This window comes from Arvicola amphibius, chromosome 1 (genome assembly GCF_903992535.2).
Source record: "Arvicola amphibius chromosome 1, mArvAmp1.2, whole genome shotgun sequence".
NCBI lineage: Eukaryota > Metazoa > Chordata > Mammalia > Rodentia > Cricetidae > Arvicola > Arvicola amphibius.
Window position 1 is genome coordinate 30048013 of NC_052047.1, and position 71872 is coordinate 30119884.

General features: G+C 43.0%; 3 protein-coding genes and 1 pseudogene across 3 annotated transcripts; 1 reads left to right on the forward strand and 3 right to left on the reverse strand.

Moving 5' to 3' along the window:
* Positions 1 to 7033: 7033 nt before the first annotated feature.
* Ociad2 (OCIA domain containing 2) lies at positions 7034 to 25021 on the forward strand. The gene is made up of 7 exons (XM_038348438.1): positions 7034 to 7149; positions 9942 to 10064; positions 13829 to 13925; positions 16409 to 16462; positions 19593 to 19640; positions 21099 to 21216; positions 23764 to 25021. Exons 2-7 carry the CDS (start codon positions 9999 to 10001, stop codon positions 23843 to 23845), a joined length of 465 nt encoding a protein of 154 aa, XP_038204366.1. The 5' UTR covers positions 7034 to 7149; positions 9942 to 9998; the 3' UTR covers positions 23846 to 25021.
* A 1018-nt stretch (positions 25022 to 26039) lies between these two features.
* Positions 26040 to 26543, reverse strand: LOC119803008 (centrin-3-like). Its single transcript, XM_038314203.1, is given in 1 exon segment — positions 26040 to 26543. A coding segment is annotated over 1 exon segment (504 nt).
* A 9602-nt stretch (positions 26544 to 36145) lies between these two features.
* On the reverse strand, positions 36146 to 59986 carry Ociad1 (OCIA domain containing 1). Its single transcript, XM_038329226.1, has 8 exons — positions 59853 to 59986; positions 59369 to 59449; positions 50727 to 50780; positions 45845 to 45892; positions 44448 to 44583; positions 42379 to 42554; positions 38613 to 38765; positions 36146 to 36298 (listed from the first exon to the last, which is right to left on the reverse strand). The coding sequence occupies exons 1-8, from the start codon at positions 59878 to 59880 to the stop codon at positions 36261 to 36263; spliced, it is 714 nt and encodes a 237-aa protein (XP_038185154.1). The 5' UTR covers positions 59881 to 59986; the 3' UTR covers positions 36146 to 36260.
* Positions 59987 to 66977: 6991 nt separating this feature from the next.
* Positions 66978 to 68324, reverse strand: LOC119807686 (annotated as a pseudogene).
* Between the last annotated feature and the right edge of the window lie 3548 nt (positions 68325 to 71872).

The window sequence follows — 71872 nt, forward strand, 5'->3', positions numbered from 1 at the left end:
TTGAAGCAAGTAACTCTTCTGGATATCCTTTATATAATGTTAAAGCAGTCTTTCGCCTTCTTCCTCCCTGTTGTACTGGGGTATTAAAATCATGTGGAAAATTAAACACAGGCAGACTCAGAACTCAGAACCAAGAACTAAGTATGCGCAGAAGGCACTGAGCTGCCCTCCTGGTCCTATTCTATATCTCTTTGATTATTTCATATCTCTATTCCTCCTACCTAACTTTTCTAATCCTCACACCCCTATCCTGGAATGTACAGACCCTCTGTGGCTAGGATCATGGTAGAAGTCACCCCAAAACTGTGGCTCCCAACATATGGCAGCCCAACAGCGCAGCTTACGAGATGTGGCAGCCCAATGTGGCATTGCCCACAACACACTCTTAAGAAACAGGCAAATCTCTGAGTTTGAGGTCAGCCTGGTCTACAATGTGAGTTCCAGGACAGTCAAGTCTACACTAAGAACCCTGTCTCTGGGTGGGGGGAGGGGACAACAACAACAACAACAACAACAAAAAAAAGTGGAGGTAACAGGGAGGTATGACAGACACTTTCATAATGCCCAAAGAGAAGGGATCAGGATGGGGATCACAGAGGATTGGATAGGGTGACAAAAGAATCTAGAAAATTCCTTCTAAAAGTAAATCTTATGACCAGGTAGATGACTCAGCAGACAAAAGCCCTTGCCAGTAAGCCTCATGACCTGAGTTCAATCCCCAGAATCCACGTATCACGGCCAGATGTGGCAATTGGTTTCCTATCCCAGCACTCCTACAGGGATGTGGGAGGTCAGTGTATCAGAAGATTGAGGGCCAACCAGCTTGGAAATGAGAGAGACTCTGCCTCAAAAATAATATGGAAGGAGAAAACCAGCTCCTCAAAGTTGTCCTCTGACCTATACACACATACCATAGCACACATATGCATGTGCACGCATGTGCATACACATACTAATAATAATAAAAAATTTGTTTTTAATTTTTAAATGTAAGAGCAGGTTTCCCAACAACAACCTTGGGTCAATGAGGTTATTAAAACTGTTTTTTTTTTAAACATGGACTTATGCCCTGGGAATATTTCAGTCCATGACTCACCTTTACACTCTGCCATAAGGAATCGTCACCAGGAAATCAAATTCTTTCTTTCTATTCGAACCCAAACCAGGTGGGAAGGCAGCTTTAGAATGAGCCTGGGGCAGACAGCAGGATTTAAAGATGACAGTGTGCAGGCAGGAGGTAGAAACCTGCCAGGCGGTGTCGCTGCCTCTGCTGGACCAGGTACACTATCTGCCATCCCAGGAGCGCTTTGGGGCGCTTTGACTTTTGCGTCCCACAGACCAAGGAAAGCAGCATCGGAATATTAAAGCCATTAAAGCCGTTCGCTCTTAGAAGTCTGCTTTAGCTTTTGGAAGTGGGGGTGAAGAAAACGACGACAGCACGCGAGTAAATCGACACACTCGTCTTCGTAGTGCAGACACGCCCCATTTGGGCCAAAGTTATGTTCTTTGGGAGGCTGCTTTGTCTCTTGCTGGAAATCAGCACATCAAATCCAGATGCTGCTCACACAGCCAGAGCCCCCAGCGGAGGGCTCCAAAGTCGGGCTTGGTGCTGGCAGTCAGACCAGGCAGCTGGGGAGAACAGACCTCAAGTCCAGCTCCATGGGACACTTCACAGGAACAGGCTGCTCCACATGCGAGGAGCTTGGCATTATTTATCCCTCATGAGACCCTGTGATTCACAGAACTTCTTGCGGAGCTGGAAAGATGATAAATGAAGATCCCGGACTCGGAAAACCATGGCAGGATGAAGACTGCCTCTACTACTTCATGGGTGCCCATGAAGCCTTGCACACATACCCCAAAACTACCTGACAGGAACCAGCCAGAGCCCCCTTCACAAAGAGCAAAGAGGTGACTCAGAGAGTTCCTGCCCTGCATATTCTCACCTGGATTTTTAAACTTTTATTTTTTCCTAAGTCTCCAAGGTTCCTTTTATCTGAATTCATAGTGCTTATGATATTTAACAATACTTTTTATTTTTTATTTTTATTGAGCTCTACATTTTTCTCTGCTCCCCTCCCTGTCTCTCCCCCTCCCCTTCAACCCTCTCCCAAGGTCCCCATGCTCCCAATTTACTCAGGAGATCTTGACTTTTTCTACTTCCCATGTAGATTAGATCTATGTATGTCTCTCTTAGGGTCCTCATTGTTGTCTAGGTTCTCTGGGATTGTGATTTGTGAGTTGTTTTCTTTGCTTTATGTTTAAAAACCACCTATAAGTGAGTACATGTGATAATTGTCTTTCTGGGTCCGGGTTACCTCACTCAAAATGATGTTTTCTAGCTCCATTTATTTGCCTGCAAAATTCAAGATGTCGTTATTTTTTTTTCTGCTGTGTAGTACTCCATTGAGTAAATAAATATACCACGTTTTCCTTATCCATTCTTTGGCCGAAAGGCATTTAGGTTATTTCCAGTTTCTGGCTATGACAAACAATGCTGCTATGAACATAGTTGAGCACATGTCTTTGTGGCATGATTGAGCATCCTTTGGATATATACCCAAAAGTGGTATTTCTGGGTCGTGAGGAAGGTTGTTTCCTAATTTTCTGAGAAATCGCCACACTGACATCCAAAGGGGTAAACTTTTTTTAAACATTTATTTATTGAGGGAGGGGCTTGCATGCCACGAGGGCACACAGAGCATGGGGACAACTTCCAGGTGCCAGTTTCTTCTTCCACTGTGTGGGTTCCAGGGATCCAACTCCGGTAGTTAGGCCTAGGGCAAGCACTTTCAGCCATCTCCCGGTCCCCATGGGCATTTTGTCGTAACCCATTTGCACAGTAGGGCCTACTATGCAGCAAACTGCAGGGTTTAGCCCTGCGGGGTTCCCTTCCACCCTTTGCCGCTGAGCTCTCTGTACACACCTTTCATCATGTGCCCGCCTGTCTCAGTCTCACGAGGTTGCTTTGTGGGCACACAAAGCACACAGTACAGATTAAGAGCCAAACCACTACGGTCCAAATCTTGTTGCCACCCCTCCTGGGGTATGACCCTGCTCATAATGCTTGTCTGTTATGTGCCCCATTTACTTAATCATGAAGTTAGGGTACCGGTGCATATGTCCACATGTGTGTTCTTTTACGGTTATGCAACTATACTGTTGAGAAAGGAAGAGGAGAGGCTGGGGAGGTGGCTCAGTTGGTAGAGCACTTGCCTAGCATGTACAAAACTCTGGGTTCAAGCTCCGTAAAGTAGTTATGGTAATCTGTGCCTCTAACCTCAGCAGCTGGGAGAGCAGAGGCAGGAGAATCAGGAGTTCAAAGTCATCTTTGGCTACACAGTGAGTTTGACACCATCTTTGGGTTACATGAAGTCCTGCCTCAAAAAATAAAAGTAGATGCAGGATAGTAGTGGTGGTGCATGCCTATAGTCCGAGCACTGGGGAGGCAGAGGCAGGCAGATCTCTGTGAGTTTGAGGCCAGCCTGATCTACCAGAGCTAGTTCCAGGGCAGCTAGGGTTGTTATACAGAGAAACCCTGTCTCACAAAAACAGAAGAAGAGGAAGAGGAGGAAGAGGAGGAAGAGGAAGAGAGGGGAGGAAGGACAAAGCAAGGGAGAAAGAAATAAAAGGAAGAAAAATAATTTTTATTAATAAGAGTACATTATCTGTCTCTGTGTACCTCATTAAGTTCAATATCATCTGTGTCATTCATGAGTTCATTTGTCACTTGCTGGCCAGAGCAGATCCCAAGGAGCTCACATCAAGAGGGAGCAGGTGACATTGCTGGTTCTGCCCTTGGGGACAATAGAGGGAAAATATGTGGTGGTGTTCAGAAAGAAGGGACTCTGGGCTTGTTCTGCCGCTTCCTGGCTGTGTACCTTGGTTACTGTCCACTCTCACAGGACTGCAGTGGGATTCAGCTAAAAGATAACAAGGGACCCGTAGATACCGCCGTGGCTTGGATGTGACTTTATGGAAATCCCCAGCCCACCCTCAGGGTTTATGAGTGGCAGGCTGGGAGGTAGGTCCACACCTGGACATCATTAAGGCAGTTTTCATAGTTCCTAGGAGTGAGTTGTTATACAATACCAAGTCTAGCCCCCAGCTCATCTCTGGCTTTGTGACCCACCCCCTCCCCCCACCAAAGCCTTATAGGCAGTGGAGCTGCCCTGGCTTGCGCTCTCTCTCTCTCTCTCTCTCTCTCTCTCTCCCTCTCTCCCCCACTCTCTGAGACAGGATCTCCCCATTATACAGCTCTGGCTATCCTGGAGTTGGCTCTGTAGACCAGGCTAGCCTCACAGAGATCCACCCACCACTGCCTTCTGAGTGCTGGGATTACAGATGCATTACCACACCTGGCCCTTTTCTTTACAGCAACACAAAAGAGGAGAATCCAAGCACCTCTGACACCTGGTGTCTGAAAGGTGATGAGCGCCACATTTACTAGAAATGGCATGCAAGGTGCATGCGGGAAGGAGGGGCTGGCAGGTATTTGCTGCAGAGTGCTTAGGTTGGGGAGGAGGGCTTAGAAGGGAAGGGTTGATGCCTGAGGAACTCTAGGCACCACTGAGGTAGTCTGGAACAGGAAAAGCTAGTGGTTAGGAATGTCGGTCATGACATCACTGTGTATCTTAAACTTGACGTCGGTAGGTTTTCCCAAAAGTGACCTCAGGGTTGAGTCTTATGTGAAAGGAGAGCAGAGAAGAAGGTCAAGGTTGGTCCAGGCTGAGCAAAGAGGAGAAAGGAGGGGGATACCAACCATGCAGCCACGCTCTCCAAGGGCCTGAGGGCTGAATCATAGCAGCCCAGCTACTGAATCTGGATGTTGCCTGGGAACCACACAGGGCTACAGAAACGGTTCACCCTGGAGCCTGCCATGAATAGCCTGGCACCTTCTCCACTGACCACTGAGAATCAGCTTTGTAGCCATGATCCTCGGGCCTTGCACAACGGATGCTAAAGCCAAGTCTAACAGACTCCATTCCTTGTGTCAGGCTTGTAGAACCAAGTCTGTGTTGTTTTTTTCTAGTTCTCCATTAAAGGTGACCCCTTTGTGAAACTGGCCTGTGTCTCGTAACTTGGAACATGCTTGCACACGGATGTACCAGAGTAGTCAACCAAGTATTATGTAAGGAACTCATGCCACAAACACCATAGGGTGATGTCTAGCTATTTAAATCATATAAGGAACTCATGCCACATGTATGGCATAGGGCAATATCTTAGCTATTTAAAGCAATTTACTGGAACGTTCTGATGGGAAGTGGAGATGTAAACGAGGCACACACGCTCCAACACTCACCACCGCACCGAGATGGTGGAGGGTAAATGCCAGTTAGGCCTCCTGTGAGGTGTAAGAGCGGCCGTTCATCTGCATCACCAGAGCAATTAGAAAGCTCAGCCCAGAAGACCACAGAACCACAGCGGCTTATTTCTGACTTCTGGTAACAGAATATAAAATTAGCAGGCCTATATCCCCTTTAATCTGAGAGTAAAACTGGGTCAAAGGAAAACAAAACCCTGTAGGGAGAGAGAAGCCACTGTGCTGCAAGGGGCGAGGTGCAGTCTACTGCAGGAGAGTCACCTAAGACAACAGTATCTTTAAAAAATTTTTTTAGTTTAGTTATGCGTATGCATGTGTGAGTGCTCACATCTGCCCACAGAGAGCAGAGAGACGAGTCATATCCCTTGAAGTGGAGCTGTAGGCTGTTTCGAACCTAACCCTAGACCCCTGGAAGAGCAGTGCTCTTAACCACTGAGCCATCTCCAGTCCCGGAGAGTGGAGGAGGGGAGGTGGAGGTGTAATCAATCTTATAATGCCAATTTCAGAGCAACAATCCCGAAACGATTACCACGTCTGCAAGTAGAGTTGGGCAGACATCCACTCTGAAGACCAAGGTACACGTTTGCTCCCTCTCAAAATGATTTGTAAAAGTTAACTGAAGTAGGTGGAGAAGATGCTCTCGCCCTTGCGTGTGGCTCTCTTCAGGAGGTTGCAGCTGTAGCAAGAGCTGTGAGGAAACGGCTTTGTTCGACAGAGGAGTGTCTGCTTTAGTCAGGCCGGAATCAGGAAATGTGGGCAGGAAATGCCAGAAGGAGGGCGGGAGACAGAGACGGCTCAGAGGTTAAGAGCACTGGCTGTTCTTTCAGAGAACCTGGGTTAGGTTTCCAGCACCCATACGGCAACTCCCAAGCCTCTCTAACTCCAGCCCCAGAGGATCTGATGCCAGCTTGGACTCTGTGGGCAGCAGGCACACACGTGGTCTTAGTCGCAGGCTGTTAGTTTTGACAGAGAGGTGGGTAAGGAATGTAGTCCTGGTGGCCAAAGCTGAATAAGGTCTAATTAGAGTCTAATTAGTCTCTGGCCCTGGACCATTCCAATCTCTCCACAGTACAGCAATTCCATCAATCTATCAGCCCCTGCAGACGCAGCTTCTCTCTTAGAATCCTTATTCTCAGTACTCACACCCTTGTGCATGCATGCCCACACACACTCACACATGTGTACACACATTCACACACCACCACACACATACATACACACACTCTCGTATACCGTCCCATGTACTAACACACTCACATAAACACTTAACACAGTCACATACAGACACATACATACTCATACATGCTCAGATAGACACTTAGCACACACTCACATATAAGCAGACGTTTATAGCCACACATACGAGTACACACGCACCACACACTATCACCACCACCACCTGACCCTCACAGGCCAGCAGTCAGGAGGGAGAAAGCTTGGCGAGGGAAAGCTAAGGAACCAAAGTGGGCTGCAATGGACGCCCTCCGGATGGGGATCCTACCCGGTTGTCAATAGCATTGCTGAGAGATGGAGCCTTAATCCCGCCCACAGAGGGGGTTCAGGGAACGACAGTCACATGTTTTTGGTGTTTTTGTCTGGACGACCGAGTCACGTGAAAGACATCCAGGTAGACCTATCAGGTGTCACGAAGAGACACAGTGGATGGCTTCTAGAAAGTGCTGGATTCTCCCTTCCGTGTCACCAACGGAGAGACTGCAAGTGGGGGCGGGCTGCTCTTGAGCTAGTGGCACGCACAAGTGCGGGGCGGAGCGAGAGCAGGAAGAAGGAGAAAGGAGGGAAGAAAAGGAAGATCGCGAAGAAAGGTGAGGGGAAGAGGAGAGGGGACCGAGGGCTCGGGTTGGGGCGGTGGGCGTGGGCAGCGGGGCGTGGGAAGACTGCAGCCGCGGCGGGGGTGAGGGCGGCTCCGCCTTGCAAGCACTCACCCGCACAGGTGAGCCCACAGAGGTGGGGTGACGGTGGGAGAGGTGGCCTGGGGGCAGTGTCTTTTCTGCTGGCTCTCCTTCCCTGGTTCTGGCGACGTGGGCAGATGTTGGGCAGACCCTTCACAGGCTCCGCCGCAGCACGGTGTCAGATCTTTAATCCTTTCCGGCTGTGCTTCTCTCCAAGCGCCTCCGACCCCTGCTACCCCGGGCTAGGGTGCTGGCTTGGAGTTTTGCAGGCCTAGCCTTGGAACCCAGCTGGATTCTGGGTCAGCCTCCCCTCCTCCAACACAGGCTGGGTCAGGCTGCCATTGCACCCCTAGTCCAGACCTCTGTGTGTGTGTGTGTGTGTGTGTGTGTGTGTGTGTGTGTGTGTGTGTGTGTGTGTGTGTGTCTAGCTTCACCCAGAAGGCTTGCTCAGATGCCTGAAGAAGACAGCTGGGTTCAAGAGGGCCCAGCTCACGAACGCTAAGGTGTGTGCTTGCTTCCTTTCAGGTTCTTGGGATGGCCCTGGGTCTGACTGTGCAAAAAATAGTCTCATTTGACCATAGGTGGCAAAGATTTCCTAGGATTTTATTTCCTAGAAAATCGGATTCCGAGGGCCACTCTACTGCTCATACACTCACCACTGTGCCCTGATCCTGTGTCCTCATCCCTTATCCCCATCCTTGCCACAGCTGTGCCCGACTAACAGGTGACAAAGCCGAGACTCAGACACTTTATATTCCTATGCCCAATACCAGCAAAGAAAGTCAGAATAAAAACTGGCGTCTTGCAGGGCATTGTTCCAGACACCGTTAACACAGCACTCAGGTGGCAGAATTCTGAGTTTAAGGCCAGTCCAGTCTGCGTTAGGACACCTAGGGTGACATAGTGAGACTCTGTCTGAAGGGGAAGGGTGCACAGTCAGGTTATTATAATCATCTTCAGTATCTAACACGACAGGGCATCGTGTTCCTCTCTGACACTGGGCACCCAAGATGAAATGTACAGAGGGGCCCTGGGCTCATATTTCTTGCCACTGAGTCACTAATGTAGGAAACACAATTCTATATGAGCTGTCCATTTTTGTGGGAAAGCCAGTGGGGCCCGGGGGGAAGAGGAGGAGGCTCATGGTCCACCTGGAGCATGTCCATCCTTGCCAGCCCCAGGCTGTGTGGTCACTGTGGATGGCTCCTTCGGTGATTCCCTGGTGGCTGCATTGCCCTTTCTCCCACAGCCATTTCCTTGACCTGTGGTCTGTTTCTTAGCTCACCATTATTCCTTTGGGTTCAATGTTCACGTTCTCCCGTACTCTTTGTAGATGAAAGTGTCCAGGTCCCTCGCTTTAAGATTCATCTCTGCGATGGCAGTTTTCAAATTCATCTCTCCAACCCTCCCCTAATCTGAAATCCCAGACCCAAACAGATCCTAAAATATTTCGGTCTTTAATGGCTAATTCCAGGGTTTGCACACACACACACACACACACACACACACACCAGCACCCAAGTGCAATATTTCCAAACCCAAATTTTTCATCTTTACCTCTCCCAATAAGGTCTCAGTTCAGGTCTTCAGTTTCATATCTAGACAGTTTAATCACTGTCTAAACTCTCCGTCCTGCTCCTGGACACCCCCCTACACACACACACACACACACACACATACCGCATCCTCTTGAAAGCGCAGGTTTGTAGTGTCCTTGGGGGTCTGCACACCTGACCGAAGGGGCAGATCCTTATTCCTCTCCTTCCTTAGCCCTCTGTCCTTGCTTCTTGGACTTTCTCCTAGTGAATAATTCTTGCCTTACCAGACGTCCCCTTTACCTGTGCTCTTCATACAGTTGAGCTTATCTTGGCCTGCGTAGCCTCATACTTGGCTTGTCATAGACGCTCAGCAAACATTTGAGTAGTTACTTACTTTCAGTGATGCTTTGATATGTTTTAAAGGCATACTTTACAGGGAGTAAAGCATGTGCACGGTACGACGCTTCATTCCACTCTTAAATCAGACCTGTGGCTCTGTGTGAGTATATGTGCATGTGTTTATGGACATGTGTGTAGGCATGTATTGGGGAGCCATTCACAACGAGATAGCAAGCAAAAGCACATACTGCTCTTAGAGAGGATCTAAGTCCACTTCCCAGTGCCTACCTTAGGTGGCTTGTATGTAACTCCAGCTCCAGGGGGATTTGACTCCTCTGGCCTCCATTAATACTGATACTCCCTCACATAATTAAAAATTAGATGTCTTGTTTTTTTTTTTTTTTTTTTTTTTTTTTTTAAGGAAATTGAGATTTCAGGGCTTGTAAGATGGCTCAGTGGGTAAAGACACTTGCCACCAAGCCAGACAACGTAAGTTTGCTTCCTGGGACCCACATGGCAGGAGAGAACAGACTCCTGCACATTGTCCCCTGACCTCCGTGTGGTGTGGGAAGGCAGGAAACAAACAAGCAGCTTCCTCACAACATCCATGTGTACATGACACAATACACTCCATTGCACCCCCAAAGTAAACAATTGTAAAAAAAAAAAAAAAAAAAAAGCTTGCGTTTATAGATGGCTGCAGGTTAAAACCTAACAAAATGAAAATAATAAGTTTTCTAACTTAGAATCGCTGATATGAGAGGTCGTTTGAAACCTGGTATATAAATATTCAGACCTGGTACAGTGAGTCTCTTCTGCTTTCCTTAGTCATCAGGCCAAGGAGTCTTCAGAGCATTTGACTGGCATTGAAGAAAGGACATCATCATGGCCTCGGTGTCCACTCATGGAAGCCAAGAGAAGAGTCCCCACTTGCCACCGTTTAGCAAGCAGGTATGTGTTAGCCTGAGATTCTGGGGAAAGCTATCACACAAGACTGCCACTAGATCCTGTCCTTGATCAATCACCAGACTCTGTGTGTGTGTGTGTGTGTGTGTGTGTGTGTGTGTGTGAGTGTGTGTGTGAGTGTGTGTGAGTGAGTGTTCTTGTACCTGGAGACCAGGGAACAATGTTCAGCATCTTCCTTAGTCACTCTACATCATTTTTTATTTTTTTTTATATTTACTTACGATGTATTGTGTGTGCCGCACCCACACACATGCCATGGCAAGTGTTGAAGATCAAAGGACAGCCTGCAGGAGTCATGAGTCACTTCTCTCCTTTTCCTGTGTGGGTCCAGGGGATTGAACTCAGGTCATCAAGCTTGGTAGCCAGCGCCTTTACCTTCTGAGCCATCTCACTAGTGCTAACTTCCTTTTCTGAGACAGGGTCTCTCAGTGAACCTGGAGCTCACTGATCCCGCCAGACTAGCTAGCCAGGAAGTTACAGGTACACCCCTGTCTCCGTTTCTTTGATACTGAAGTTACAGATACGTGCCAGCACATTTAGCTTTTCAAGTGGCTTTGGGGATCCAAACTCTGTCCCCTATGCTTGTGTGGCAGGTACCTTAGCAACTAAGACAGTTCCTGAGCTACGAACACTCCCAGCCCGGTCCTTTGTCAGACAGAAGCAGGGAAGATGGAGTAAGGAGGAAAACGTAACCAGGTTCTCTTGAAAAACCTGTTAAGATTTTGTTTGCAGATCGCTTTCTTTACTCCTTCCTGTTCAGAATCCATCTTTGCTCTCTCGCCACAGCCAGTGACTGGGCAGGTGTGCCACCACGGCAGAGCAAGCTATGGTTTGTCCCTAGCAGAATGACACAGCACCTTAGCTTCTCGTTTGTGTTGCGCCGGGTGATTATTCTGAGCATATGCTGCTGCCTGCTGCTTTCAGCATAGCAGCGTCCGTAATTGCTAATCAGCCATCAGGTTGAGAGCCCACATGCTACCTTGGGAAGAATGGGGACTGTGGTTCAGAAGCATTTGGATGAAAGGGAGAGCAAGTATTCAATGGGTTACTGGGGTCCATGTTCTCTGGAGTCAACTTTTCACACTAGACGAGGTTTCTAGGAGCGGAGAACATTTAAGCGGCAAAGTACAGGACAAACAAAGAGACAAATGACAGCAGGTCACAGGAGAGGCATTTGGACACCTTAGCTGCCCCGGTGAAATAGAGAACTGTAAAACATTCATAGCACCATTGAAAAAGCTCTCCCAAGTCCCACTTTCTGATCTCGAGTGCTGGACTCGCAGAAGTTGGTGGTGGTCAGATCTGAATGAATGTGTGGATTACCCTGTACATGTTGGGGGAGTTTCTTCATTTCTACCCTGGCTTCAGAGAGGACATGTAACATGACGTGTAACATGAACGGGGCCTGCTTGTTGGGGTTTCTGTACCACCAGGTCTCTACCCCACAGCCGGCAAGCCCCAAAGAAAATCACACAGAGATCTCTATAAGTTATAAAGCTGATTGGCCCATTAGGTCAGGCTACTTATTAGCTCTTGTAGCTTATATTAATCCACTATTCTGATCTATGTTAGCCATGTGGCTCAGTACCTTTTTCAGTGGGGCAGATCACATCCTGCTGCTTCGGTGGTCTGGGCAGGAGTGGGAGGAATCAACTTCCTCCTTCCCAGCATTCTCCTGTTCTCATTGAATCATTTCTACTTCCTGTCTGGTTTTCCCGCCTATACTTCCTGCCTGGCCAATCAGCGTTTATTTAAAACATGATTGACAGAATACAGACAATTCTCCCGCACCAGGACAAGAAACAAATACAGATATGACTTGATTTACAATGGGATGTTGTCTCAATAAACCCACTGTAGGTTGAAACTGCTATTGGTTTACACAGCTACTGGGAATCCTAGCACTGTGGTCCTCTGCAGGGTGTTGCAGATGTGATTTTGTGATGGATGTGATCTTGTGATGGATGTGATCTTGTGATCTCACTGCTAACTTGAAGCTGTGTCTTCATGCAAATGTCCACCATCATGAGAAAATACCATACTGTGTACCCTTAGCCTAGGACAAGTTTAAACTTCAAAATGTAGTTCCCACTGACTGTAGGCCACTTTCAGAACGTGTGACTTAGTCGGGGTTTCTGACCAATAGCAAGTCAGGGAGGAAAGAGTTTATTCAGTGTACACTTCCAAATCACAGTTCAGCATCAAGGGAAGTCAGGACAGGAACTCAAACAGGACAGGAACCTGGACACAGGACCTAATGAAGAGGCCATGGAGGGGTACTGATTACTGGCTTGCTCAACATGGCTCGTTCAGCCTGTTTTCTTAAAGAATCCCAGACCACCAGCCCAGGGGTGGCCTCACCCATAACGGGTGGGACCCTCCCACATTAATCAGTTCAGAGCTTATGGAGGCATTTTCTTAACTGAGGTTCCCTTCTCTCTGATGACATCAGCTTGTATCAAGTTGGCATAAAAACTATCAAGCACAGTAAACTAAATTAAAGTAACAATCTGAACCACTGGATTGGGGAGGTGACAAAATCCTCAGGAAGTTGGTAAAATGCCTGAAGCACCAGCATGAGGACCCGAGTTCAGATCCCCAACACATACATAAAAATCCAGGGGCAGCACACCTGTAATCCCAGTGCTAGGGAGACTGAGTTAGGATCCCTGAGGCTTGCTCACCAATCAGAATAACTGAATCAGTCAGCCCCGGGTTCAATGAGAGATGCTGTCTTTAAAAACAGAACAAAACAAAACAACACACACACGCAAAACAAAACAAAAAAAACACATGGAAAGAGACACTCCTTGTCAACCTCTAGTCCCCACACATCTGCATGTAAGCTTGCATACGCCACACACACACACACACACACACACACACACCCACAAATATGGACCACGAAGTTGGGGACCATCGGTATTTACCCTGGAAGTGGGGATGAGTAGCTTGCTCTGAGGATCCAAAGGGCAGTCGGTACCAACGCTGCCTGTCCCTCTGGTGTGCATTGCCATAGCTGCTGATCTCCGGGAGTCACACTGACCTCTGCATCCCTCCACTGTGTCGGAAGGAGGAGCAGAGAAATGAAAGGGAGGGGTTGCCAGCTTGCACAATTACAGACAGAAGCATAGGCACCACAGGGTCCTTCCACCCTGTCAGTGTGTCACTGTGTGTATTTGCCAGCTATGAAAATGATGCCGGACCATGAGAACGACTCAAGGAATAGTGGCCAGCATCCACATTGATCGTCACAAGCAAAATGTCTTTCTTTAAAAAAAAAGTGTCAAAATCAACAAATCTGTTCCTACCACAGATGCAACACCGAGCTGAAACTTAATTAGGTAAAGGATCAAGCCAGCATTGCAATTACAGAGAGCCCTGGACAGCGTAGAGCAGAGTGAGGACCTGGTTGCTTGCAGCACTCAGCCTGGGAGAGCTGTTGGCACACCCTGGTCACTGAACCACCCTGTCTCTCAAGCAGAAAGTCCACCTTGTCCAAGTCTATGTGGCAGGGCCAGCTGGAAAGCGGTGGCTAGTGGCCACCAGTCTGTGGGGACAACTAGCCAGGAGCAGGACACATCCCATGCCCCTCCAGAGGAAACACGGTGGAGGCTTTTGTGAGCTCAGTTTTTCATTGCCTAGCTTTTGTCTATTGGTTTTCCCTTGAGATGGGATCTTACCGTTTAGCCCAGGCTGGCCTTGTACTCAGGGTCCTCCGAGTTAACCCTCAGTGTCTTTCCCTACAGAGCCTGTTGTTTTGCCCAAAGTCAAAACTGCACATCCACAGAGGAGAGATTGCCAAGATTATCCGAGAGTGCCAAGAAGAAAGTTTCTGGAAGAGAGGTACTCACACCCTCTGGGTCTTAATAAATAGTTTAATAATCAACCATTTAACCATAAGTTCAATTTAATAAATTTACTAAATAAAATAAGTTAACAATTGATTTAATAATTAATGTTGCAACAATAGAATACTTCCATGTCCTATTAGAATAGAATCACGACGCCCGATTAATTCTGAACAGGAATTTTGCATAAGTCCCTAAAGAACTTTGATAGTTTGGGAGGTTTAAAGTTTGAATCCATGTTATCCTCTTCAGGCAGAGATAATAAGCAATTATCAAGCCCTTTACCTCACTCAGTAAAAACATAGGTGTCTCTTCCTTTCCTGAAAGCAAGAACACAGGCCCAAAGTTTTATATAACATGCCCTACTTCCACAAAGCAGATCTTGGTAAACTGCACCAGCGTCTCAGCTCAGTGGTGGTATCAGGTTCACCTGGACTTCAGTCCACAGCCTCACCCACAGGCTCTACCTGGAAGTGTTTGTTGACTGGGCTGGAGCTCACAGCATCCACCGATATGTCTCTCTACAATATTGTTTTCTGCTGAGTTGCTTCTTTGTCCCAGGATTGCCTTATATAAGGCAAGGCAGTGAATTCATTCTGTATTAAAAATCCCTTTTGGTTTAATAAATTCATAATTTGACAGTTGAGAGTGGCACAATGGAACCTATCATCCAGCACGGTACTGTGTACATTACCGACAGAGGCATAATCAAGACTACAGTATGCTTCATCTCATAAACCATTCATAGTCTGTATTGGCCAATTATAATTTGATATTCATCACACATCACTGTGATTATTGATTGCTTTTCTAGAATCTCATGCCTTTTCTGAGAACCTCTGAGCCGGTACTTTAACTGGCCTGGTTTATTCACAGGTCAGTGTGGCCCATTAGACGTGATGGGAAAACGATTGCTATCCGGTTTGCCTCGGTTGCTAGGAAGGCTCTTTGCTTTTGGAAGAGGCCATCTGACACATCGTGGGAGAGCTAGGAACCCTTTAAACCAGACTCAGTGAACTCCACTAAAAAACCTTAACTACACATTGCGTGTGCTTAGCAGGAATGGAGCCTGTTTCTAACCTTCAGTGTGCCTCTTCAGGCAGACAGTCAACAGTGGAGCAAAAGGTTAAGGAAGACAAACATCAAAACAGAAACAACAGGAAACTGCCCTAGATCGAAACAGATTGGGCATTCAATGCAAAGCATAATCCTTGATTTTCCACACTGGAAAAAAACCTGCAGCTATGAGGGACACTCTTGGACGAGTCGGAGAGATTAGAATATAGATTGTGTATTAGTTAGGATCATTCCTCTTGAGTCTGAGTATTCAAACAGATTTTTCTTGACTATGCTAGTGGTGTGGTGGTTGTACAGGAGACGTTAACTTGATTTTAGAAGTTACCTGATAAATTATCCAGTTATAAAGAGTGATGGTGTTTGCAAATCCCAGATAGCTCAGAAAAAATACGTAATGGCAGATACAAAGCAAAATATAGGGATGCATCCAGAGATAAATCTGTAATTAATGTGTCTAGAAGAAGGCTCTATGGAAGTTCATGCTATTGATTTTCAAACTTTATGTAGGATTGAAAATAGCAAAATATAGCTATGTAGTGGTAGTGCATGCCTTTTATACCAGCACTCTGGAGGTGGAGGCAGGTAGATCTTAGAGTCTGAGGCCAGCCTGGGCTACAAAAATGATTTCTAGAACATCCAGGGCTACACCGAGAAACCCTGTCTTGAAAAACAAAAAAAGAAACCAGAATTGCAGCAAAGTGAACACACACTATATCCATGTCGGATATAGCCATTGGAGTCATATGCATATTGAGTGTTCAGTAAACATGGATATCAGAGCTGGAGTTGAGTGTGGGGTATCAGTTTAGATGATTGCTGTGTATCAGGCTGAGCTATTGGGATAAATCCTGAGAAACTTCCCCATGTAGTTTTAAAGAAGTATTTGTTGACTAGTAACATGCAAAGTGAATAAAGCTGAGTGTGGGGGTGCATGCCTTTAGTCCCAGTACGTGGGAGGCAGAGGCAGGAGGATCTCTGTGAGTTCAAGCCAACTTGGCATACAGAGTGAGATCCAGGACAACCAGGGCTACATGGTTATCTTGGGGGAGAGGGGGTGGGTAGTGAATAAAACTCACTACCAATTCAGGTAAGAAAAAAAATCTTAGAATTAGTTTTCCCCGATTTCCATCTAGGCAAGGGGCCTGAGTTGTTAGTCTTGGTAAATTGTATGTGGTGAAGATGTACATGCATGTGCATGTACATGTGCTTTACGTGTGGAGTCAGAGGACAGCTTCCAGGAGTTGACTCACACACACCCTTCCCACCATGTGGGTCTGGGGATCACGTTCAGGTCGCCATGCTTAGGAGATGTGTTTGTACCTACTGAGCAGTCTCGCCTGCCCCAAGGGACCGTGTGTTAAGATACTAATATTGAGGGGTGTTTGTTTGTTTGTTTTACAGCTCTGCCTTTTTCTCTTATAAGCATGCTTGTCACCCAGGGACTTGTCCACCAAGGTAAGCGTCAGTATTTACTAATGCTTTAACTTCAGAGAGCCCCGGTTTTGGTGGCCTTCCCTGCAACCCTTGGACATTTATCTTATTGGTTGAAGATTGTTGCTTCATACATGCTTTTGCTTGTTTTTAGCTAATGTAGTGAATCTTTTTCTGTCTCACCAGCCAGCTCCTAAATAACAACATGGAGACTTATTAATTATGGGAGCTCGGCCTATAGCTTAGGCTCTTCCCACTATTACTATAACTTAAATCAAACTATTTATATTAATCTAGATTTTACCACATGGGTTTTACCTCTGTCCCATTAAGTGTGTCTGACTCGTTCTGCATCTACCTGGCTTCTCTGCCTCTCTTCTTCCCAGAGTCTTCTCTGTGCCGGGAAGTCCCACCTATACCTCTTGCCTAGCTATTGGTCATTTAGCTCTTTAGTAAACCAATCAGAAGGCACCTTGGCAAAGACATATCTTCACAGGGCACAAAAAGATTATTCTACAACAAGCTAAAGCTTCTATCTCTACAAAAGACTGAATGTATTTGATTACTTGATAATGGAAAAATTTGAATTCCAGGTGCCATTAAGGTTGTTAGCCCACTTTGAAACAGATTATCATTGACTTGTTTTTCATCTAAAGAGGAACCATAAATGGAGAAGGGAACTGGAAGGCATAGCTAGAGAGAAAGCAGGTTTGGACTCAGCACGACTGGCTTTGAAGACCCTGGAAAGGGCCATGAATGTAGTGGCTGCTGTTCCTGTTTCCATGAAGACAAAAGCAGCTTAAGGAAGGAGGGGCTTATTTTGACTCATTATTTCAGGAAGGATGTAGTCTACCATGGTGGGGAAAGAATGATGGCAGAGACTGTGACGCGCCTGGTCACATCGTGACTGTAATCAGGAAGCAGGAAGTGGGAAGTCTGCTCAGGCTCTGAAACCTCAACACCCAGCTCCGGAGACCATCTCCTTCAATGGAGCTCCACTTCTAGTGTTTCTATAATCCAAACAGCACCCTCAGCTGGGGACCCCAAGTTCAAACACATGAGCCTGTGGGGTCATTTCACACTCAAACCACAGCACTGAGCTACGAAGCATGTAGGGGCTAGTGTTTTCAGAAAGGAAGGCAGCCATTTAAGGATGCAGTTACCACCTTGGCTTTTCCCTATACTGACTTTGGACCTCTGACCTCAAGACCTGTAAGATAATAAATTCATATTATCTTAATCCCACTGAGTTGGTGGCCCTCTCTGATGGCAGACACAGGGACTCCAATAGTGCCTGTGCCTTAGAGAAGTCCCTGTGTCTCCCAGGGGACCTGGCCCTCTGGAAGCCCATCTTGTCAAATGCTACTAATTGCCATGATTCTAAAAATGCTTGAAAAAAAAAATTAAAGACTTTAGTAAAGATAGATGTCATTGAAAAAAGTTAAAACAAAAATCAGCATCTGCAAACATGAAGGGGAAATATCCTGGTTTTCTTTTTCTTCTCAAGGATCAGTAGGTCACATGTTTTGGAAAATCCCTCTTTGGATGCTGTTATTCTTATCCATAAAGGTTTTGTATTAAATATGTTTTCATTTTTACAACTTGAGGGTGATCTTTTTGCAGAAACAAATTCACCAATTACCTCCAGGATTTTTGTTAAATTAGTTTTGATGCAGAAATCGGGCCAAAATCTGTGGAATGAGGTCTTATAATATCCACCTACCCCAAATCTACCCAACCTCTTGCATCTGTGCTATTCAGGGTTGAATGCTAGTTTCCCTCAGCTGCTAAAATAAGTAGCTGTGAGCACAATAGCTGAAGGCAGCAGATTTATTATTTATTATTTATTTATTATTATTTATTATTCAGAGGCCAAGGTCGGAATGGGTCTCACTTGGGGCTGGAGAGATGACTCAGTGGTTAAGGGCACTGGCTGCTCTTCCAGAGATCCTGAGTTCAGTTCCTGGTAACCACATGGTGGCTTACAACTATCATGGGATCTGATGCCCCCTCTATATGTAGATAGAGCACTCATATGCAAACATAAATAAATTTTTTAAAAAAGAAGAATGAGGGGCTGGAGAGATGTCTCAGTGGTTAAGGGCACTGGCTGCTCTTCCAGAGGTCCTGAGTTCAATTTCCTGCAACCACATGTGGCTCATAACCATTTGTAATGAGATCTGGTGCTCTCTTCTGGCATTGAGGCAGAACTCTGTGTACATAATAAATAAATAAATACACTAAAAAAGAAGTTTTTTAAAAAAGAAGAAGAAGAATGGGTTTCACTAGGTTAAAATCAAGAGGTGGGTACTGCTGTGTTTCTCCTGGATGTTCATGGCTTTTCCCCTCTTCAACTTTGAGAGGCTATGTACACTCCTTGGCTGGTGGCCTCTTCCTCTGTCTCCAAAGCCAGCTAGGCTGAGCCAAGCTTTTCCACTTCTGATCTCTTCAGTGCCAACCAGAGATCACTGAGATTATGTTGAATCCACCTACCCACTCAGGACTGTTTCCCTATTTCACAGTTGTCTGACAAGGTAACTTATTTCTATTTTATACTTTAATTCCCTTCTGCAGTATAACACCCAGAGTTGCCAAAGATTATGGTATGGACATATTTAGAAGCCTACCAATCTGCCTAGTGTTTTCATTTGAAAAATCATGATGGGCTAAGCCTGGTGACACCAGCACTCGGGAGCAGAGGTATATAGATCTATGAGTTCAAGGCCAGCCTGATCTATATAGCAAGTTCCAGGACAGCCAGGGCTACATAGAGACACTTTTCTTTAATTAATTAATTAATAATAAATAAGGCTTAAATTGTGATGTATATACTGTGAACCTCTGAAGTGGACTTTCTTTGTTGAGTTACTCTTAAAAGTAGAACATAGTGACTGGTCTATTTGAATCAATTTAAATTGGCTTTTGAATTGTGGCTTTCACATTTTCCGCATTTTAAAGCCAGTATCTACCATTTGCCTAGACGGCTTCTGGGGGTTAACTTCAACCTCAGGTTGAACTGTAACTCTTCTGAAACCATTTCTGCTGATGAATAACGTGAGCGTCTTAGAAATGTTATATCTCCAGCTTGGATATGTTCTTTACAAATTTAACTAAATTATTAAATGAAATAACACATTTCTGTCTTACTCTTCAGGTTATTTAGCTGCGAATCCAAGATTTGGATCGTTACCTAAAGTTGCATGTAAGTCACAAAAACAGCTTGGACTAGGGAGGTAGCTGGGTGGTTTGAAGCACGAGGCCCCTGAATTCATGTCCCAGCATTGAAACAAATGAAAACGCACATAGACTTTGAGAACGTTTATAAGACCTGAGGACATGAACGTGTTGCTGGGACCGACTCTTACAAAGCACTCTCTGGTTTCCACCCCTGGCCTGCAGCGTCCTGCTCATCCTAACACTTTCTGATCTGCAGAGTAACAACAGTAGGGACTAACGCCACTGTCATCTATAAAACATGAACAAAGACTAGCAAGACATATACAGTGTTCTCTCAGTATCCATGAGAGATGGGCCCCCGGGACCCACAGGTACCCATATCTGCAGGCGCCTGCATCCCTCTTATAAGTGATGGTTTTTTACATCTGATGGTGCACATCCTTCTGTTTGCTCTCCAGACAGTATCCAGGTACCTAGAACACGTGACACAATACAAACATTGTGTGCGTGGTTGTTGTGTGACATGCTTGGGGAATGCATCAAAGGCCTGTACATGTTTGGAATAGATGCAGATTTTTTTTCTCAAATGTTTCTTTCATTCTGTTGTTGGTGGAACCAATGGCAATAAGATTGTCAACACTGTCAGCAGCAAAACCTTTGAGTGCAGGTTCATTGGGGGGGGGGGGGGAGAAGAGTTATGTTTTGTTATCTTGGCTTGACCAGTCTTAAAAATGTTATCTAGAGGGCTGGAGAGATGGCTCAGCGGTTAAGAGCATTGCCTGCTCTTCCAAAGGTCCTGAGTTCAATTCCCAGCAACCACATGGTGGCTCACAACCATCTGAAATGAGATCTGATGCCCTCTTCTGGCCTGCAGGCAGACACACAAGACAGAATATTGTATACATAATAAATAAGTAAATAAATAAATAAATATTTAAAAAATGTTATCTAGAGGGCACATTAAAAAAGGAGTAGTTTTTTTTTAAAGTCAGAGACATTTTAATAAGAACTTTACTAAGATGTCTGAGTTTCTTCTCCTTGGTACACATAGATGGTTTATGTTAAAAGAATTACCCAGTTTAGAGTCTCGTTTCCAGCCAAAGGAATAGATTGAAGAGTTCTCCTACATGAGGTTCCCTTCTCTATGACTTGTTTTCCAGCGGCAAGGGCAGAAAAAACAGCAGGCTCCATCACCCCATGACATAGAGGCTACCTGACCCAGGTCTATCTATTCTCTGTCCCCTGGCAGTCTCAGCCACTGGTTTGACAACTGGGTGGTGCCCTGAGTGCCAGTGTGTGCTCCGCCTTGGTCCTCCTCGTGTCCACTCAAGCAAAGATCAGAAAGTCTCCGGGGTCAGACCTGCCCTCCACGGAAGCTTGTTATAGTATGAAAATGGGCGGTGTTAGGAAGGTGTAGGCAGTGGGCTCATGGGCACGATCCTGAGCTTTTCAGTTACCTGTGTTTCCTAACCTGCTTTCACAGTGGCCGGGATCCTGGGATTCGGCCTTGGGAAGGCTTCCTACATAAGAGTGTGCCAGAGTAAATTCCATTCCTTCGAGGATCAGCTCCGTGGTGCTGGCTTTGGTCCCGAGCATAACAGGTTTGTAGTCTGATGGAGGGGTTGTAATGAAGATAGATGTGAGTGGAGCAGCGAGGTGTAGTGGCAATGCCTTTGATTTCAGCACTGGGGAGGCAGAGGATGGAGGATCTCTGTGAGTTCAAGGCCAAGCAACCTGTCTGCACAGTGAGCTCCAGGACAGGCAAAGCTACATAGTGAGACCCTATCTTAAAAACAACAACAACAACAAAAACAAAAACAAAAACAAACTAACAAGTGAAATGAAATATTACTCTGTGTAATATTAGGCATATTAACAATTTTATTTAAGAAAAAATTCTTTAAACCTCAAGCTTTGATTTATTACTATTCAATTTCAACAATTATTTTTTAACTTAATCACCTATTTCATTTATTCAGTGTGTATTTAATGAGCAACTGCTACAGTCTAGGCCTTGTATAAACCTTTGAGGGATTCCTCTATGAGCAGATGTGTCTTCTGTCCTTGCACAGTTGCTCACCAATTACACCTTCTTCCTTACTGCAGAGCTCCTCAGAGCCTTTAATATCACACACATGTGTGCAGACATACACACACGTGCGCGCACACACACACACACAGTGTCCTGATAGCTGTACTTATTCTCCACAGGGACAATAAGCAGGAGACTGGAGTTTACAGAGAGGCCTGTGCCCCTAGTGTTCTTGGGCTGAAAGTGCTACCACAGTTTTCTTAAACTCAAACCTTTAGGTCCAAAGTGATGACCAGAATAACTTCCCCGGGATGTCAGGAGGAAGGAAAATGCTTATTCGTGACACTCAAACAAGTACTGTTTCTACTATTATGCCACAGAACTAGTTGGGGACACATTCCGCTGAAGACCCCTCACTTGTCACAGTTTCTTTTCTTGTTTTCTTTGAGAGAGTACCTCATTTAGCCCAGGCTAACCTCAACCTCACCACACAGTCCAAGGATGACCTTGAACTTTGTATCCTCCTCCCCTCCTGAGTGCTGGGGTTGTTACAGGAGCACGTCTGTTGTGTGTGCCTGTACCTCACCAGCGCTGTACTAACCTGCTGTGTGTGGTGAGGGGATTGATCATGGGGCCCTGTATGTGCTAGGAAGCGCTCTACTGAGCCTGCCCCATTGTGTTCTACTTGAGGGGCAGCAGCAAAGCTAGATGTCAATCAAGGTCAAGTTGCCATTCTGACTTTAGAATGCTACGGTCTGGTAGAAGTGGATGGACTTTAGCCATCATCCCTACCCTAGGAGTTACATGTTATGCAGAGTCTCTCTGAGAAGACACTGGTGGCCATAGGAAGAAGAGACTTCAGTCTCCCGTTCATTTCCAAACACTGAGCCTTCCCTTTATGGTTTGCAAGGCCAGCAGAGAGGCATCAACGCTGTGTTTACCGACAACTCCATGTCACTGCATCCCTGCAAAGCTGTGTTTTGGGTTCAGCTTCCAGAGCCATTGGCCCGGGATTCTGAGGTGTACAGGGGAAACAGAAAGGGGGCACTGTGTTGACTCTTTTCTTGCCCTCTTCCATTTGGGGACAGTTTTCTTGTTGTTAGCCCAACATTGGGTTTCGGAGCAATGATGGAATCTGCATTTTCCAGACAGTCTCTAGATGTTGTTCTATACTTCATGTACATGGAAGGAGACAGATGAGGGTAAAGGGTCTCTGGGGCCCCTTTCAGATTGGCATTCTGTAGCTCTTTTGCCTGCCTACTTCTGGCACCAAAAGTTACACTGTGGGCTGGTATTGGTACGTGGGAACCAGTGGCTAAACTCTGTGTCAAAGGCCACTGCCCTCTCATCCCAGAGGCAATAATTTGATGTCCTGGTGACATAAAAGGACTGCAGCCTCCTGACGACACTGCAGTCCAAGAGAAGGGGATGTGTGTGTCTTGTTATTCTTTTAGACGAGACTCTCTCTCTACGGCCCAGACTGGTCTCCTTGCACTCAGCTCCCAAGCTCTGGGACTACAGGAGTCCGCCCCCGCACCTGGAACATTTTATGATTTGTTTTTTTGTTGTGGTAGAAATCACCCCAGTGACTCAAGGTCAGAGAGTCGTGATGTTTACCCAGCTTATGTGCGACTCCCGGCATAAACACAACCATCTGTTTCAACGTAAACATCGTTACTGAATGAGCTTTGGCTAATTGGAACCCAAGAACCAACTAATACGCCATTTTTAAAAAGTGAGCTAGTGAACTGTAGAATCAAAAATGTCTCTGCACCTTGCTTACTTTGGTAAGATGAGTGTTTGGAGGGCTGCGGGATGGCTCAGTCAGCAAAATTTCTCTCTGTGCCAGCATGAGGGCATGAGTTTGGATCCTAGCACCCCATAAAAGTTGAGCGCCCAGCCTAGCCTAATCAGTGAGCTCCAGGTCTAGTAAGAGACCCTACCTCAAAAACTGACAGTCAGTGTTGGCCTCTGGCCTCCACATGCACCCACACAGCAGGCACACCCGCGTGCCTATGTGCACAGGCCCATACATACACATACATATGCACAGACACAAAGAAAGAGCTCCCATGGTCAAAGTATGAGTCACCAGCTGCTTTTGCTTCTCTCCTAGGCACTGCCTGCTTACCTGTGAGGAGTGCAAAACCAGGCGTGGATTAAGTGAGAAGAAAGGGCCCCAGCCATCTGCTTCCTAAACCCCGGCTGTGCTTTTCAATGATTTCTAAACCTCTGAATCTGTACACATTTAAACTTTCAAGTGTACTCTAAGATAATCTACTTCTATTGAAACAGAAACCTTGTCCTCGCGTTCCTTTGAAATGCTTGTGGTGGAAGGCTCTCGGTTGACTTGAGCATGGCGTATTCTTCCGTTCTTCGAGAACATGTTGGGAGCCACCACACACTACCCAGGAAATAAAGTTACACCCCTCCATAGCTTAGAGCTTCCTGGGAGAATTTTGAGCAGCTTCTGGGTAGACTTTCCTGCAATTCTTTTACTCTGCTTTACTTCTTCCTTCTTCTTCTTCCTTCTTCCTTGTTCTGCTTCCTTCCTTCCTCCCCCTCCCCCTCCTCTTCCTCCTCCTTTTCTTCCTCCTCCTTCTATTTCAGTGATTTAAGTTCTCTGGTAGGGAACAGGAATGAATGATGTGGAAGTTAGTCAGGAAGCCACGACCCAAAGAAAACCTATGTATATGGATCTAGAAATCCAGGAGCATTTGCGTTTTAGTGCTAGAAGTCCATCCTAAAGTCTAGGAGCTGAGATCTGTAACTCGGTGGGAAATGTTTCCCACGAAAGGGTCACCATATTAATCAGCTTGTATAATCAGGAGCTCAGCACAGCACGGGAGCTGTGAAAGTGCCCGTCACCTGCGGGCGACCTGCTTGGCTCGTGGATGCATTCCCATAGTCAACACTCAATAGACGGTTCAGAGAAGGAAGACAACTTCCTAATCTGCTCTCCCAGGGAGCAGCTTACTGGAAGGAGAACCAGAGGACTGAATTAATTCTAAAAATGAGAAACTCTTGAGACTTGTGGGAGCTCAGAGGCAGCCAGCACAATGGCATGAGTTCTGTTTCTTCTCCAGACAACCCGTTACATGGGAAGTGTGGTTCTTCCCTTTTGGAACATCTTGCTTTATGGCACGTTGGCTGAGCCCCATGGAAAAGCTCCCTTTGCATCTTTGCTTTCCTTGTTTCTCAGGAAAATGTTCTGTCCACAAGTCACCATTTAAATATAGAGTATGCGTGTGGGGTGAGGGCTGCTTATACTCCATGTATCTACAAGCCTGGAGTTAAAAAGAAAATTTCATCAGAGGTTAATATCTGATGTGAAATCATTTCACTTTAATCATTAAAAGATGTGGAGGCTTATTTTTGTGTGAACATTCAATGAGTGAAATGGAGGGGTTTGACGGAGTTGATTTTTATATGACATATCCTGTTTGACAGTCAATAAAATTCTATTTCTGAAAATTAAAAGACAGAGCCAGTATGCTAGCCTTTTTCTTTTTTCGTTGTGTTGGGAGTTGAGTCCGGGGCTTTGGGAATGTTAGACAGGGCACAGAGGTCCTTGTGCTCACAGATAAGCTGGAAGGAACCTGGAAAGAACATGGGGTTGTTCTTTCAAAGGGAGAAGCGGGGAGGGGGGGATGCAGAACCAGTCATCCACCCAGAAGTCTGGGAAGGGACATGGTTAACAGCCTGGTGACCTTGGCACTGTGTGGCCAAGACCACACCAGATCCTCCCTCAGACCCTTATCATAAGGCTTTGCCATCAATCTATAAGCCCATCTTTATGGAAGGTGTCACATGAACTTTACAAAGAATTTCAATGTAGTTACCTCTGATCTTTCTTTTTTATACTAATAAAATGAGGATTTCATTAACAAATGTCTAAAAATGTGCATCAAGATAAAAACAAATAGCTAATGCTAAATTTAGAAGCCTCCAAATAATATCCACCACAATATTTGATATTTTTAAGCTTTATATAGAGCTGTATTATAAATTTGAAGTTAAAACTGTCAATGCTAACAACATTGATCATACAGAGAAACTCAACCGCAGTGAAATAAATACAAATGGCACTTAGCTTTGGTCCTTGTGGAGAAAGGACTAAGTTGGATTTTTTTGTTTTTTAAACAGGACTTTAGTCACAAAAAGGGAATACAGATGACAACTGCAACATTTTGGTGTTGATTCTCGCAATCCTCTTTTTTTTTTTTTTTTTTTTTGGTTTTTCGAGACAGGGTTTCCCTGTAGTTTCTAGAGCCTGTCCTGGAACTAGCTCTTGTAGACCAGGCTGGCCTCGAACTCAGAGATCCGCCTGCCTCTGCCTCCCGAGTGCTGGGATTAAAGGCCTGCGCCACCACTGCCCGGCCTCGCAATCCTTTATATGTCACCGGTCATAATAGCAATGAATTCCTCTTGGTTTATTTCCCCATCACCGTCTTTATCAAATTCTTCCATCACAGCCCGGAGTTCTTCATCACTCATATTTTCGCCCAGTTCTCTGGCAACACGTTGCAAATTCCTCAGGCTTATTTTACCTGTATCATCGTCATCAAATAGTTTAAATGCTTTCAGTATCTCTTCATGTGGATCTCTTTCCAATATCCAGTCTGTCACAGCTTCATTAAAATCTTGGAAGGTGATTTTGCCTGTGGCTTCTCTGTCATAATCTTTAAGAATCTTCAGCACATCAGCTTTTTTCACATCAAACCCCAAGGCTCTTATTGCCACCTTTAATTCGTGATAATCTATCACGTGGTCTTTGTCGGTATCAAAGAGCTCAAAGGCATCATTAATTTCTTGCTTCTGTTCTTCAGAGAGCTCTCTTCACTTTTTCCTCTTTGTTTTGTCTACTACAAGATCACTTCTCAGAGCTAAACTCATTTTCTCTTCCGACCGAGATGTTCCGCCCAGGCCCTTTTCCAGAAGACCCGCTCAACCCCTCTGATCTTTCTTTAGCTTTAGTTCCTCAAGGAGATTTATGTGTGCTGTACTGTGCACAGGGCTGAGTTAATGATCTCCAGGATAGTTTCCACCAGATTGTGCTATGCTTAAATATCCCTAAAATAAACTAACTGGGGCCAGACTCCTGAAGTTTGAACCAACACCGGCTACCTAGGTGTGTTGAACTGACCAACCTTCTTCCCTCCTTCAGATTACTCTGCTGGTTGTGATGGAGATGCTCCCCCTGCCACACACACACACATACACACACACACACAAACACACACACTGCAAACAAGTGCTCTACCAATAAACTACAGCCCAGCCCTTGGCTTTTTGCATACAGTTTAACTTTGGCTCTGACAAGAAAAAGCTGGTGATTCCGCTAACTCAGCTCTTGGCCACTATTTAGAATTCAGCACCATCACTTCCGCCAAGCCAGAAGATATCTCTCAGGAACCAGAGAATTGTTACATTGCTAAGCAAGCCAATCAATGTTACAAATCAGTCTCTGGCTACCGGGGAGAAATGTAAGTGTTGCCACCATCAAATACAAACTTTATTTAATTGTTCACATCTTTAGAATTCTTAGTCAAACTGGGTTTGCTGCTTGGGCTCTCTGCTTTTCATTAAGTGGATAATTTATCCCTTGAAGTGGTTTACTACAGTGATCTGCTTTGGTGTAAGAACAAGTTAACAAGGAGAAAGCTGGAAGGTTGTCCGGCAGGTTTTGACCGTTCTGCTGTAGGTCCTCAGGACCCACCAGGAAGCAGGCATCTGGGGCAGAAGTCTGCTATGGTGTGTCAGAAGCAGGGTCTGTTCCTCACATTGAGCAGTCACCAGCCCTCACCATCAAGTGGGCTGCAAACTTGTGAAAAAAAACTTGCAAGATGTGTGGGGGTTATCAAAAGCCTTAGCATGGGACAGCAGGTTAGAACTGTAGATAAGCTTGCAGGAAAGCAGAAATCAATGGAACAAAGGGGTAAACGTTGTCTCTAGCCAGCCTCATCCAGAGTCATCCATATGGGAGAATCAGAGCATGAGCAGAGTGTAGAAAGAACGGCGGGCTGCGTCCTGCCACCTGGCTAGCTTTACACCCGAAATTACTACACAGAAACTGTATTCTTTTAAACACTGCTTGGCCCATTAGTTTCAGCCTATTATTGGCTAATTCTCACATCTTGCTTTAACCCATATTTAGTAATCTGTGTAGCACCACGAGGTTGTGGCTTACCAGGAAAGATCCTAACCTGCGTCAGTCTCAGAGAGGAGAGTCATGGCAACTGCCTGAGGCGTCTGCCTGACTCTGCTTTCTTTCTCCCACAATTCTGTTCTGTCTACTCCGCCTAATTTTCTGTCCTATTAAAGGGCCAAGGCAGTTTCTTTATTAACCAAAGAAAGTAACACATAGACAGATGACCCTCCTCCATCAGCAGAGCATGAGACCCATTATTGATGCCATTCAGCCCACGGTGCCCTAATAAAGCTATTGCATGATGAAAATATCCTAAAACTACATTTAGTAGACCTAGCCTACATAGCGGCATAGCTAGATCTTTCCCACTCTAAACGTGCTAAGAGCATGGTCTGCAGTTGGGTAGAAGTCTAACAGAAGGCCTGTTTTATGATAGTCTCCACTCTGTAAATATGTCTCACAGGATCTGCTGAACTCTGTAATGGATTGAGAAACAAGATGTTGTATGGGTGCTTTCTTACCCTTATCACAGAAAACAAGTTGAATCATCATATCTTGGAGAGCACATGTATATTAAAGGTAATATATTGCTGTGGAATATTCCCTTACACTGTGTGAAGATGTGACACTGTGATTGGTTAATAAAGAGCTCAATGGCCAATAGCTAGGCAGGAAGAGACTAAGCAGGACTTCTGGGAACAGCGTGGTCTTGGGGAAGAAGAAAGGCAGAGTCCCCAGCCAGATACAGAGGAAGCAGGGCATGCGAGAGGAGAGGTAAAAGCCACAAGCCATGTGACAGCACTTAGATTAATAGCAACAGATTGATTTAAGTTATAAGAACTAGTTAGAAACAAGCCTAAGATAAGGCCAAGCTTTCATAATTAGTAATAAGTCTCTTTATCATGATTTGGGGGCAGGCAATCCTAAAAGCCTGCTACAATTAATGGAAATTAAAATGTGTTGTTAATTTACTTTACCCTGGATGTACCTAAAGAAGAGACAAATTTGCTATATAAATTGGCAAGCCTGTCTCACACATTTGGACTTTGTCTAGACAATCTAATGAAATGTTCTCAGCAGAGACTGACATTGAGGGATGAGCCTTGTTCAGCAACAAAACATGAAAATGATTTAATGTGTCATCTCCTTGGAGCACTCCAGGGACATCTTAAGAGTACAGCTATAATCTTCCAGGACCAAGCTTAGAGGCGCTCAGGATGGTCCAGCATTTGCATACCATTGTAGGCTTCCCTACGACAGCTCGTAGCAATTCTAGGCTGTCTCAAAATCCTGGTAATGGAATTGCTTACCATAGTACCAGAAAGGCTAGCAAGGCTCCAATCAGCATGGGGGTATGTTTTCAGGCAGTCTCTCTCTCTCTCTCTCTCTCTCTCTCTCTCGTGTGTGTGTGTGTGTGTGTGTGTGTGTGTGTGTGTGTGTGTGTGTGTGTGCTGAACACATTTGTGACAGGATCCAGTGTGTTTTCCTTGCTGAGGAGAAAATTATTGTGAAAATGTTGAAGGCACAAGCACAAAGTCAAAAAGTGAACATGTATGAAGTTTTTTAAAGTAAGAAGACTAAAGACTTGTTCTATTTGGGGAAAGTGTGTTTATTTCTTGGCTCATCTGTGACGTGGCTAGAAAGGATATTTGAAGATTTCAAGCAGGGCATGGTTGTGTACACCATTAATCCCAGCACTCAGGAGGCAGAGGCAGGCAGATCTGTGAGTTTGAGGCCAGCCTGGTCTACAGAATAAGTAGCTGGACGGCCGCTGGTCGAGCATCCCACCGTGCCCTGTTAACTAAGGCAGACATTTATCTCTCAAATTTGCCCTCATTTGTGTGACCCTGGAGTTCAAAGCAGGAGCTGAAGTGTATTCTGCATAAAATGTTACTTCTTAATAAAAAAAATTAGCAGGATAATTACCTTGTGTTTACTCACTTTGTCCAAATAACCATAACTTCCAACAGAATTTATTGTATATGTGATACACACTCATTGTATATACACATTATCTAGTTATGATGTGACATACTGCTTATAATGCTTTAACACTCTCATTTAAACAAAGATATCTTTCACAGTCGAGACTATGCATTTTCTGTTAATGCTACAGAGTAATGAGTTATGATTTAATAAAATGTAATGCAAATATGTCATTCCTTCGATACTCATTTGGTACAAACTGCTGATCAGCAAAAGCTTCTCCAACCAGAAAATGTAATTTTGTGTATTTCAAGTTTGGCGACGATTTCAAAGACTGATCCAGAAACTGCAAAGTTCAGGATCAGCCAGATTACACAGTGAAGACAGGCAAGAGCATGTCAAACACCAGCATCTTCCTCGCGTCTCTCCCTCCACAGAAACAGTTCAGTTTTTCATTTTTTTCCCTTCCTCGCTTCCTTTTCTTTGAGCAAGTTTGAAGCCGGACTCAAAGTTACTATATACTGAGGGTGACCTTGAATTCTGATTCCCCCCCCCCCCCACCTCCCGCTTCCGTCTCGCGAGCGCTGGGGTTACAGGTGTGTGCACCACCCTGTTGATGCGGTGCAGGGGCCTGAACCCAGGCCTGTGCGTTCTAGGCAAGCACACTCTGAGCTACACTGTTGCCAAATCTTGTTTCCCTTGTTTTCACTCGAACGTTTTTGGATTGTTTCCAGACCTTACTGCAGAATCAGCTGGGCAGTACACAGGGTTGCACCGGGACTCAGTCACACACTGAAACACGGAATTTGTGTACTCTGTGCCGTGACCCCGCCCAAAGTGTGGGAACAGAACACTGAAATCAAACCAATGACACTCCAGCTTCCTGGGGTTTCCCCCGCTCAGCACCTGCTCTCAAGCTTGAGATCCACTGAATGCTGCCTGGCTCCACGTGGAGGAGGTCGCCTCTGCGTGCTGCTGGCCAGAGAGACTAAGAAACCGCCATGTGAACTTTCAGGGGAAGACCATCTGGGGCCCTTGCTTTGGTCCAGCCCCTAGCTCAGCGGCTCCGTTCTGTTCTGTGAAAGAGCCCTGCTTTGCCCCTCACCGAATCCGGACCAGAAACTCCTTGAGGACAGGCTGTGTGCCTTTGGAGTCTGACTCCCCATGCAGAGGTCTTGCAGATGTTGGTGTGCTGTAAGTATGTCCGTCTCAGGTGGTGGACTCCCAGAAGCTGCACTTTCCACCTGACAGCCTAAACATACCTGAAAAGAATCTGTCTTAAACTTCCGGTTAGGGGCCTCAGTCTTCTCAAGCATTGGAGTGGCTTTCTGGCCCTCTATACACTGGTCTGGGGGAGACCATTCCGTCTGGCATTCTCACACATGAAGACTCCACGGCGCAGTGAGGAAGGTCAGAGAATGACAATGACGATTCTGCTTCGGGCACTGAAACGATTAGCAAAGGCCCTACCGAATCTGGGTTTCCACTTCTTGACTTTGGGTTATTTATCTATTCTGGGCCCCAGTTTTCTCATTAGAAATGAAAATTATACTAGGCTGATGTCGTTATGGCAATTTGTTCATGAATATCAATGGAGGTCAGTTGTTTCCACTTGTCACTGCTATTAGTGTGGTCTAAGACACGCCATGGTGTCCATGCTTTGGGCTAGGCTTTGCACATGGCCTACTTTAAGGTCTTCTTCCCATTTTGTGTACATGCAATTGGTCATTCTGAACTATATATTTGACCTATATATTTCCCAGTACTATTTTCTATTTGCTTTTTTTCAAAGTCTCTGGTTAGACAGGTAGGTAGGTGGGGTGCACTATCAAAGTCTTTTGTTTTCGAGATGAGTGTTTTGCCTGCATCTATTCATGTGCACCACATGTGTGCCTGGTGTCTTTGAAGGTCATTAAAGGGTGTCATATGCCCTGAAACTGGAATTATAAATGGTTGTGAGCCATCATGTGGGTGCTGGAGTTGAACCCCAATCCTCTGGAAAAGCCATCTCTCCAGCTCCATGTTTCCATTTGGTATCTGAATATATGGGTGTTCTGGTAGGGCCTCATTCTTATGGGGCAGAAAGTGTTATAAGGACTAAGGAACTTCTCCAGCCCTTTGGAACACTCCAGCCCTTTGGAACAGATACCTTCTGGGTCGGAGTTTTGTCTGGAGTCCTTTCTGAATACATTCTAAATAAATACTCTCAAAGAGTGCCATGGTTTATTAAGAGACATTCTCTCACCTCTACACGTGGATGGGAAAGGAAAAGGGTTGGGGACAGATGCAAATGACAGATGACAGACCTGGGAAGTGAAATGAGCAATGGTTTATCAAGTTCTGCATGTCAGCAACCGTGGCATTCTGATGGGTGGGGAGGATCAGGAGTTCGGGGTCATCCTCACTAAGAGTGAGTTTCAAACCAACCCCAGCTACATGAGACCTGTTTCATAAAAACAAACAAAGCAGCATAAAGAATATTTTAGCCGGGTGGTGGTGGCGCACGCCTTTAATCCCAGCACTCGGGAGGCAGAGGCAGGCGGATCTCTGTGAGTTCGAGACCAGCCTGGTCTACAAGAAGCTAGTTCAGGACAGGCTCCAAAACTACAGAGAAACCCTGTCTCGAAAAAACAAACAAAACAAAAAAAAAAAAAGAATATTTTTAAATAGACGGGTCAGGGGTTGTTTTTCCAGAGGACCTGGGTTCAGTTTCCAGCTCCCACATGACAGCTCACAATCAACATACTCCAGTATTAGGGGATCTGACTTTCTGGTCTTCCGACATATATGCAGAAAAACACTCACACATATAAAATTAAAAAATATTTTTAAAAACAAGTCTCTCACTGGGTGGTGGTATATGCCTGCCTTTAATGCGCACTAGGTAGCAGAAGCAGGCAGATCTCTGAGAGAAACCTTGTCTCAGAAGAAAACAAACAAAGCACAAAACAAAAACAAAAAACAAAAACAGAACAACAAAAACCCCAAGTCTCGTTTTTCTGAGGTTTTGAAAAGTCAAGAACATTGCCACAGTCCTCATGGTCAAGCTCGGACTTCATTCATTAACAAGGGTTTTCCCAGTACCTACGATACATAAAGCAACGTATGAAAAATAGGGGTTCACTGATAACGGGCAGTCCAACCTTCAAGGAGGGAAGTAGAGAAGGAAGACGCAAACGAAGGGTTGTAATACAGACCCATGGGTGGCAGCGTCACTAGAGTTCAGGGCAAGGCTTACCATCAGCAGCCTGTTTTGATCTCACCAGCTCTTTTCCCCTCCCTACATTACTGACTTTTGCCAGTCATTGAGCAATTTCCTTCCTACTGTGAACAGGGCACACCTGTATCATTTGTCAAAACAAGAGGCTTTCTGTGTGTCCATTTGTCTCCATGGCCACAGAGGGATAAGTGGTCGGGTATTAGATTCAGAGGCAGTAGCCTGGGGGCTGTGACGTCAGCTTTCTAGTCGTCAAGGTCTAGTTCCCACTGCCAGTCTCTTACTCTGCAGCACACCTAACAGCCCTGCTTTTATATCAAACCCAAGCTGCAAGAGGGCCCTGCATTTATTTTAGGATCGAGCAGCAGGTAGAAACTGGCAGGATAGATGGTGTGATGGGGGTGATCCATGAAGGGTAAGGAAGAGTTCGTAGAAGCTGGAGACAAGAAGCCCTTAAAGCAGCGAAGTTCAACAGGACGTGTGTCTGATGAAACTTGACAGTCTTGCTAACACTCACAGGCAGCAGCAAGCCAGGAGGAGACATAAACACATTACTCCATCTCAAAAATGGAAATTTAAAAAAAAGCTCTGAACCATGCTTACTACTGCTATCAACCTGCTGTGTTCAGAGGTGGCCACATAAAGCTGAACTGAAGGAGACATGGTGTTTCATCCAAAAAGGCTGGGGAACACAGTTTAGTGGATAAAGCACTTGCAAGGCTGTGGGTTCGAACCCCAGCTGGAAGGATAAACACACACCAAACCAAGTGTTCAAGGTCTCAGAAAGATGACAGTGTTTAGGACATTTCAAAAGGGACAGGTTGAGATGGCTCAGCAGGCAAGAGCACCTCTGCTCTTCCTGTGGACACAGATTTGGCTCATGGTAGCCAAATGGTGGTTCACAACCATTCATAACTCTTCCCAGAAGATCTGACCTCCATGGAAACCAGGCATGCAATGTGGTACACATATATGCAAGCAAAACACTCAAACCTTAAAAAGGCATTTCACAACATAAAATGGAAACCATGGAAGGTTTCTTGGCCTTGTAGAACCAGCCCAATGGTGTCACTGAATCTTATTTTTTATGTGGAGCCCAACAGACACAGGAGGCTTGGCGTAATAAAGTGACTCATACATTGATCCATGAAAGGTCCAGGTTTTAGAAAGGATTAAGCTGGTTCCGGCAGGACGGCATGAGGCCTTTGGTTCCTCCCTTGGTGAGTGGGAGTCGGCTGAGAAAACTCCATAGAAGCAAATAAGAGACATTTAGGGAAAAGGAAGATTAAGGGGGCAGGGTCAAGAGACTGCAACAACCCTAGAGAATACGCCTAATGTCGGGGCCCAGTTCTAGCCAGGACCATAAATTATCTCTCTAGACCAGACCCCAACACAAACTCTCTCATTCATAAGAATCTGTATGACACTGGCTGGACCTCAGGAAGGCTATGGACAAGAGACTGTGTTTGGCTTCTTCACCTGCAATAGCTAACTAGTGACATTATGCCTAAGATTGCCATTGAGGGTAAACAAGGCAGGTAACGAATGCTGAGTTCCCCGGTCTCCAGACTGTGGCTTACCCACAGTAATGCACCCAGATCAGACCGTATGAGCTCCGGCACTTGAGCTGCTGGGTCCTAGGAAGGTGTGGGCTTGACTAGCGTAGGTATAGATGGGGCCCCAGAGCAGACGAGACACCACCTGTTCCATGACTATTCTAAAATGTGAGCAAAAGCTGGGTGCGGTGGCTCACACCTTAATCCCACTGTCCACGAGGCTGAGGCAGAACTGCAATCTCAAAGTCAGGCCAGAGGTGGAAGGGCTAACAAACACATCGGCCGCGTCTACAGACCCAGCCGCTAGTAAAGAAGCTGGTACTGAGACACTGCCAAGAGGCAAGTAGCTTTGGCCATGCTTTCTCTTCACGCTGACACACAAGCCCACATCCTTCAAGATCCTCAGGCCTGCCACAGTGTGAGGAAGCCCAGTCTAATCTAACCCATATAAACACAGCAACATCCTAAAACTCAATCCACCAAGGCAGACCCAGCTCAGGATTCCACAGGTTTAGCTGCCGGCGCCCACTGCAGCACTAACATACCCACAGCCAACTGCCTCAGCTGAATCCTGACTCAGAGCAAAGTGAGATACTCCGTTCTGGTTTGTTTTCTGAGACAGAATCCTACTATATCGCACATAATAGGCTAGTCTAGAAGTTACTATTAAGGTAGTCCCAACCTGGCCTCAACCTTGAACCCTCCTGCCCCAGCTTCACAAATGCCGGGGTTAACAGCAGCACTAAGCTCAGTCATAAGCCACCAAATCTGGGGCTATTTTCTAACACTTAAAACATGTTTCTGGTCTAAGACCACATTTTTCAATTTACCTGAGCCAGAAATAAACTTACCATCAATAACGAAACTATAGCAAAATTTGGAAACATAGCTGTGCTAGTTTGAAGTTAATGTGTTAGAGGCTCAGGTCCCTAGAGTGGTACCAGTGGGCTGGAGTTGAACCTTTGAGCGGTGAGGCCTTGTGGGAAGTTCAGAGCACTGAGGGCAGACCCTGGAAGGGGACTGAGGGGCAACAGCTTCTGGTTCCCCTGCTGGCAATTTAAGTGACCTACACCTGCCATGTGCTTCCTAACAGTGACGGCTTCACAGGGCCTAGAACCAGACAAAGTAAGGTTTTCTCTTTATTGTCCCAGAGATTTGATTCTAGTGACAAAAGGCTAACACAAAGAGCACTGCTTTTAAAGATATTTAGCTATTTACTGAATATTAGTGTCTACCGAATCACAGATTTTTAGTTTCTTTTGCTTTAAATACCAAGTGCTTAGACCCATACATGAAAACACATTAGCAAATTTTAAACCAAGCCATAAAAACGAGAATGACAGTTGATGCGTGTTTTACATTTTATTCACCACAAACATTAAGATGCTAGAGCAAATGCTGAAGAAAGGCCTTTTAATAACTGATATAAAGCTGAACCCCAGACGTGTGCTCCCCCCCCCCCCCCCCCCCGCGGCATGCACTCACTTGTGTTCACATAGCTTCATCTAGAGTCTTCCCCGGTCACCAAGCGTACAAGGCACGGCCCAATCCCATCATTCTCAGTGCCCTGGGTCACAACATTTACACAACAGTAAACACTAAAATCTGTGTTTGTAAAGCATCAAATGTTAAATCACACAAACCAGGATTTCATTTTCAATGTGTTTATGAAGACTGCTGCGGGGTCCAAGCATGCAGGTGCGGGCACCACCTGGATGAAGCTGGGTATGGAAGGCCTTCAGTAGGTCCAATGACGGAGTCTCTCACTCATCCCAAGTATCTCCGTATTTGTTTACTTTGACTAGGAAAAAAGCACAAACAACGGATGATTCCAAACAGTAAACGACACCACTTTAAGTCTGTTATGAGGATGAAAAGCTGAGCTTGCACAGTGTGAACAGAGCACTTGAGAGTCAACTATACAGGGGGCTGACTACAAATGTCCTTTATCAAGAACTTTACATAACCCCGCACAATGCCACTTTAAAGGCTAGAGAGTGGATTAGTAACTTGCCCAAGGTATAAGCCTTAAAAAAAATACCCTAAGATTTGGAGACATGCTTTAGTCCAAAGTCTGGGCACTTGCCTTTACAAGTTTACCTAAAAGAGCATGTGGTTGCATATGATGGCACATACGAAAACAAAGTTACCAGGAAAAAAAAAAAAAAAAAAAACCACCACTAATAAACTTGAATTTTGCTTTTTACAAAAATTAAATAACAGAAATGTAGCTAATTCAATCTTTCCTATCAGCTGCCAAAGGACAAGGAGAAATTATTTCCCATATTCCGGCATCTTACATATTAAAATTTGAAACTTGCTCCTCTGCCTCCTTTGGCAGTGCTGATGGAGCCTGGGGCCCAGACACGCTGGGAAAGCGCACTGAGCTGCACTCAGTCCCTATTTCCCCCATTCTTCCTCTTTCTCATCTGTGAACTAACACCTTCAGCAAATAGGTCATTCTAATGTAAAGAAGCAATGACGGCAGGGTGGCTCTTCTGAGAATCTACGGGGTCAAAGCTGCCTTTTTATTATGACACGTCAATTATTACATTGCCCTGTTCTCCTCACATTTCTCTTTGCTCCTTTATTACCACACGGCAGTTTTCCAAACATCCGTGACGTGTGGTAATACTGCTCTGATAATATATGCTTTCTATCTTAATTTCCAGTGAGATAAATATTATAAACATAAACCAAAACCATAAAAACTCAAGCTCAAAATACTAATATTTTCAGAAATTTTGAATTTACACTAATGTACCAATGTCCAAATTTCTGCCTAGATTCAAGAACATTTTAGAAAAACAAAAATCACAATTTCATAGCAGGCCTTTTCTTTACATTGTAGTATGAAACACAAGGAAAACCTCAGTTTTCTTCTAGCACCTCAAGAGCATCCAGCTGGAGCTCCAGGTCAAGAACCCTCCTCGCCTAGCAGACCGACAGGAACAGGTAAAGTCAAGGCAACAGATCCCTCCTGACAGGAGTGCAAGCGCTGTGCGGGAGACTCGGCTTCCTGCCCTCGAGGAGCTTACAGTCTGAGCCACGGCCTATCAGCACAAAGGGTGGCCTACACAGAGAGGCCAGCAGCAGAGTTTAGTGTTCTACATCACAAATCTACAACAAAAATGATGCCTTGTGATTACAAAATAAATAATCAACCTTGTGATGTAAATAAATCAACCATTAACAACTAGACATCAAGTCAGTTCTAAAATCATTACAATACTACTAAGGCTTGCTCTGTATTTTACATATGGCCCTAGAGAAGACACTAAGACCTATTCTTATGAAGACAGTATTTACCCATGACGTTGTTGTGCTACGAATAGAAATCAGGGCCTTGTACACTTAACTTTTAAATGAGTACACAGAAAACCTTCAAACAGGGCCCATCCTTGATATCCCGTCAAAGTAAACAGTTAGAAAACCTAGTAAAAATGTCTCCTTCCTTTATATGAAAAATAACTTACATTTATTAGTTATAGAGAAAAAGTCAAATTCCTCCTCTAGCAATGCCTTAAAGTGTCTTATTACTCAATTACGACTCCATGATTTTGCAAAAGTATGACTAATGACCAGCTATCAGTCTCTGGTCAGAACATGTGATTATGTAACAGACACACTGAACTATTAGGAAAAGCTATCAATTCCCACGGTGTTTCCTTCTAAGGAGAAACACTGTACTAGAGAGCTGGCTTCCTTGTTTTGTGTCTTATTGTCTAGGCTTTTTTTAAAAACACCCTCTGAAACACCTTAAAACAGAAGAAGTGGTAACTATGAAATAAGTAAAGTTTTTAAAAATTAAATCTATTTATTATTTTTGTGTGCATGTGTTTGTGTGTTGCATCATGCCAAAGGACATCTTTCTGAAGCTGGTTCTTTTCTCTCCATCATATAGATCTCCGGGGATTGAAGTCAGGTCATCAGGCTTGGTGACAGGTGCCTTTACCTGATGACTCATTTTGCCAACTCTAAAATAACTATTCTTTTAAAAACAAATTATTTTAGTAAGTATCTTGAAGAGTTAAAGACACATCAATATCGTAACATTTTAAGCTGACACTTCAGCTTCCGCTCCAAAGAGTCCCGTGATTAGACTACTGGCATACCTTCTTTTTTGGGCACTCTTTCCTGCATAGGCCTGACTGAGGGGTCAGTCTTGTGTGTTAAAGTTACTTCATATGACTCTCTGTTCTTACTCCTTAATTCCTCATATGTAATACTTTTTCTTTTGGGACTTTCTTCAAAGTTGGGATCAGGTCCTAAAACAACAAACAGTTAATAAGCGGTGATAAGCGGTAGATACGTCTAAAGTGACTAAATTTTGCAAATGCTTTTTACCTAAAACCGAAACAGAAAAATTAAATGTAAGATCAAGCTATTACTATCACTCCAAAGGCACTGACTTCCTCTAAGACAATTGCAGAAGTACAATCTCTCCTCCTTGTTCTTCTGAGATTTACAATTAGTATCAAAATTTTTATAAACTCAGCCACAGCCAGAAAAAGAATAAAAATGCTAAGATCTAACAGTGTGGCTTACATTTACTAAATGCTAGAGTCATTATACTGTGTATAGAATTAGAGTCCACTGGTCACAACTAAACAAAGTTTTACAGTAAATCATATTAATATTTCTATGGGCACATACTACCTAAATTTTTTTTTACTATGTTTAGAGTATTTAAACAAAAATATTTGAAGTAACTATTCCATGGTATGAAACAAAGTGGGCCTGAGTCCACTGGTCTGACACCCAGTACCGAGGGGGGAGAAAAGGTCCATGTTAGCTACGTGTTCTCTTCCACACCAGAGAGGATCTATGTGTGAGCAGCATCAGAGTCAAATATGCACGTTGTAGAGTGGCCTCTCTACAGTTAACGACAGCTCAAATACATAACACAGTTTCAGTATATAAATAGCAAAAGCTTCCCAAGAGCATTTCAAAAGAATAACTGATGAGAGCTTTCAGAGCATACCTGCTCAAGTTTAATACACCTCACACAAAGTACTGTCCAGCAAGGCACAAACAGTGCGTGTTATTTTAGTTAAAAAACTAAATTTTGAATCAATTTTCACAAATTTATTTAAAACTCCAGTGAATAATCAGAATCTTCTAAGTAACAAATATCAAATAGCATTTTCAACTCTAATCTTTTATCTTGGTAAATGTATACTGCATCAACAAAAATAAACAAGAGTTCAATTTATAATTTGTTCTAATATGCCATGATTAGAAACTCGTTTTTCCTGGATAAGAAGGAAAACAATCTTACATTAACTTACAAATAACCTTCCATCAATTTTAAACACTTGGATTACATTGGTGGTAAGCAACCAGTGAACTTGTTCCCTCCCACAAGCATCTCTAAAGTCCTGAGGCGGCTGGGAACTTTCCGGGACGCTGCTGGGTCTGCATCCTCACTCATTTAGCCATCAGCACGAGTCCGTGGGCAAATCACTAAGCATCTCTGAGTCTAGCTTTTCCCAGTTGTGAATAACTTGAATACTGATCTCTACAATTCCTTCCAGGTCTAATTTTTTCTTAGGCAAAAAGGGTAACACTTTATTATTCCACTGTTCTGTGATAAATGAAATCATGACCAAAGAGAAGACTGATAGGTATTTTCTCCAATGGAAATGTTCTGGCACTGTACTGAGAATGGACTTTACCGCTCTGTGAATGTGACTAAGACCTGGAAGGAATAGGAAAGGAGCAAAAGCACTGCCCAAAACTAACCAACTACCCATGGCAATTTTTCTAACAGATATGGCAGAGTGCCTTCTACTTTAAAAAGATCACTAAGTCTTTTGGGATTCTAGAAAAAGAAAGCTAAAAAGTGGTCAAACAAGACAAAAGGCAAAAGAAGGTGCCCTGGAAGGAAGGGCAGCAGCTGGGCAAAGCAAGGCAGCTCCAGGACCCACAAGGGGAACAATGATAACAGTGTTAAGTTTGACCTAGAAGGAAGGATGACAACATACATACAAAACCCAGAAGTGGACAGATGCTATGGAGGGCATTAAAATGATATTAAATATGGATCGTGCTCACTTGTGGGTAAAGACCAAAGTAACTTTTATCTGCTCTTATATGGGGAAAAAAATTAGAACACAAGATTTTGTTGATGAAAATGGTAGGAAGGATGCACAACACTGCAAGGAAAGAGCTGGTGCATGCCTAGGCTACAGGAAGAATGGATCGGAACGCGACTGAAAAAATGAAACACAGTGAAGGACAAGAACAGCTGCCGTCAGAGCTACAGCGGTGTCTTTACTCTGTCTGTCTCTTTTCTGTCCACATGTGGTATCTTTGGTGCCAACCAGAGAGAGCGCGAGGCTTTAGGATTAAGGTATTCAACAACATTCTCCTAAACTCAAGCCTTTTATCGTCTGCAACTGTCACTTCCCTTCCGCCCAAACTTCCACTATAAAGCTTTGTATCCAGTAAATCTTCAGTGACAGTATTCTACATTGCCACATCCAAATCAGGTACCACGTGCATGCAAGGATACTGAGCAACTGAAATGCTACCAAGGCCACAGAAACTAACTTTACATTTCATTTAGTTCTAACTAACTTACAAAGCCACACTTGGCTTGTGGATACTTTATTTATTAAAACTATCTAAGTCCCTTTTTGGACCCTCTTAAACATTCCTTAACTTATCATCAGTTTCTCTTTTTCACTGCACCCTTCCCTTCCTCCCTCTCTTTAACCTATATGGAGATTCACTCTAGAGTCAAAAGGACAAAAACAAAGCCAAGCCACTAACTGTTGCTAAGTTAGCTTTCAAAATAACTCTCAAAGCATACTTTACATAGGTCCACAATTTCTTATCCAAGTCCTCTGAGTTAGAGATGTCACAAATTTGAGAAATATATTAGCATATATAGTATCTTCAGCCAGGTCAGGACAGGAATGCCTAAGTAAACATATCAATAGTTCTATAACAAAGTATAGGGAAAAATCAATTAAATAAAGCAAATAAAGATCACATCACAATTTGCTGCCAAATGTGTTCCAGTCCTAACTTCTAGTTTCCATGGCTCTTGATGTTTTAGGGTTTTGGATAAAAACCCTGCAGGCCTGTCTTTCTGTTTCTAACCCCTACCTTTCACTGTAGAGTAGAATGAAAGGAAGGCTCTAACATCTGTTTGCTCAGTCTACTGTCTGTCAGCATTGTGTCCGGCCATTTCATCCCAACAGTGCTTTGAGAAGCATTACTGTCTCCATTCAAGATGAAGAACTACAAATTAGTTCACAATGACTAACTACAAGATCACAGCAACTTTCAAACACAACTTACATCCTGGCCTTAATCCAAACTTTTTACTCCACACACTCTGCACTCTGAACTTAGTATTGACACAAACTTCACAATGCACTTTCAAGTGGACTTCCCCATGTAACAATTCTGTAAAGCAGGTAGAATTTTTTCCTACAATTACAAGCAGGACACTGAAAGCCTTTAAGACCAGCCTATCAAATGTAACCTAAACCTTCCTGGAGTCTCCGCTGCCCACAGACAGTTACCACTTATTTGCTGTTCCTCTACATCTGTGAACATTTTCAACCACTGGAACAACCTATGGATAAGTTTATCCATCTATTTCTGTATCCTCTAAAAAACTGAGTTTCTTAAGGATAAGAACCAGGTCTTGCTCATCTTTATTTTTTCCATCCCTAGCAAGAGTAGCCGGATGAGTGAAGAATCAGATGAAAAGAACAAACATGCTGAGTCAGCTGATGGATGAAGCTAGGCTGACAGCTAATGGTAGCACACAGACGAGATATCCAGCAGAAAAGAGCATCAAATAAAGTGTATACATACGTTGGACCAATAAATGCTGAAATTCATTTCAAGAGAAGTTTCTACCTTGGGCAATATGGTCAGTAATACCAGTGGGAGTGGATTCATTCATAGAAGCACTAAATGGAATTGGCTCATAACGAGGAAGCGCCTCCTTTTCTATGCTGTCTGCTGCAGGAGATGTCACAAAAGAGGACTGACCACTCATATTTGAATCATATTTTGATCTTTGAGCATAATGCCTGTAAAAGAACATTATAATACGTAAGAACAAGGACTTTAGATTAATGTATAAAAATAAGCAATGAATTTCTAAAATCATAATTTTAAATTATTTATAAAATTAATAATTCTAAATCATTTATAAAATTAATAATTCTAAATCATTTATAAATTATTTATAAATTATCTATAAAATCAGCCAAGCTATGTCCTGATCCACTTCGGCAACTAAAAAATGGTCACTAACTAAATATGATGGAAAACAAGGGAATCCCAGTCCTGGGAAAGCTCAGATGGGAGGATCCTGAGTTGGAGGCTAGACTGGGCCATAGTGTAACCTGCCTCAAAAGTAAACAGTCATTGAATAAAGGGAAATAGAAAAACATATATTCAATTTCTAAATATTTAGCTTTGGAGGGTAATTTCATTGTGTGTGTAAGGTTCTTACAAAGAAAAACATCCTTCAGATCAGGTTTCAATCAACGTGTCTACGCAGTCCATTTAATGCGGACCTTACTTCACAGCTATAGGTCATGTAAGCCATGACTTGCAGACACAGACACAGGTATTAGGCTCATAATAATTCTCACAGGTAAATGCCTCAAAATTTACATTGTTTCCACTATGAAATAATTCATCAGTCTGATTAATAATCTTACTACTTACGTATTTACCTACCCATACAGTTATTTCTATTTTCACAATACAAAATCCAAACCACAATCTAAAGAATCTCAGCAATAGGTGAAACACTGCTTTATGAGATTTAGAAGTCTGAAATATTTTTGCTGTTGTTTTGAGACAGGGTAGCCGTGGCTGTCCTGGATATCACTTTGTACACCAGACTGGCCTTAAAACACAGCTCCGCTTGCTCCTGCCTCCCAAGTGCTGGGATTAATGGCATGTGCGATTACACCTAGCTTTAGAACTCTGAAATTTTTAACATTTCAAAGTGCTTTGTTTTGGCAAACAGGATGTAAAGATGTAGCCAGGCTGGTCTGACACTTAATTCTCTTGCCTCAACTTTCCAAGTGGAAACCTTGCCATGTTATCATTTTGCAAGATTTTTATTGTAGTTGTTTCATTTTCAAAATCACACTGCAGAGGTTTGAGTAAGAGGATAAAATCTGACAATTACAACCAGCATTACTAATCTCTTATACTATTTTTATTGGCGTAAGCTTATATATACATTATTTTATACTTTTATATTTTAGTTTATAAAAAACATTTCACTCAGATGCTTCACAGACTTTGCAGTCATAAAGTACCTCACAATACCCATGATTATACATAACATGATCTCATTCATTACCTCCTCTGGACAGGAAGCTGATTTTAGATTTTCCTCTACTTAAAGTTGTAAATAACCTAGAGCCTATTGATTTTGCTTTTTCTTTTTATCTGATTTACAAGCTTTGTAAATAACAAAACAAAGAAAAATTTCAAAATACCTGTATCAATTTATACCAAAAATTTATTTAGGCACTAGTTCATTTTGTAACTATATACCTTAACAGTTATCTCTGGTTCTTGGTATGAGACAATCAAAGCAAACATGTATTCCAAGTTTCAAGAAAAATGAACTTTATGCTAAGTTTATTTCCCTAATAAGCAACAACAACCAAAAAATGGCTATCCATTGAGAGAGATTAACAGAATCTGGTAACTTGAAAGAAGTCCAAAATGCAATATATTACCAAAAGAACTTGCCAAATTCAATCAAAACAAAAACCCTTTAATTTTTGGACAGGGTAGCCAAATCTTGTTCTACTTCATAAGGCAGAACCTTCTAGATGAGAGCAAATCTTGTTCTACTTCATAAGGCAGACCCTTCTAGACTAGAGCAATTGGCCACTCTGCAGGCAGAGCTCCAGGTCTTGCATCCTAAGTGGAGCCGAGAACTGACCTACCCAGGTGGGGAAGAGCGCCTTGCTTGGCCTGACCGCAGAGCTTCTCCAAGGGGGGAGTTTTCAAGATTCTTGAACTTTTCTTGGCAGGTTTTCACATAAGAAAGCTTCCCAGCAAAGTACCCCATGATGCATGCAACTGATTTGCAAAAACAAAGAGAAAACTGTGTCACTGAATGGGCCTTTTTAGGCAGTTTTTTTTTCTGAAACAACATTTTTAAAAAGTACATCTCTAAATATCTCTAAGGTTTTAGAAACAATAAGATTAACAAAGATGCTGTTAAAGATAAAATTCAAACAAAAAGTCTATGATATAATTCACTTTCCCCAAAGTAACTCGGTCCAAGTAAAGCAGCACTGACATAAACAATCCCAGTCCACCACACTTCATAGACAGAGAGAACAAGTAAATGAACAGGGTCTAGTCATGGGGATCTGGACATTTGTTTTATTGTAAATTGGAACTGTGTTACAAGCCCCAACAATTTCAAAAGATTGCTTTAAAAACAAAACTCAGAGCCGGGCGGTGGTGGCGCACGCCTTTAATCCCAGCACTCGGGAGGCAGAGGCAGGCGGATCTCTGAGTTCGAGGCCAGCCTGGTCTACAAGAGCTAGCTCCAGGACAGGCTCTAGAAACTACAGGGAAACCCTGTCTCAAAAAAAAAAAAAAAAAAAAAACCAAAAACAAAAACAAAACTCAGTATAACAAGTCCATTAAAATAAGAATTACAAATTCATTTGTAATTATGACATTGCTGTATCATGTATGTTTCCAATAAAAGAGAAGCTACCCCAAAAAGTTTCATAAAGATCATATCCATTTTCAAAAGAACAATTTAGTTTCTTTTTGTCAGCTACAAAGTGGAACATAAATTAAAGGGGAAAAAGCCAACTCCAGACATAATAATTTGGATTAGCAGAATATCCAGGTAACTTCCCTTTTACTATAAACAAAGCAAGAATTTATTTTCGCCGGGTGGTGGTGGTGCATGCCTTTAATCCCAGCACTCAGGAGGCAGAGACAGGCGGATCTCTGTGAGTTCGAGGCCAGACTGGTTTACAAGAGAGCTAGTTCCAGGACAGGCTCCTAAGCTATAGAGAAACCCTGTCTCAAAAAACCAAAAATAAATAAATAAAAAGAATTTATTTCAAGAACTGTGTATAAAGTAATATCAAATGAAAAGTGATTTTATATTACAAAAGGGGGAAAGGAGTCTTTTAACTGACACAGGACTTTCAATGCTGACATTAAGATTGTCAAGCAATGAACTTATTGAAAAGCTTAAACAACTTGATTTGTGGCAGTATATAAACATGTAATATTAGTAACTTAAAATATCTGATTTAAATTTAATCATTTGTAAAAATGGCAGAAAAAATACAGCATTGTTCATACTTACATATGAGTTTAGGAATAGAGCCATATTTTGGATGACTTGACAGGATTCCTAAAAAACAGTGAAGTATTTCTGAGTAGCATTGTCAGAGAAGGAGAAACCAGTTTCGACCATCTTAAAACAGCAACTCTGTGTCGTGAATTCAGTGTCAACAGAAAATTTTCTAAATGTCAAAACACTATACTGCAATGGGTAAACAGAGAAATGACCACTTGTCACAGTCAAGAGTCTATGTAAATATTTCTACCAAGATCAACAATAACAAAGTAAAAGATTTGATTAATTACAGGACTAAAAATTATCCCAGGGCCAGGAAGAACTCTAATCAAACATATAAAACCAGGTCTACACTAAAAACTATAAAACTGGCCAAGGAATTCATATGGAATATGAAGAAATACTCCATGTTCAAGAAATGAAATGTTGAACACTGTGAAGAAGGCAGTTCTCCATAAATTCACCTACAAACTCAAGGTTCCACATAAAATCAAAATATGCTTTCCTTATTTTAAAAACTGTATGCAGACACAAAGAGCCAAGGTAACATTGAAGAATAAACTATCATCAGGTACCAAGACCTATTGATAAAGTAACAGTAATTAAGACAGTCATTTAGATGCAAGAATAAGAGGAACAAAGCCAAGAACTCAGAAATGGTCTCATACATAAACTGTCTTTTAAGAAAAAAAGCAACAGTGCAATACAGTGAATAAAAACCGTCCTTTCAGAACAGTGTGGTCAGGAACATGGACCTTGAGTCCGGGCAGCTTCCAATTTTAATTATGAAAAAAAAAAAAGCTTATGGAAAAAAAGTATAAGCGATCACCTTCTTATCCAGGTGAACAAAGATTTTAAATACCTAGATAAACCTGGACTCTAACAAGTAGTTAGAGTAGTTCATCAGTGCTGGGCTAGAGACGACCATAGGGACTTCATTTGCTCATTGCATGCATGTGTGTGTGGGGTTGCATGGCACGGCAAGCACAGAGGACAACTGGCAAAGGGGGCTTCTGAGGACAGAACTCGGGCTGCCAGGCTGAGCAGTAAGCACATGTACTTTCAAAGCCATCTCGCTGACCCAATCGTGGGGATTTAGCTGTAAGCACTGTCACTAAAACCCATGTCACTGTTAGCTTAGTAGTACACAGACTTGAACTGGGGTGTAGCTCAGTAACAGAGTATATATTTAGCAAAGTTCTGGGTTCAATTTCCAGGTCCACTTACAAAAAAATGTGCACAGATACAAAAAGCCAAAACAGAACTTTAACATTTCTAAGACAAATGAAGAAAACCAACATTAATAATGTGAGCATAAGACAATAAAAATCAGTCCTTTTGTACTGCATAGCATTAAAACAGCACAATACGTAACAGCTTTCCAAAGGCATGAAAAAAATTGAGCAAGGCTGGGTATGTCACTGTGGAAATGAATAGAAAGAACGCTTCAAGAACTGGTTAATGGAGTGAGGTGCATAGGCACATGCCTTTAACCCCAGTGCTTGGGAGGCAGAGACAGGTTCACCTCTGAGTTCAAGGCTAGCAGGACTACACAGGGTTCCAAGGCACCCAGGGCTACACAGTGAAACCCAGTCAGAACGCCCACTACCCCCAAAAGAAAAATTGGTACTAATGAGTGATGCTGGTCAAAGATAAAAACTGTCCATCAAGTTCGAGCATCACAGAGGTTATAGTGATGACTTTGACATTTCCAACAATGATAAACATATGAAAATGAATGACACAGACTGCAATGCATGAAAACACATAAACAGCAAAGCGCTCATTCATGAAATCAGATTTGAAACAGTTGAAAACAGTCAGAGAAACATGAAAGGAAGCTTTTCCTTTTATGTTCTCTATCCTTTCTTATTAGATCAAGAACAAAGGGGAATAGCCAGTATAGCAGGTCAAGCATCACGTACTACAGAAAAGATGCTACTAAAATATACGTCTTTGAAGATCTTGTCTGACTTCTTTCCCAAAAGCCTGTCCTGATTTCAATTTCTACCTTATTCTCAACTGCCTAGGATTTCATGTTACCACAGGGGGGAATCTAAAACTTTTCCTTCTACACACCATAAACCAAAAAAGTAATTATTCCTTCTTCTAGTTCTAACTTATCTATTTAATGGTGTTCCTGATTTTGCCTCTACATCTACTAATATCCTTTAGGAGTGGGGTGCTGGGGTGGAAGAAGGAGCACTGGGTGTTAAGCCCAGGGCCTCACACATACGCCTTCCCATCAGTCATGTTCCTCCTTCCTGATACATTCTTCCTTTGCTTTTACCCTGAATCACTTCTTTTAAAGATTTAAAGATTGACAGCTATCTTCTTTGAACACCTACATCTGAGCATTTCACGACATAATGCCTCTTTGCTGCAGCCCATGTTCACATGCAGGTTCCTTAGGATGACTACTACAGCTCTTAAATTTCTTTTGTACAAGTCCACACCTAATTCTGTTTATTCTTAGTTAAGTGACATGCTGGAGAGCCACATATTACATGACAAACTGATATTGATTTCTCTGTTGACCCCTTTGCCAGTTTTTTCTTTAAATTAATGTGACTAAATTGTTTCCCCCGAAACAGAGCCTATCTTAGGAAGGAAACAACTTAGTTTGAAGTGCACATAAATGTATATTCCATGTTGTTTCCATGTTTAGGATTTTGATCATATAATACATTGCACTGAAATTATTTACAGATTCTCCCAATACCTTTATTGCCCGGCTCCTCAGATCCTTCCATTTCAATCTAAATCCACTTTGTGTGTACTGGGCATGGTGACAACCCTGAGGATCAGTCCTCACCTTCTACCTTGTTGGTTTGACACAGGGTATCTCTCTGTTTATCCCTGCATATGACAGGCTAACTGGCTTGTGAGCTTCCAGGATTATCCTGTCTCTGTCCATCTCACTACAGAACCATGGGATTACAGCCATGTACTATGGCTCGCAGCTTTGCATGGGTCCTGGGATTATCCCAGGTTCTCAGTTATATGATAAGAACTTAATCCACCAAACCCCAGATCCTGCCCTAATCCATTTTATAAACGGTAACAGAGATTGAGTACTAGGCAAGAGCTATATCACCGAGTTACACCTCCAACACTAAAACCAGTTTTATTTTTCTCTGACCATATGGACAGTGAAAGCACTATGATCTAGTTAAAGCTAACATGGGGTTGAGCAGGTAATCCAGTTGAGAGAATGCACGCATGCCCACCATGCACAAGCCTGGGTCTGACTCCCAGAATCCCAGAAACAGGTAGAAACATGTCTGTATTCCCACACCTCAGAAGCAGAGGCAGGGGGCTTAAAAGTTCAAGGTAATTCTTATACACTGAGTATAAGGTCAGCCTGAGTTACATCAGATGCTACTTTTTGACAGTAAATTAAAAAAAAAATCTCAAACACATTCTGTCATATTTACAGAGGAGCTAGTCAACAGATTTTTAAAAATTGTCTGGAGTCATATTAATATTACCACAACTTTCTGGAATGCTTCCCTGCCAAATATGCAGGTAGAGGATACAACAGGCCAGTAATTCATGAAGTATATTTAACAAGCAATCTGCTGGCTGCACCACTGATACATTAATATTTAACCTAAACTCAATCCCACAGAGATAACTGTTCTATGCAAGCCAGCCAAATTTAGCCTCTTTGAGGCTAACAAAAGATTACCATGGGCTAGAGACATAGCTCAGTTTGTAATCCTAGAACTGGGGCTTGCTGGCCCTCCTGCCTACCCAGGCGAATTCTAGGCCAGGGAGATCATGTGTGGAATGCTTGGAGAATGACAGACAAGGCTGCACCTGCATGCACACATAGACATGTAAAACTCTACTACTAGAGACCCTTGAATATCTAAGCTATTTGAACAGTACTTTGCCTGTGTATCACTGCACACAAGGTGCCTGCAGAGGCCAGAGGAGGGTGTTAAGGCCTCTGGAACATGAGTCACAAATAGTTGTCAACCATAATAAATAAGGGTGCTTGGAACTGAACCTAAGTGTTCTGCAAACACAAGTACTCTTAACTGCTGAGCCATCTTCTAAACTTTTTTAAAATGCTAATTCATTCTTCCCTATTCCCCAAGATGAGAAGACAAAGCTAGTTCAGGGAACTAGGGAACTACAGGTATTTAAGCCAGTGCACAGGAGTCACCTTAAACTTGTAAAACAGGCTGTGACGTTGACTCATATGACTGGTACGAGCCTAGAATCTGCACTTCTAACAATCTCTAAATAAGCACACTGCTCAGCTAGACCAGGTTTGCTGTTCTCCTTGCAAACTAGCCACAAGGGTTGGGTGGTTAGTTTTTAATGTATGTCTGTGTGAGTGTAAGCCATATGTGTTTCCTAAAGCTGAAGTTTATATAGGAACTAAACGCAGGTCTTCTGGAAGAGTAGTAAGTATTCTTAACCACTGAACCATCTCTCCAGACCTATCAACAAATGTTAAAGTACTTTCCTGCTTTTGTAGATTGTTAATATCAAATTCTCTGGTGGGTTGGGATTTTTTTTGTTTGCTTGTTTTTGAATTAGGGTCTCAAGTAGCCCAGGTTGCCCTTGAACTTCTGAACTTTCTGCTTCCATTTCCCAAGGGCTGGGATTACATGAATGTGCCACCAGTTCAAACCTGAGGGCTTCCTGCACATAGATATGCACTGTAACAATTAAAATACATATCCATCCCCAATGCCATCAAATGTCAAATCAATATAATCAAGTGAGTGGGTCCAGAAAGAGAAAATTCTTCTAATCCTGTATAAATTTATCAATGGCCATGCTTACTAAGATAATGTTTCCTTATTTAAAAATCAATAAGATAAAGCAAGCGATCCAAAATGCTAAATAAATGTAAAATTTAAACGCTTACCTTTACTAATTAATCCTTGAGTAATCAACATACTTGTGGCCGCCAATGGCACAGCTATAGGAAGAAAAAGTTACAAATGTCAACAAAAGGAAAATACTATTTTGTGATGGAGGAGAGTTATCTGTCTATGTTTCTTTCATTGGTTAATTAATAAAGAAAACTGCCTTGGCCCTTTAAGAGACAGAAAATTAGGTAGGTGGAGTAGACAGAACAGAATTGTGGGAACAAGGAAGTAGAGTGGGGGAGACGCTTCAGGCATTCGCCATAGTGAGTCTCCATGCTTCTCCTCTCCGAGATGGACACAGGTTAAGATCTCTCCTGGTAAGGCACCCCTCGTGGTGCTATATAAATTACTAAATATGGGTTAAAGCAAGATATGAGAATTAGCCAATAAGAGGCTGAAACTATGGGCCAGGCAGTGTTTTAAAAGAATACAGTTTCCGTGTTATTATTTCGGGTGTAAAGCTAGCCGGCGGCCGGGTGGCGGGACGCAGCCATGCCGCTTCCTTCAACAATTTTGAGTATACTAGGAGATAAATTAGTATCAGTAACAGCACAACCCTCAAGATGAAGATTCAACAACCAAGATCTCTAAAGCTACACTGTGCACACACAGTAAAAATAAAGGAGTATTTTCAGAAAATACTTTAATTCAAGAAACCACCTAGGTTTAAGTTCTGCTAGCAAGTCATTAAAATAACCAACTAATTAAAATAAAATAATCAACTAAAACAATGAAGTAAAATGACTAGAAATCACTTCTGAAGTAAAAGGGAAAAGGGCATGCTTCAGAAGCACACTACAAGTATTAAGTGGCAACCAAATTCCATAGTCTAGGTGCCTGAAGTGAATTACCTCATTCATATCAGCACATCTTTACAGGAAGCTTTATAAATGTACATCTTTACATTTACATCATCATCACGTCTTCACAGGAAGCTCGTATTGCTACCATTAACAAAGTACGCTTAGAGATGTTAAGAACCTTACTTACCTAAAACCATATGAGACCATCAACGTTAGGTCTCACACCTAATGAAACCTGGCTAATATCAGATCCTAAGATTTCAGCCTCTAAATTACACTGTGTGAACCAAGACACAAAATATATTTGACCATGTGATTAAATGGTAGCTGGAAGAATGAAATCATGTATTAAAAATATTCCTTAAAAGCATATGAAAATATGTAAAAATGCATATTAATTAACCTATAATTTCAAAATGATTTATAACTTAGAAACAGCTATGAATCATTGCTCTCCACATCAGCCCCAGGTTTTCTGCAATCATGGAAGTTGGTCCTTGACTCACTACTTTGTCAAGAAACTAGGTCTGGTAGCCTGACCAGTAAACAGTTCCCTAGACTGACAATAAATTTACCTAAATAAGTGTCTCACCTGTTTGTACAAAGAGTTTACACTGAATACCTACTTCCTGTCTGGGAGTCTGCAGTTTCAGTACCAGGCAGCCTAACGGTGCCTCTGTGATCAGTCCCCAATAAAAACCTGGCTCTGGGTTTCTAGTGAGCATACATAATAGACAGATTCTCAGATGCAAGTGTCCAGCTTCCTCTTAATTCCACCAATGCTCTTTACCTAATTTTTCTTTTTATATTTTAGCTGTAAGTTATTTTGACCTAAAATAACATGCACCTGGTGATTGGCACATGTTAGAACATCCAGAGAGTATACAGTCTCCATGCCAACTATTCAGCTGCTGCCTAAGGCAGAAGTACCCTAAGATAAAACATGAAAAAAACCTTAGCCTTTTCTAATAAAATGCTACTTATGGACACAAAATATTAACTCAAGTAATTTGCTTATGTAATCAAACCAGCCTTTTTCTCCCAATCATTTTAATATAAAAATATTTTTAGCATATTGAACACAAAACCACATTTGGCTCATGTCTGTGGTCAGCTCGACTCTTGTCTAAACTATGTGGTAATTTATTTATTTATTTATTTTTTTTTTTTTTTTTTTTTTTTTTTTTTTTTTTTTTTTTTTTGGTTTTTCGAGACAGGGTTTCTCTGTAGCTTTGGAGCCTGTCCTGGAACTAGCTCTTGTAGACCAGGCTGGTCTCGAACTCACAGAGATCCGCCTGCCTCTGCCTCCCGAGTGCTGGGATTAAAGGCGTGCGCCACCACCGCCCGGCCACTATGTGGTAATTTAAAAACAAAAATAATTAAATATTTTAACTACCACAGAAATTTTATGATCAAGATTTCTAACTCTGCAATCAGATATAGACTTTGTCATCAAACATAATTTTCAGCCAACCTAAGTAAGCCTTGGCTGCTTACTACTGTACTTACTGACAGATTTTACCTTTGCTGGAAAATGCTTTCTTTAATGCTGCTGGTTAGAATCTTTTCATGCATTATGATTTAAGGTTTTTCAAAGAACAAATCACTTTTGAAATTACAGCATCAGCTCATCTTGGTTTAAGGACTGTAACAGGTGACACTGAGGAATTACAGAAGGCTAAGAGATGATGTGGTACTCAGCCAGCCCTACAATGGACAGCACTTTCCTGGCTGAGACAGAGTAAGAATCCTGGGAAGGGGTGCTGGCGTTACCATTCCATGTACCACCATGCCAGCAGGCGTTTCCTCTTATGCCATGAGGGGATAATGGACTAGGCTTAAGTTCTGCCCAACTGACAAGATCTATTTTATGTCACAAAAATAGTCAGCTGAAAGGGGCTTTGGCCCTTACCTAGTCTTTACCCTTATCACTGGTATCCAGAATGAACAACTCATGTGCCCAAAACAACACAGGTAATTATGGCTGACCTGGGATCAGAACCCAAGTTCTCCGGCTCCCAGGTCAGTGGCCTTTACCACAGCACTATGAGATACTACTCTAGTCTGTAAACAATCGTTTCTTCAGGTAAATCAGTATTACTGACAGCCGCTGTCCACATCATATCTAACAAAAGCATTTCCACAGTTCCTTGAGCTTTTTTCTCCTCACAATTGCAAAATGCTACTACTGCTCTAAATCTGCAGTTTACTCCAAAAAATTTAAAGCATTAGTCAGAATGTAGATAGATAGATAGATAGATAGATAGATAGATAGATAGATAGATAGATAGCGAGAGAGAGTGAGAGAGGCGAGAGCCACTTAATAGATAATCACCTTTTGTAAAATTAGAATTGCATTAATTCCCACAACAGTTCCATGAGTTAGATAGCTATCATCCCCATTTTGCAGATAAGCAAACAGGGACATAAAGAGAAACTTGCCCAAATTTCACAGCTCTTAAAGTATATACTTGGAGCCAGGCAATGGTTGCTCATGCCTTTATTTCCAACACTGGGGAAGCAGAGGCAGATTATATCTCTGTGAATTTGAGCCCAGCCTGGTCTACATAGTGAGTTTCAGGACATTAGGACTGTTTTACAGAGAAACCCTGTCTTGGGGGGAGAGAGAGTATATACTTGGGATTTGAATCTAAATAGTAAAGTAAGAACAAGAATCTATGTTTTTGTCATTGATAATGTTTTCTATTTAGGAAATATATGGCTATAACAGGACTTTTCATAAAGGGAAGTAAAAAGGGTCTCTCCATCCCAGAGAGAGCATTCATACATCAAAGAAAGATTTCATCCAAGTTGTTTGTGAACCAGTGTATTTACTGGTATAAGCGCACCAAATGTAAGCATCACAGCTTAGATGGAAAGGACCCTAGCAGGAGACAGTCAAGGAATACTGGTGTTACAGCTCGGGTGGAAGAGTGCTCTGGCAGTTGGGAGCACAGGCCACAGCTAGCGCAGCTGTTTACAGCCCTGCTCTAGGGAAAGGCTTCCCCAAGGCAACCACATCTAGCAGGAGAGGGCTTTCCCCAGCAAAGTTCTCACAGCTTGGCTCCAGTGCTCAGCAGTATAGCAACTCTGCTCTGCTAGGTGAAGGTTTCCCCAATGAAAGTGTTACAGCCCTGTTCCTGACTTCTCCCGCAAAGTTATAACAACTGGCGCTGCTAAGGGAAGGCTCCCCCTGTGTTACAGTGTTAACAGCTTCCAGGAAGGGTGTCTTCACCCAAACCTTGTTCAAGAGATTTATTGGGAGGGAAGAATCCAGGAGAGTGGCTGCCTCTACCGGTATGGAAGAAGAGCAGCTGAAAACTGAACAGGCACAGGGTTTAGACAGGGCTTCTTAGGAGCAGAGTATTCCCAGGGAGAAGAGGGACAGGTTAGCTTTTCCCTGCTCAGGGATTGGTTAGTTTAGTTGAAATCAGATAGCTGATTTCTGAGCCAAACTGTGTTTCTTTCATTGGCCTTTTAAAAAGCTTTTTGGCTCTAGTTTTGGGACCAGGGCATATTTCTTTCACTGGCTCTGATTCTCGGGACAAGGTATGTTTCTTTGGCATTGGTTTCAGAGTCAGGGTGCGTTACTTTGGTTCTGGGTTCAGGTCTCAGAACCAAGCTGTGTTTCTTCCACTGACTCTGGTTTCAGAGCCAGGGTGGGTTTCTTTGGCTGGCCCTATTACCCTAAGACTGGGAGCTCTTTATAGGGGCATGAGTGACTCAAAAGGTAGCCAAACCATCAGGAAGTCCCTTGAACAATAAAGCATGCCACCAGCAATATGGTTGACTCCCTGACTCCCATCAGCAATTTTTGAGCAGCTACACTATCAAGAAATCCGCTTGACTTTATTCAGGCTATTGCCATTGATGTTGGTCACACAAAACACAAGTAGATATCAAGTTCCTAATGTGGAACTCTGGTTGCATCACAAACAAATCAAGCTGGCAATGTCCTCCCCTAATGGCTAACATTTGTAGTGCCAGTCAGCTTTATGCCAGAGGATGAGAAAGAATTACGGCTCAACAGTCCTGGTGGCTATGCAAGCAAGATACGATTGCTGCTATAATACTGGCATAACTAATATGGGTGCAACCAACAACTTTGCAGGTTAATTTAAACCTGCTCTATAGGACTATGTTTGATAGTGTTAGCTGGGCACAACTGTAACTAAGACTATCATAGCCCCCAGTAGGGAGACTATGACTATTGTTTTGTTAAACATGCATGGTAAAATTGCCTCCTAAACATTTGTATTCACGCCTATAGACTGCTACTACTGGGGACCATATTAAAAAGAAACTTCTTTTACAATAATAGTGATTACTGTGGAAGCTGAACTGATAAGACTGTTGCTATGTTACAGAGGCTCATCGCTCAGAAAAATATCTTTCATTATCCCCTCCAAGAAGCTGACATCAAAAGAAGGAAGCCAGAAAGAATGTTAAGAGTCAGAAGGATGCAGTGTAGCTGTTTCCTCTGAGTTGGAGAGGACCACTGCCAGCCACAAGAGACCGTCAAGAGGCCTCTTTTCCTGGAGGCTGTAAAGGTAAACAATTCAATGTGGCCTACCATGTATTGGACACATGAGACTCTTCAATGATGCAGCTGCCCAAGGGTCTACCATGTTCCTGGAAGCAATCTCAAGAAACTAACTCTATGGTTCACCAAGCAGGACTTCAATGGAATCCTTTCTTTATTCTATCAGTGTTATCCCAATCTGAGGTAATCAGGTGTTTAAGTCTCTCCATGGAAAGTCATATAACGCTACTAACACACACACATAAAATATAACTCATGCAATCTATATCTGATGCAAATATGAATTCATACATCATGTCAGTAATTCCAAAGGTTGGGAGCTGATGTAGTACACAAGATGTAACACAGTAAAACTTTATTTACAGAGCCTTCTGTTACTTTCTAAAGTAACAGTTACCTTAATGAAGCAGTCTTCTGATCAATGAGCCTGCTTTTAAACCAGGAGGAATACAGTTTACAGATGTCAAAAGGTATAAAAATTACATTTCCAGGGTGTTCTAATTACTTTAACATTCTGTTCTGATCAACAGTCACAAACCAATACTTTCCTTAGTAAAATAAATTCCATTACTCATTTGCATAAATATGCATGACACATATGGCATTTTATATCTGAGAAACAAATGTTAAAGTACAAAATTTCCTATTACATAACTATTAAATTCTCCCAGTAATTACATGTTTAATTTCCTATCATCTGGTTACAGAGAACACTTAGTTCATCTCTGTTTTAAGAGTCTAAAGCAATCCCATTAGTTCAAGGCCAACCTGATCCACACAGTGAGGTCCAGGACATTTAAGGTTCTAGCCCATAAAACAGCAAAAAAACAAAGTCTAATGTTACCTATTAATCTTTTGTCTAATAGTCCACCTAGAAGTCTAGTAGCGAGCTATTTTCCATCTGTCCTTATCTCTCTAACTGTCTCTCTCTAACTTGGGACTGTAATACATTTATTGTAATAAAAATGTATCTTATTACTCATATATCACTTTCCTATATATGAAATCCTGCCTGTAGATCACTTCCCTTCAATACAATTTAGGCATATTACAGCTATTTCAAGTGACACACAAAGCATAAATTTAATCAGTTAGGCATAAATCTGGATCCAATAGTATCCATTAGCTTAATGCCTTATTTTTTGAATCCTATATACCAAGCCTATTCTTTTTCATGTAGACTCTTGCTGTATACACAAGGAGACCTTCAACTATATAGCTCAGGGCCACCCCAAATTCAAGATCCTTCTGTGGACTGGGATTACAGGGTTTTCTCTTTTTCTTAATTCTGTGTCATTAAGACTTGAAAACAATTTGCTGTGCCACAAATGCAAACAGTCACACCTAATTTATTTCCCATACAAGTAGTATACCTTTAATAAGTACTGTTATAGAATAGGTAAGTCTTGATGTTATCATTTGACCTTTATTCTCTTTAGTCTGTCTTATCTACCTCTTCAAAAACTGTCACTTTACAGCCTCTAAAAAAGGCAACATCAATGTGTCAAATGTGTCTCTCTATGGGAGCCCTTACCTGTTGGGAGGAGTGGATGGGGGTGGGCCTGGGGAGAGCCAAGAAGGGGGTAAGGAAAAGGGATAGGAGGGAGAACTTTAGTTGGAATGCAAAATGACTTAATAAATGATTAAAAAAACAAAATAACATAACATTCCTGTGGAGGTCAGAGGGCAACTTTTGGGACTAGCACCTCTCCTTCCCTCCTGTGGGTTCTAGACACTGTACTCAGGCTCGGCAGGCTTTCCCACTGAGCTAGCTCCCAGGCCCTCTTCCCTGTTTCTTCACCCTTTTAAATTCTACTCCTGCAGGGCTAGAGCGATGGACTCACAAGTTTAAGAGAACTTCCGGCTCTTCCTGAGGACCCATACGGCAGCTCCACAGTTGTCTATAACTCCAGCTGCAAAGGAACTGAGATTCCTCTTCTAGCCTCCTTCACCAGGGCACGCAGATCCACAGTCACACGTGCAAGCGAAACACCCCATATACATAAAGATTTATAAAAAAAAAAAAACTTGAAATTCCACCACCCTGCCTCCTGTTGGAATTACCTACAGCATTGTAAAAATGGCTGTGATTTCAGAAGCACCAGGCTTTTGTATAAACAAAGCAATGCATTTGTTTATAACTTTCAGTGTTCTCTACACTTAAAATTCTTAGAAGGCATTTGTGGTAATCACATGAACTCCTAGCAGAAAACAAGCAAATAATCACATATGCAAGGCTAGCCTGGTCTAGTTCCCTTGAGGAATTGGTTGTTTGCTTGTTTTTTTTTTTTTTTTTTTTTTTTTTGGTCTTCTGTAATTCCTCCCACTACCATCCTGGGGCTAGGAACGAAACCCAGGGCCTCATGAGCTCTACCACTGGATAGTCTCCAACACTGGACCTGGTCTACACAGCAAGTTCCAGGCCAGCCAGAGCTACAACAGACAAACAACAAAAGAATCCTGATCTTAAGATCTGTAGTGAGAAATTGAGATTTGATAGTACAGTAACTCCTCACTACAATGAAAGGCAACAAATCAATTGTCACAACAGTCATAAATTAAGAGTTAAAACCCCAGACTGTGGTTCAGGCAGACCTGATTCCAAGGCGCAGTGATTCACTAACTAACGTGTAACTCAGGTGGACATGTTCAACACCTCTTAACCTTAATTCCTTCAATTCTATTTCTTTAATTTTTTTTTTTCCATGACAGGGTTTCCCTGTGTAGACCTGGCTGCTCTGGTACTCACTCTACAGATCAGGCTGGCCTTGAACTCAGAGATGTGCTTGCTTCTGTGTTCCAAGTGCTGGGAGTAAAGACATGTGCCACCACCACCTGGCACAATTCTATTTCTTTAATCTCTATTAGTAATGAATAATCACACTATGCCAAAGTGCCCCCCATATGTTCTCCATGTAACTATCCTTTCAAACATAACTTAAGTACGTTTGCAGGGGAAGGGCAGGCTTATGCTGATAGAAACCGAGGACCAGGGCAAAAGAGATGGGCTGTGCGATACAGAGCCCAGTGACCTGAGTTCTGAGCCCTGGTGCTCATCTAAACAGCCGGCATTGCGCACCGCGGCACAGGGAGGCAGAGGCAGGAGGATCTGGGGCTCGCCGGATGGCCAATTTTGCCGAAATGGTAGCCTAGGTTCAGTGAGAAATCCTGTCTCAAAAAATACGAGGAAGAGGCGCAGAGAAGGACGCCGACCGCTGCCCTCCACACACATGCACAGCCACACAAACGCACCCAGGGGCATTTTTTAAAGTTCATAAAAAGGATAACTCACATCTGAACCAGAAGCTTTCTTCATTGCACTCTGCAAAGACTCTCCGCTCTTCCTCTGTCGGAATGTAATCAGCCCCTATGTCTTTTGGAGAAAAACTGGAAGTCATTTTCTTAAAAGCCTGAAAGTTAGCTTTGTCTACTAGTAATAAGAACATTTAAAAACAGATAAATAAACAAATAAAGCGATGAAGTAACTGGCTGGTCAGCTTTTTAAAAAACGACCTCCAACAGAATTTATTCTTACTACCTGTTAAGACAGGCTGAACACACTGACAAATGAAAATACAGAAAACCAACCCTCACCCCGCTCAAATAATGAGGAATTTTAAGACTGCAACAAGACACCATCAAAGCAAGGATGAAGCCCTGTGACTGCGCAGACCTCACAACCCGTAAAGCCAGACCAGCTGCTACTGTTACTCAAGCACTAAATTTCCTACACCCGAAAGCGCTACTAATTATAAATATTTAATGTGATAGTTACGGGGGAATCGGTCTTGGAACTATCAGCATTCGGCATCTCGAAACTCAGCCCTCCCTTCATAGTTCCTGCATTAAAGACATTCATATCCAAACATTATAAGGTATTAGATAGGTTAAATATCTATAATAAGTCTACCCCTGCCGGTCAACAAATATTTACTTTAAAACATTAAACTTTGGAAAACTTATTTCATGTACATGGATGTTTTGTTTGCACGACCGGTGCCTGAGGAGGCCAGAAGGTGCTGGAGTTGCAGATGGTTGCGATACTGTGATAATGTGGGGGCTGGGAAACAGAACCAGGTACCCCGGAAGAGCTAGTACTCTTCATTGGCTGAGCCAGGTCTGCAGACCCTGCTTCAGACCGCTACATTTCAACTACCTGACATAACCTTCATGAGGAAAAAGGTCATAAACCTACTATTTAAACTAATTATTCACATTTCGGGCCCTTTTAATTGAAAAACGGGTATACAAACACAGACAAAATTTCTTCTTCGAGGCAAGGTTATTTCACATTATTCTGTACCATGGTTCAAAAAAACAAAACAATAAACAACCCCCCCACACACACACACACAACTATGTCCAAATGGTTGAGAAAAAAAAAAAAACCACGCCCATTTCTAGCTTTCAATTAATCAAAAAAAAAAAAAAAAAAAAAAAACAAAAAAAAAACCTGCATCGTCTCCCATAACTCAGCAGTCAAAAATCAACGACGTCACAGTCTCTAGAGGTAGCTGCTTCCTAACAGCAACTACTAATCCTCTAATTGGTCCCTACACCAGCAGCAAATAATCTCCAAATAATGCGATTTTATATCCAAGCGCATTCCAGGAACATATACTGATATTTCCTTTGTCTTGCAGACCTCAGGCTTTCAGATAACGAGTAATCTTCCACGTTTAAAACAATCGCATAAAAACGCGGTATGAGATGCACGATGCCGACAGCAAAGTACCTCTCGGTAACTCGTTTAGCGACTAAGAAAACACTGCATACCCATCCGTCAGAGGGAAAAGGTTTCTTGGGTGGATGAAGCATTCTTGAGGAATGCTTCTCAAATTGCAAAACGTTTTCTAAAAAGAAAGAAAGAAGGAAAACATCTTCCCCAGAAAGGTTGGAGGGCCGTGAGATCAGTCTCAACACTACGGGCCGTAAAGCGCATAATTCCAAATTTAAATAAATAATAAATAAATAAATAAATAAATAATAAATAAAAGGCTCAGGCGAAGCCTGGCCGTGGCCGCAGACTCCAGCACTCCTGCCCCAAACCTGTCACCCCACCTCCGTCACCGCCGACTTTCCCACCCCTCCCTGCAGGCCCCTCGCCGCCCGGGTCCCCCGCGCTGCAAGCCGAGCCGAGGCCCGCAGCACGACCCGACACCTCCAGGCAGGAAGATGGCGGAAGGCGCGAGGCGACGGTGGGCGAGGGTGGGAGGACTGGCAGACAAGCTGGGGACCGCTGTGCCCACCACACCCCACCTCCTCACGATGGAGGTGGCGACGTGGCGAGCACGAGCCCGGGCAGAGGCCGGCGGAGGACCCCAGAGGCAGGGACCGCGGACAGCGCCGAAAAGTCACCCAGAACACAAGCCCCTGCGGATCGCAACCCGGAGAGCTTTACCTTCGGCAGGAAATGACGTTGGGGCCGTTCCGGGGGTAACTGCCTCGAGACGCCTCTCAACCCTCACGGTGTCGGCCCCGCCCCCTCGCACCCCCCAGGCTCCGGAGCTGCACTGCGGCTGCGCGGGGTGTGGGGTTGGCACTGCAGCTCCGCCCTGCCCCGAGGTTCGATGCTCTTGTGAAGTACCCCAGTGATTGTGCTGTGACCTGCCGGTAGGGACGTTCTGGAACCTCACCTCCCCGCCCCCGCTCATCCCTTTGACTTTCCTTGGCTTTCCCTAACTCTTATGCTTTACCTAAATCATTTTATTCTTTAGGCCTCTAGTCTAGGGAGTGGATTTTAAGCGTGAACACCCAGTTAAACTGTCACGAAACTCCGATCTAATGGTGACTCATTCCAGAACCGGAGTCGGAGTACATTCCCACTTGGAGACTCGGAGTTTGCACAGCGGAGTAAATAATGCGTATTTCATCGTTTGGATGAAGACAAGTATGAAGAGGAGTTCAGGCTCTCAGACTCTATGAACAGGACAGTGTGTTTTAATGTAGGGAGACTGACTTTTGTTCCTCAGACGTCAGGCCGCCACCCCCAACCACCAACAATTAATTTCTTTCATTTGCCCTAGAGATGTTCACTGAGTGCCCATTCTGAACCAAGTTACAGAAAGTTTATCGTTGACTGGCAAGGAACAGCCCCAGCCCCACCCAGTTATGAACTCCTATAAACGTCAGATTTCTCTTTCTTTCCTCGTGTCATTTTTTCCCCCCACTGCCTCTATGCTCTAAGCATGTTTAACAAAGACAGTCATGTAAGCGCAGATTCAGAGTCATGGCTAGGCTTTTGTACCTCTTGAGCCTCACACCAATGAGGGACAGCCTGTTTTCTTTGCGTTCAACTGTTTGCTCTGCTGTCCCCACCAATGCATACACGGAGACACGCCCTTGTAGATTGCACAGGTTTCAAAACCCTGCCTTATGCCACCTCCTCTGTGAAACCTGAAAACACCAGACAGTCGCGGTTCCTTAGTGTTCACGTTGTACAAACTTCTAGCACCACAGTGTAGCTCTGGCAATTCGGTATTTTGTTGTTGTTGCTTATTTCTTTCACCGAAACCATTTAGAAACAGCTTTACAAGTTTTTATACTCCCACATACTTTAAGATAATCTATATAAATATCCGCTTTTCTTGCGATGAGTTATTCTGAGCCTAGGACGTCTACAGTTTCCGTTCTCTCAAGACATGTCACTGCTCTCCCGGCAAAGATGCTTTCCTCGCTGCCTAATTAAGGTGACTCTCCAGTCACCTTTGGTTGTGACTTTGTTTTTTCTTTTCATGGCATTTCCCGTGGCCTAAAATTGTGTGCTGTGTCTCTGTCTTTCCCCTCCTCACTGAAATGAAAGGTCCATGAAAGAAAGGAACCATGATAGTATAGCATCAAACTTATTATCATATAGCATAAAATTAACAATATTAACTTTTAATGGATTTATTGGGTGTATTTTTATAATATAAAAGCAAATATAAGAAAATTAGAAGACAAAAGAGCTTTTTCTTTGGAAATAGATTCCCAAACATTCAAATTATACTCCCCTTTCCTTTATTTTTCTTTTTCTTTCTTTCTTTTTTTTTTGTTTGTTTGTTTGGTTTTGTTTTGTTTTTTGAGACATGGTTTCTCTGTATAACCTTGGCCATATATAGCTTTGGAGCCTGCCATGGAATTCATTCTGTAGACCAGACTGGCCTTGAATTCACAGAGATCTGCCTGCCTCTGCCTCCTGAGAACTGGGATTAAAGGCATGCCCCACTACCACCCGGCTTTCTTTATTTTTCAAACTAAAATTTTATATCGGGTAAACTGTTACTTTGCAGTTGTGCTGACATTTAAAGGTTATTGGGCCCTTTGATAATTTGTCTTGATACACTAGAATAATTCAAGCATAAATTAAGATCCAAAGTTTTCCTGGAAGTCGATAGTCTTCTAATGGAGAAAGGCTATAGGATTTGTCAGCCATCTGAGACCCTTGGTACACTCAGCTCAAACTACAAAATTACCATGAAGCATCTTCTTAGGTCAAGTTAAAGCAATACTGATGTGGAACTCTGTGCTCAGGCACGAAAGCCTTGGGTTCTAGCCTTAAAGTCAGAGCGCTGTGGTTTACCCATTGGATACCCTCAGAAGGCTGGTTCCACTCAAGTGCCCTCCTAGAAGTGCAGAGAGCTCAGGAGGCACCTCACTTCCTCAAAGGTACATAATTGGGTTTATACTCTAATCCAGTGGAATAGCTGCTGGCCAACTGTCCATGATTTTGAAAGTAACTGTATTAGCTTATTAGTTCACTTAGCTAGACTTGAGTGGACTCATTTCTTCCATCTGCCATGACTCTCTGAGATGAACAGGGAGACACACCCCTGGGAGAGTCATTTGACGAACACTCTTCCAGACACCTCCACTGAGTGAGCATCTGAGAGACGTCCACCCTGTTTTTACCTGTTAGATGTTAATTTGTTTTCAAGACCACACTTTGTTTGCCTTGTGTTATAAATATATTTTTTTATTTATGTATGTGGCTGCATGAGTTATGTGTACCACATGTGTGCAGGAACTGGAGTTACAGGCAGTGGTAAGCTGCCTGATGTGAGTGCTGGGAATTGAACAGTAAAGTGCTTTTAGTCTCTGGAGCCATCTCACTAGCCTTGTTAGCCTGTGAGACATTAGTTTGAAACGATTATAAAGGAACAATTCAGAGGATTCCTTAATTCATATAAATGAACCAAACTAATAAATTACTTCTTGACTTCAGTGACGTAAGTTCCTCTTTTTATTGCTGAACTCTATTTTAATTTCTATTATTTTTTGTGTGTATGGTGTGTGCTGCAGCACTTTTCAGAGGTCAAAGGGTAACTTTTGGAGTTAGCTCTCCTTCCCACCTTGGGTCAGGAGATCAAACTCAATTTGTCATACTTGTGTGATAAGCACTTTGACTTGCTAGATAATCTTATCATCACTGGATGGACTTTTGGAATTTAAAATAGAAATTATTATTGTTGAATTTGTGTGTGTGGTTTGTGTGTGTGTGTGTGTGTGTGTGTGTGTGAATGTGTAGGGGCACATTTGCGTGTGTGTACATGTTTAGAGGCCAGAGATTTGACTATGTGTGTTTTTCCTCTATACACGTCCACCTTAGTAATAACAATTATCAGTGTGTTTGCGTTTGTGTTACTATGAGGACAGGTATTCTTAGTTCATAGACTACTTAGTGTCAATACAAGACAGAAGTCTGATATTTCCATCCTTTGGTATATGATAAACTTGGTGGTTCTTTTCCCGTGCAAAGAAAGAAAGAAAAGAATTAGAGCCTTCATGCTATGCAAAATCTGGTTTTTATTTGCCTATTATGAGCCTTGGAGATTTTCATTGTCAAAAAAAAATGCAGTGTTTATAGAAGCCAGAAGGAAGAATATTCCAAAAAGGAGATATGCAGTCAAAGATAGTAAATGCTGATGATGACTGGGAATCACACATTAACTGTATCAATAAGGTTATTGATAACTTTTACAAGTATCATTCATTCAAAATTGTAAATTATAGGGGGTGGGGCAAAAAAAATCCAGATTAAACTGGACCTGGAAAAGAATGGTTGGGGTTTGATGTGTGGAAAAGTATAGTTTGCTCTTTCCAGAACTTCAACTGCTTGGAGAAAGCAGACAGAAAATGGTAGCTGAGGGAGAATGCAAGAAAGAGGTGAGGTTGAGTTGATTGTTTTATAATTCTGTACAGATTTGGTTCCTATTAACAATGTAAACAACAAAGAGAAGGGTTGAAAGAATGGAGGAAGGGGGAAAGAGAAAGTAATGGGGGCTCCCAGGGGTGTGTCCTATTTCTCCACAAGCTTCTGTGCTCTCACCCCGCCTTTGGGCGGAACACCTGTGTCGGCATCCCAGCAACTTTTGGGGGGACTTCTAAGGGTTGCCAGAAGGAAACAAACACCTAACGCATGTCTCCTGCATGTTATACTCTCCAGGTGATGTTGGGGGAGATTCAGTTTATTTTCGTTCTCAGTTGCAGAAATTCAGTCAAAGAGTATATTGCTGCCCATATTGAAAGGAGCTTATGAGGCAACTAGAAAAATATGCCACATTCTAGCTGTCCTGGTTACGTGAACTGACCCCAGAGAACTGCTTTGTGGAAGCAAGAGGGGGCTTCATGGAGCGGCTGCTGCAGCTGCAAGGAATGTTCTAAAGAACCTAAGCCTTCAGTCTTCACATCGATTCCACACCCGGCTGTGTAGCCGGGGGGGGGGGGGGGGGGTTAGGGTCACTCTAACAAGGCGACGTACAGCTCCATTATTATTTTGCCATTCCTGAAATATAAAGTTTATATGGATTCATAATTTCTTTGGATTTTCATGATACTCATGCTTGCTAATAAGAAGAAAGACTTGAATTTGTAAATGTTGGCACATTGCCATTTTAAATATTAGATGGTTATTGCATTCAGCATTTCTGTTGAAAAGAGCAATGGAGAAATCAGATGCCATTATGAATACTATCAGTCAGAAAACTTGAGAAACAGCCTGTTTGGGATGTAGAATCACCTAGACCCACATATGGATGTGTCTGTGTAGGAGTGTGCATACTGTGAACTCTAGTGCACATGAGCACGAACACTACACACACACATGTTTTAAAAAGAAGCCACTTTAAAAGGGCAATGTAAGTCATCTAATGTTAAAAGTATTTCAGTTTTTATCAATACTGTTTGTTGATATTTCCTTGTTTTTACTTTATCTTCAGCATGTGGGGTGTTGTGGTTAAACATGAATTTGTCCACTTAGTTATAACTGCGAAGGGTCAACTCTTTGTCAAGTGTTAGGGAAAGAGAATCTCTTCCACATGGAAGCGAGTTTGTATCTCAGAGAACTGTTTCCATGCTAATGCATAATTGAGAAGAAAGCTCTCCTGAATAGCCATCTCTCACTCTTCCTGTGTGACAGTGACTTTCAGGCAAAAGCAGGGAGAGGGAAGAAAGAAAAAAATCCTCCCCAGGAGGTGCCCCTGGCTGCAGTGCTCCCTCTGCTGTCAATCAGCCAGGGAACCATCTGTCCCACTTTAGATTTCTGGAGCCACCAAGCACATCTGCTGTGTCTTCTCTGACGTCACATATAGAACCTCCCGGAAGCTGTGAAATGAACAGGATAACCAGAGTGCAGCTGCATGAAGCTGAAGCTGGGTCCATCTCAGTTCACGGGGAGAAACTGAGACTAGAACCACCAAGTGAATGGTTCATGTCATAACTCTAAGGTGTGAGAGACTGGATCTTTGTGTTTCTGAAAGATTAGGGAGATGCATGTATTCACAAACTATAACAATGTTTAAAATTCAAGCCCACTGTAAATATTCAAGTCGTCATTCACAAGTTCCTCATTTTTGTTTCATTATTGTTGCTGTTTTGATTTTATTTCACTGTCCCATGAAGGCTTTTTATTTATGTTTACATCTCTAGAAAAAGAATCCCAGGATTTTCCCTCCTGTGTGTTTTTTGTCTTGCTTCTTCATGGTCCATGATGCAGCTGAGGTTGTCAGTACAATAAAGCTTTAGAGGAAAGAAATACACCACACTGACGGGATGGGAACAGATTGTTTGTACTCCACACTTGTTCAACCTGCCTGTGAGGTTCATGACGATCTCCCAGCTCTGTGGCTGTCAGTGATTTCAGATTCACCAGTGTAACTGTGCTTCATCGTCTGTTAAGAACTGAACGGTGGCTTTGGAGCAGGGCCTGATGAGGACCGGGCGTTTGCCTCTCTTCTCAGCATTGTTGATGCCCTTAAAAGCATCAGCCAGGACATTCATGCACACCACGGTGACTGCATGGAAAGATGTCGGAAAGAAGCACAGTTTAGATTTTTGAGACAGAATCTCATATAGCTCAGGCTGGCATAGAACTCACTGTAGCCAAGGCTAGCCTCGAACTCCTAATTCTCCTCCTTTCACCTCTCAACTGCTGAGTTTATAGGCATATACCATCACACCTGTCTTAAAAATTTGAACTTCATTTTTGTTTTTTGTTTGTACAAATTCAACCCAGGGTATTATGCATCCTAGGAAAGTGCTATAACATTGAGCTAATTTTTCCTAAGAAAAAAAATCTCAGGGGCCTGGAGCCAGAACCCAGTGCTTATTAAGCAAGTGTGAAGGTCTGTCTCCAGCCATACATGGTGGCAGAGGCTTCCAATCCCAGTACTTGTGAAGTAGATGCAGGACACCACAAGTTCAAGGCCTCCCTTGCCAAAACAGCAAGTTGGAGCCTGGCTTCAGATAGCATGGGACCCTGTCTCAGAAGAAAAGAGAGCTGAAGAGATGGCTCAGTGTTTAAGAACACTTGCTGCCTTTAAAGAGTATTGTAAAAGGAGCTGCGGGCTGTGTTCCCACTGCCGGATTCCCGGCTAGTTTATACTCCAAAATAACAACACACAAACTGTATTCATTTAAACACTGCCTGGCCCATTATATCTAGCCTCTTATTGGCTAACTCTCACATATTGATTCAACTCATTTCTAATAATCTGTATTGCCATTTGACTATGGTTTACCAGCATGAGTCTAACCAGTGTCCGTTTTAGAGAGAAGAGCCATGGCATCTGCCTGACTCTGCTTTCTTTCCTTCTCCCAGCATTCTGTTTGGTCTACTCCAACCTATCTAATTCTGCCCTATCAAAAAGCCAAGGCAGTTTCTTTATTTGACCAATGAAAGCAATACATAGAAAGAAGACCCTCCTACACCAAAAGAGGACCCAGGTTCAATTCCCAGTACCCACAATTGTCTGTAACCACACCTGGCTCATAATTGTCTAACTCTAATTCTAGGCACGCGAGCACAAATACACAAATGCAGGAAAACATTCATGCAGATATGATAAAAAAAATTAAACTTAAAAAATAGGAGAAGCCGGGCGGTGGTGACGCACGCTTTTAATCCCAGCACTCGGGAGGCAGAGGCAGGCAGATCTCTGAGTTCGAGGCCAGCCTGGTCTACAAGAGCTAGATCCAGACAGGCTCTAGAAACTACAGGGAAACCCTGTCTCAAAAAACCAAAAAAAAAAAAAAAAAAAAAAAGGAGAAAAGAAAGAAGGGAAGGCATAAAATTTACACAAAAAGGATTTGTAAAAGTTCAAGAGCCAAGATCTGTCTGGAAGCAAGTTTGTTGCCTGCTTACAGAGATGTGACTTGCAGAACCTGGGACCAGAGATCTAAAATATTAATACCCACAGGCAAGTTTCTCTATATAAACCTCAAGCTGACCAAAGGCCAAATATAGCATTTACTTCTCTGTCTCAGAGAGCAATGGGGCTTCTCACATTGCTGTCATCTGATTGCATAGAATTTAAAAGCTAATGACCGAGAGCACTGACTCAAGGACACTAGTTCTGGCTGTATGCTTTTACACTCGGAAAGTTCCATTTTGCTCAGATTTAGCTTCCACAGCTTTTTCGTGTGCCTTCATGATAACACTTACCAAACCACAAATATTTATTTACTTGGTTTTTGCCAGCAAAGGGACTTTCCCATTGTGTTTATACCAATCATAGCATGTGTGTTTGACAATTAAACACTGTTCAGTTAAATGAAAATTCCTAGCATGTAATTGAACAGTCTCTGTCAGACATAGTCAAAAGTTGTTGTCTCTGTCACAACATCTACCTATTTACCTGAGCTGCTTATTGTCTTTTTTCCTGTTATGTGTGTAGCTTTCCTACAAGTGAGGAGTAGATCCCAGCTTCTCCAAGTTACTCAAGTTCTACCCACTCCGTCCCTGGTTTCTTATCCCTTTTCACTGTTGGAAAATTCCCATCACCTTATACATGAGCCATATTTATACACTTCAAAAAAAGATTTATGTGTTTTACCTACATATATCTATGTGTACCACATGCATGCCCTGGTACCATCTGGAGATTAGATGAGGGTGTTGGATCTCTGGAACCAGGGTCACAGAAGGGTGTGAGCCCTTGTGGTGCTGGGAACTGAACCTGGGTCCTCTGCAAGAGCAACAAGTGCTATTAGCCACTGTTCCATCTCCCCAGTCCTCTTACTAGAAACCCCCCAATCTTTTTGGACTCCTCTAGTTTTACTTATTAGCTTTTTCTATGTTAAAATTCACTCAAAGCATCCTTTGCATTCTCCCAGTTCTTCTGGGCCTACACCAAACCTGCTTTTCCCCTCGGAAAAGTCTCTGCTAAGTCCCTTGCTCAGTTCTCCATGTGTGTATTATTTATCCAGGGAAAAGCCTTGAAAAGAGTTGCTCAGTCCCTCTTAAAACATTTTTTTCTTATGGTCCCAAAATATCCTACTTTCATTTTCATGTCGACTGGTGGTGGTATTCAGGTCTTGTTAGGACCCATACTGTTGAGATTTCATGGGTGCAGCTTCCCTGTCCTATACAGAAAATGCAATCTCACAACAGAGTTCCTCTGGCTCTTAGAATGTTTCAGCCTCCTCTTCCAAGATGCTCCCCAAACCTTAGGTGTTATCAGTTGGGGCTAGGTACCCCCCAGTCAAGTTGTTCTCTGCATTTGGACCAGTTATGTGGGTCTGTCACGGTCTCTATCTGCTGCAAAAAGAAGCTTCTTGGATGAGGATCAGGGCTAAATTTCTCTGTGGTATAAGGAGAAGTATGTAGAATGTAGGTAGGGATTTTATTGGCTTAGAAAAGTGGCAATAGTAACTCTCATCTAGGCTCCATGCAGTAGCAAGCCTGAGTGGCCTGCTACTGAGAAGGAAAGACTATCAAAGGTATGTTTCCACATTTCCCCCTGTAGGCCTGGAGCGGTCTTGAGCTGTTCTTTGTCTATCCATCTCTTGTCCAATTCTTTTTTTCTTTAATGAGGACGTCAGGTTTATTAGATTAGAACATACCCTAATGATTTAATTTTAGTTTGATTACCTCTGTAAAAACATCATGTCCAAATAAGGTCATATGCTGAGGCCTTTGGAGGGTTCAGTTCAACCCATAAGTGATAGCATATTTATTTTCATAAGAGGCACTGCGAGATTTATGAGAAAGCATGCAAAACTGGAAATAATGAAATGATGTTGTGAGAGGTCATTTCTCAAATTAAGAACTGGTTGAACACTAAAAATGTTAAAATTAAAGAAGCTCATATATAGCATAAGCATAAAATATACCAATCCCAAATTTAAAAAAAAAAAGCTATCACATACCCCAAGATGATCTACCATGCCATAGCAAACATTCATGCTATTCCATTTGCCAGCCCCGTTTCTTTCTTATTTTGGTAGCAATGTCTTGACTTTTCTTTGTTACTTTTGTTTTATATGGAGGAGGAATCTAATTCTATTCTCAAGTACCTTTACCTGCCGAGCCATCTTGTCAACCTTCCCTCCTTCTCTTCCTCCTTCCTTCCTTCCTTCGTTCTCTTCCTCCTTCCTTCCTTCCTTCCTTCCCTCCTTCTCTTCCTCCTTCCTTCCTTCCTTCTCTTCCTCCTTCCTTCCTTCCTTCCTTTCTTCCTTCCTTCCCTCCTTCTCTTCCTCCTTCCTTCCCTCCTTCTCTTCCTTCCTTCCTTCCTTCCTTCTCTTCCTCCTTCCTTCCTTCCTTCCTTCCTTCCTTCCCTCCTCTTCCTTCCTTCCTTCCTTCCCTCCTTCTCTTCCTTCCTTCCTTCCTTCCTTCCCTCCTTCTCTTCCTCCTTCCTTCCTTCCTTCGTTCTCTTCCTCCTTCCTTCCTTCCTTCCTTCCTTCCTTCTTTTCCTCCTTCCTTCCTTCCTTCCTTCCTTTCTTCCTTCCTTCCCTCCTTCTCTTCCTTCCTTCCTTCCTTCCTTCTCTTCCTCCTTCCTTCCTTCCTTCCTTCCTTCCTTCCCTCCTTCTCTTCCTTCCTTCCTTCCTTCCTTCCTTCCCTCCTTCTCTTCCTTCCTTCCTTCCTTCCTTCCCTCCTTCTCTTCCTTCCTTCCTTCCTTCCTTCCTTCCCTCCCTCCTTCTCTTCCTCCTTCCTTCCTTCCTTCCTTCCTTCCTTCCCTTCCTTCCTTCCTTCCTTCCTTCCTTCCTTCCCTCCTTCTCTTCCTCCTTCCTTCCTTCCTTCCTTCCTTCTCTCCTTCATTCCGCTCTCCCTCTCTCCCTCCCTCCCTCCCTCCCTTCCTTCCTTCCTTCAAGTGAAAAGTAAAAACAAGAAACAATCCTGGAAGATTCCTTATCTGTGGACACAACATGGGTGGAAATAAATTTTTTAAAGGCCCTAAACATGTATAGACCTTTTGTTACCATCCTCCCCTATATAATACAGTATAACAAATGTTTGTATAAATTTTACATCTTATCCAGCATTACAAATAATCTAGAGATATTTAAGTATACAGGAGGATGTGCACTGGTTCTGTACAAA

Bases quoted from the DNA above. Each gene is read 5' to 3' on its own strand.
- Ociad2 (XM_038348438.1), top strand. From the start codon at position 9,999: ATGGCCTCGGTGTCCACTCATGGAAGCCAAGAGAAGAGTCCCCACTTG. The intron at 10,065-13,828 runs GTATGTGTTAGC...CTTTCCCTACAG, and splicing joins TGCCACCGTTTAGCAAGCAG to AGCCTGTTGTTTTGCCCAAA. The intron at 13,926-16,408 runs GTACTCACACCC...TTTGTTTTACAG, and splicing joins AGAAAGTTTCTGGAAGAGAG to CTCTGCCTTTTTCTCTTATA.
- Ociad1 (XM_038329226.1), bottom strand. From the start codon at position 59,880: ATGCTGATAGTTCCAAGACCGATTCCCC. The intron at 42,555-44,447 runs GTAGGTCAGTTC...GTTCTTTTACAG, and splicing joins AGGCGCTCTTCCCCACCTGG to GCATTATGCTCAAAGATCAA. The intron at 36,299-38,612 runs GTATGCCAGTAG...CTTTTTTCCTAG, and splicing joins AAGAGTGCCCAAAAAAGAAG to TCAAAGTAAACAAATACGGA.